General features: G+C 40.7%; 3 protein-coding genes and 1 long non-coding RNA gene across 29 annotated transcripts; 3 read left to right on the top strand and 1 right to left on the bottom strand.

Annotated features, from left to right (window-relative positions):
• Positions 1-5446: 5446 nt before the first annotated feature.
• On the top strand, positions 5447-24205 carry LOC130998984 (probable N-acetylglucosaminyl-phosphatidylinositol de-N-acetylase). Of its 26 annotated transcripts, XM_057924445.1 has the most exons (14): positions 5867-5982; positions 6057-6207; positions 6495-6548; positions 10926-11119; positions 11416-11476; positions 11608-11678; positions 12228-12292; positions 12444-12488; positions 12569-12649; positions 12815-12882; positions 13138-13186; positions 13377-13537; positions 13680-13742; positions 23942-24205. In XM_057924445.1, the coding sequence occupies exons 4-14, from the start codon at positions 11011-11013 to the stop codon at positions 23949-23951; spliced, it is 783 nt and encodes a 260-aa protein (XP_057780428.1). In that variant the 5' UTR covers positions 5867-5982; positions 6057-6207; positions 6495-6548; positions 10926-11010; the 3' UTR covers positions 23952-24205. The 26 variants fall into 26 exon arrangements, with proteins under 26 accessions (XP_057780421.1, XP_057780422.1, XP_057780416.1 ...); XM_057924438.1 differs by lacking the exons at positions 6057-6207; positions 11416-11476 and adding an exon at positions 5447-5715 and having other exon boundaries at positions 5873-5982; positions 11003-11119; XM_057924439.1 differs by lacking the exons at positions 6057-6207; positions 11416-11476; positions 23942-24205 and adding exons at positions 5447-5715; positions 13946-14128 and having other exon boundaries at positions 5873-5982; positions 11003-11119.
• LOC130998987 (uncharacterized) lies at positions 14557-15469 on the bottom strand. The gene is made up of 2 exons (XR_009093362.1): positions 14787-15469; positions 14557-14697 (listed from the first exon to the last, which is right to left on the bottom strand). It is a non-coding gene; the product is annotated as an uncharacterized LOC130998987 (long non-coding RNA).
• A 7067-nt stretch (positions 24206-31272) lies between the features above and the next one.
• On the top strand, positions 31273-32311 carry LOC130998983 (uncharacterized). The gene is made up of 4 exons (XM_057924430.1): positions 31273-31604; positions 31688-31972; positions 32045-32152; positions 32223-32311. The coding sequence occupies exons 1-4, from the start codon at positions 31347-31349 to the stop codon at positions 32292-32294; spliced, it is 723 nt and encodes a 240-aa protein (XP_057780413.1). The 5' UTR covers positions 31273-31346; the 3' UTR covers positions 32295-32311.
• Positions 32312-44622: 12311 nt separating this feature from the next.
• LOC130998647 (uncharacterized) lies at positions 44623-46832 on the top strand. Its single transcript, XM_057924062.1, has 2 exons — positions 44623-45103; positions 46639-46832. The coding sequence occupies exons 1-2, from the start codon at positions 44623-44625 to the stop codon at positions 46830-46832; spliced, it is 675 nt and encodes a 224-aa protein (XP_057780045.1).
• Positions 46833-63790: the final 16958 nt, after the last annotated feature.

Raw genomic sequence — 63790 nt, 5'->3', positions numbered from 1 at the left:
ATTTAAATATTTTTATAGAAACCTCATCTGACAAACTTATGAAAGAACAAACATGAAGTAAGCCACGCTGTGTGGACGTTTACTCACATCGTCAATCACTTTGTCTAGAGGCCGCTTGTGGCAATCTAAACAATTTTTAATCATCTATAAAATTATTAATACAGCTTAGTCTTTTTCTTTCAAAAGGTTTGATCATGCTCAACACATAATCCTAAACATGCTCATCTAGAACGCAACATGTAAAACATGCTCGCAGAATTCTAAAACATGCTTAAGAAAACGATAAACCTAGCATGCTTGTCTAAGCGCAGTTAATAAACACATATTAACAAGCAAAGACAAAAACAGCATGCAACGAGCATAAAGGATTAACACCACGACATGCAAAGAACATAATTAAAACAATAAAGTTCTTCGTGACCCATTCGTGGAACCCCATATTTCTAATCTATTACAAAGAACAGAAAAGAAATAAAAAAAAAACTCAAAAACGTAAACTCGGCCCGAAAAGCTTCAAACAGGCCCGTCTTTGAAACTAGGGTTTGGGCCCCCTAGGGTTTGGAAAACTCGGCCACCTAGGGTTTGGAAACCCTAGGCGCCGCCGCCTCCCTTGGCAGCCGCCCCTCCACCGCGCAGCAGCCACCCGGCGCTGCAGCAGCGCCCCAGCGCTCAAGGCAGCCCGGCGCTGGCAGCAGCCTCCTCGGCGAGCAGCAGCGGCAGTCGGCAGCGCTCGGCTCCTCCAGCAGTAGCAGCCCTCGGCGCCTCCAGCAACAGTAGCGCACGTCCAGCAGCAGCAGCGCAGCAGCTCGTGCAGCCTCGGCAGAACCGGCGTGAAGACAGCAACCTCGGCAGCAGCGGCTGCGCGACGCCTGCTAGGCACGCAGCGCGCAGAGCGCGCACTCGCAGCCCTCGGCGCGCACAGCCCCTGCTCGCCGCCTGTTCTCCCTCGCCCAACCTTGCTCGACCAGCCTCGGCAGCACACGGCGCACAACAGAGTCCACAGCAGCGGCGGCCAAGCATCGCCCGACCGGGTGCGCAGCGCACAGCGCGGGCGCGCGACCCTCAGCGTGCACAGCCCCCGCCTCGCCCTGGTCTGTCTCGCCTCTCACACGGCATCTGGTAAGTCTCAGCAGCCGTAGGCACGCGCGCAGCAGCGCACGGGCACGCGCGACAGCGCCGCCCGGCGCGCCTGCGGCGCACGCCGCCTCCTGGCGCAAACTTACCTCCGTGGATCTTAACTCCAATCCGTCCTTCGTTATTCCGGTCTGATCGTCGTCGTCTTCGTCTCGTTTTCCACAATTTTACAGATTACAAAGGAAAAATAAAAACAAATTGAAATCCTAATCTAACCACGGATTTTTCTCGTGGTGAAAAACGATTACAACGTCAAAACGACGTATCCCACGAATCAACAGACCACGAAGAACAGCAGCAGTAAAAACAACGCACATTATTAATCGTACATAAATTAATAATAGAGCCAAGAAATTAATCCTGGGCTCTGATACCAATTGAAGGAATATTAAACTGAATTAATGCTCCGATTGCCCGATGATCGTTTCTTGGAATATTATTAATTTATCATACAACGATTAATCCTAACATGCTCCTATGAATTTAACAACTGCACGTTGGAATTAGAGAATACCTGAAGAATTCCTAAGAATTCGTCAATCTGTTGCTGAACAGGTCAGCCAACTTCACGCCTTCGTTTGAAGCCTCAAACGTCCTCAAATCGTATTGCTCCCAGAAATACGACTTCTTCGTCTTCGAGAGAGCTTTCCGTGGCCGCCTGATTCGTCTGAATCGGAGTTCTGTGGAGGAAGTTATGGCCGTTTTACGGAGACTGCCAGAACTTGGTTTCCTGCGAAAATCTGACTCCAGCTATGATCTTCTCGACTGTATCCCGCTCAGCTTTCACCGTTGGATGGACAACGATCTATGAAAGTCCCAAGAGAGAATGCTCCACACGTTTTCCTGCGCCCCACAGCTCTCTCAAAACCCTAATTTTTATCAGTGTATTTTCCTGAGAGCTGACAGCTGTATTTAATTAAAATTAAATACGTGTGGGCACAGAATTAGTGTAGGAGCGTTTTTCTCTCCTTCTAGGGCTAGGAGACATTGGGCCAGTCCAGGGACCAAATACAAGGAATAAAGATGGGCCTCAAATAAATTAATTTATCTATGGTCAGCCCAGACCATAATTAATTTATAAATATCAGTTCATTCCACTAGAGAACCGATACTGACTTACCCCTTTATTGCCGGTGATGAGTCGGGGGCTTGTATTTAGACTTATTAAATCTCCGTATTTAAAATATCCGACATCCATTAATTAATTAGAGCTCTGACAGCTTAAATTAATTAATCTCTTTATAAATCCTTAAGCAGTACCACTCAAACTTTATTATTGCGCCTGAACTTAATCAACCTGCAGGGTTTAGCGCAATAAACCTTATTGAGCTCCTTAAGGGGATGTCATTATCCTATACCGGATACGGGTACTAATACAGATAATCAAATATCATATATTAACCGCTATCACCCAAGATACAGAGTACTCGAGTTAGTATATAACTTTCACCCATAGTAAGTCAAAGTGATATACGAATTAACATATATATCTGAATACTTATTAGTATTAAGATCTTATGAGTCACCGAGATCTTGATTCTTCACTTATGTCAGATAGAAGAATACATCTCACTGTTGGTCCTATCAATACGTAATGACGTACCAGTATAGACAAGTAGCCAAGACAAACTACTTCCATCTATACTGCAGCCTAAACCAATAACTTGTCCTAGAGTTATTTCGGCTGTGATCATATTATATCTCTTAAGGTTATTCCAATTATATGGTCTTCTGTGATCTACAACACACCATATAATCTACTTATATAGAGATAAAGAACATACATATGCAATCATGAACACAATCAGATAGGAGATTAGATAGTGAACTTAGGAAACATTGTATACAAGCATAAAACGTTCTTGCTTTCAGTATACAAATCCAACATCAGCATCCTGTTTGACCCGTTTTTTTGATCTAATGGTCTAGATTTGGATCTACGGATCTATTATAAGCATAGGGATCCACCGGAACCCAACCCTATATATATATATATATATATATATATATATATATATATATATAGGGGATGGCTAAAATAATATAAAATAAGAATCATTTTTTTCAGCCCTTAGATCATCAAGATCTACGGTTGATTTATCATCCTGTTGGATGAATTCATGGTCATGAGTTCGAATCTCAAAGGTAGCAAAAAATTATTTTTCGCAATTCATACCGAATTCATACGTGTTCTACATAAAATTCATACATTGAAAATTGATCTTATTTCTTATTTTAAGATGTGTTCTCATGGTAGCCCACCCTTATATATATGTGTGTGTGTGGATGTTATTATGTTTAATTCATGCTTAAATAAAAAAATACAATAAAGATTATAATTAATGTTTAAAATTTTCAATTGTTGTATGCATTAATTCGAAAATATTATTACTCTCAAATTTGCATATACTAATATAAAATATATAAAAATAGACTTGGAATGAATAAATTATGATTATTTAAAAGGTCATTTAATTTCGATACTCGCCGTGCAAATCTCCGTGCATCGCACGGCCGGACGTACTAGTTAACAAAAGAAAAAGAAAAAAGGGTTTAATGAAACCATCAAGCGCCGCTTTTCTATATTTCAGCCGTGTCTTCTTCCTCTTCCCCATCAAGTGCCGGTTTTGCATTTCTGTTGCGTTTTGCAATAAAGCGTCCCTTTTTCGATTTAAAGAGAGAAAAAAGATTAATATAAGTTGCATAAGAGTTTCCTTCCTTTCACTTCTCAATTTTCGGCGATTAATTGTCTCTGTCAATTGGCATTATTGCTACCAACGCGCTTCCGACAACAATTCCGCTGCGACCTGACTCCCTCTCCACTTATACTCACTAATTTCCGATTCTTTTGCCTGAACCCATTGATGAGCTTTGACAATTTTTATGTTAAATCTTCACCAACTTTCCCCTTTCCTTCTTCCTCATGGAACTTATGGAGATTTTTATCTTCTAATTATTTATTTATTTATTATGGGTATTGGACTGTTGTTATCAGCTTGCATATAAGAATCTCCAAACCAAATGCACCATTCTTGCGTTTAAAGTTCGTATAGATTCCTAAAAGTTATTAGCTTTTTTTCCCTAGCTTGAGACATATTTTTGTGGCTAATCATGGGATGCCTCAAGTTACCAATTCTCAGAAGCATAAAAGTTTTGCAGGTAGTGAAACTGGATGGCAAAATCATAGAATTCAAATCAGCAGTTGCTGTGAAGGAATTGCTCGTAAACTTTGAAGGGTGCAACCATCAAGAAAATCTGGCAAGTTTTTGATGCAAAGAGTTTCGAATATTGGGGTAGAGAAAGAGAAAATAAATTCATTGATTAAATGAAAACATAATCGTGGGATAAATGAAGAGAAAATAGAGGAGAAAAAGTGAGATGTGTGAGAGAGAAAATATGGCGGTAAAAAGTTAACTGATCTTTCATATAGCATGTTTGTTTGGCACAGATTCTGTCATGGGAAAGTAATCTGATTTCAAAATATTAAATTCATATGTTTGGTTAAATTTTTGTCAGATAGAGAAAGTAATCAGAATCCTGAAAACAAGGAAAGTAGTAATCCTGAAAACAACTTTCCGGGTTTCTTATTCTAGCTTTTCTTAGGTATTCTTTTTCCTCATTCTCAGGATTCTTACTTACATATATATCCAATATTATTTTTTTATATAATCAAAATTATTATTATAAGAAAATCATAATTTAATTTTTAGAATTATGAATCATACTTATTATTATTATTATTATTATTATTATTATTATTATTATTATTATTATTATTATTATTATTATTATTATTATTATTATTAATTCATGAATTATTTTAAGAAATCATAATTTAATTCTTAGAATTATGAATCATACTTATTATTATTATTATTATTATTATTATTATTATTATTATTATTATTATTATTATTATTATTATTATTATTATTATTATTATCTAAGAAAAAAATGAATTTAATTTTAGAATTATAAATCATTTAGTTAATCTTAATAATGTACCTTGTTGTTACTATAAAATTAAGGGTAAATATCACTTTAAACCCTGAACTATTTTCACACTATCAATTATATTCTGAATTATTGAAAATAATTTTTTAAACCTCGAAAATTATATTTTGAATTATTGAAAATTAAGGATAAATATCACTTTAATTCTTATATATATTAATTAAATATATGTATTTAATGATACAATCTAGAATCCTAACAATTAATTTTGATATTTTCAAACACTGAATAATAAATCTATTAGGATTCATTTTCCATGGAATCATAACAAAAATGCCCAAAATCAATACCCTTTTCTTTTCTCCCGTCTCTCACGATTCTTCTCTGCCCCACCGCCGCAATCTGCACCACCGCGCACCCCACCCCTCCCACCGCCGGGATCTGCTTCGTCGGACCACCTGCTCCCTTCCCCCGCCGCGATCTGCCCCCTCCCATCTCCACACCGATTCTTTCTCCCCCAAAATTCCCAAATCCTAATTTCACAGACCCTCCATCTCTCGCTTCGATTCGCCACAGTCGCGCCGCCCCGTCCGTCGCGACCAGAGCAGTCCGCCAGTTGCGCGCCAGGTAGGATTCTAATTGTTGGATTTATTTCAATTTGGCACTGGGTAGTAACTAATGGGGTCTGAGTTTCGATTTAATTGTTGGATTTTCGAAAATGGGTGTTAATGGGGGCTGATTTTCGATGGGTGTTGATGGGTGATTTCAATTTAAATATCGACAGACTGGATTGAAGATTGAAGATAAGAGGGAAGAGGAAGAAGAGGAACTGCATTCCATGTTTTCTCATAGAAGAGAGTCTCGGTCCTCGATCCCTTTCATAGGTTACAGCAGGTAACATAATTACGATTGTTTGTTTATTAGAATTCATTTAATTTCTCAAGTTTTTTGGCTTATTCTGTGTTTAGGGATGTGTGTAATGCCAACTGAGACCTACGAATTCTAGATTTCGATTTCTGGCTTTTGATTGTGGATTAGTTGACCTTACGATCTCTGCACTTTTTATGCATTGTGGAAATTGAAGAGGTTTGGTTGTTTCGGCGGTGCAGAATGAATTTTGTATCCACTTAATCTTTTTTGTTAAATCTACTGTTTTCGACTCTGCTGCGGGGTAAAATTGAAGATTTACTTTGGTGTCCATGATTTAATTGTAGAACGAGAGGTTGGATTTTGTTAGTTGTGGGTTGATTTCGTTTTCTAATTATGTGATGTATCTGAGGATTTATGGATTGAGCAGTAGGGTTTTTAACTATTAGAATAATCGATATTAATATTTCTATCAGGTGTAAGCCATTTTGTTCTGAATTACTTTCTTCAAGAGTTGGTGTTTTCTATTGATATTTCAGAAAAGGTAAAAACTTGTGGGCATCTCAATATACGGTGCAGATCACTGCCTTAAGGTACCGCTTTTCCTTTGCTTTTTCGATTAATTAAACAGAATCGGCTACATTTCTCTGTTTGGGTTTCGTTATTGAAAAATTGAAATCGACACATATTATTAGGCTTATTTTCTCCCTTTCCGCTTTGCATCGATTCAAATTCCAGATTTTTATTAATGAAAAAGCCCATATTTGTTGTTTTTCATTGTTTCTATAATAACGCGAAGGAAGCAAGTGTGGGTTGAGTATGAGAGGTTTTTGTTTAATGGAATTGTTGCTGCTAGAGCTTCAGCTTCAATTGTTGCTGCAGAGCCCACAAACTCAAAGGCAAACATTTATTTTTTTCTTATTCTTTTTCTTTTGGATGGTTAATGATAATGCTGTGATTTTGGCAATTGATCTTTTCATTTTTAATTTTATTTTTTAATGGTAGAAGGATGTCAGATTGCTTTCTCTGATTTAGTTTTGGAGGAATTGCCATTTAAACCAAAGGGATATAATTATTGGACGTGGCAAGATAAGAAAATACATTATGTAGTGGAAGGAGAGGGGCTGCCCATTATTCTTATTCAAGGATGAAAGTCCTCTTTAATATTTTTTTTTCATTTTAGTTTGATCTATAACGTAGACCTATATCATATTAACAGTTTTTTTAGTGAATAATCTCCATAATTTATAAATATATTAAGAAATAACTTTTACATTTTTTTATATAAATTATAACACTAAATGATACCCGTCGAATTACACACTAGTAGCTCAATTACTCATTGCAAATAGAGATATATTTTTTTTTTCATGTATACAAAGCCTTCACCCTTTCATAGCAACAATCGGTTGTTTAATTCTCAACTCATTTCCCCAACTTTGAGGTCCTCCTCAAATCTCAAATTGTTTCCACATCAAGTGCAAGTTGTTTCAGCTGAATACCAATGCATCTTTAATATCAAGGTTTCCAGGTTGGCTTCTCTTCTCATCTTAGCGCTGCAAATCAATTTTGAGTCACCATCCATTTCCATTTCATAAGCATAAATGCATCTAAGTTTACAAATCGATAAAAATTGAATCTCTACACTTAGTTGGAGAATTGAAATAGAAGCAAGCATTGTGCATATTAAATAAAATTGTGAACTTAGCCTTAGGCCTGGTGATTGTTGAGTGATTTGGGAATAGAGAGGGAGATGGGGTTGTTGATGGTGAGAATCGGGACGGCGGCGGCCGTGGGGCCGTTGCTGTATGACCAGAGGAGAGGAGAAGGCGGCGGCGATTCTCGCCGTGAGAAGACAGGGCGGTGGCTGTTCATGGCGAGGGAGGTCGGGCCGTTGGCCAAGGAATCAAGGCGGCGGCCGTTGGCTGTTGTCGTGAGACAGGAAACAGATTTCAAAGAGACTTTAGGGCTAAGATTGAGGGTTTCATTCTTTTTAATAATGGGCTGAGACTAATGAGTTGAATTATTCAATTGAATAAATTATAGATTTGATAGCATACCACATTTAATTATGTTGATCAAGTATATGATGAGAATTATCATTAGTTTATTAAGTGACTTGTGATTAATCAAGTTAAATTGATCAAGAGTTATTCTTTCATATATAGATTAATTGCTTGATTCATGAATTGATGAATGGAAATGCATCATAATTCTATTATGTGCATATAGTAAGTATGATTCACATATTATTTGATTAAAGTATTTATGAAATTATATTGTGATTTTGGAAGAAAAATATTTAAGCACTGAAATTATTTTCAAGTTAAAAGTTTTCTACAAAAGTTAAGCAAAGGGTGTTGTTGGTGCCCTTAGCTGAGAAATTGATTTTTCAAGATTTTGAATTGAGTTTTAAAACCCGGGCATAGTGATTTAGAAATTAGTAAGCTTTATCCTACTTTGAGCTAAGACTAGTATCACGAGACCTTTTAAGATTAGATTATTTTGTAGGGTCAGTTGACCAAGAGGAATAATAGCACTGCATTTTCAAGACGAGTTAAGTTTGAACTTCTGGCTTTGTCCTATCAAGGTGGCTTTATTTTCAAAAATTATGTTCGAGTTATATAAACTCGCGCGAATGCTTTATGAATTGTTTATTATCCATGAAATGTTTTCTATACACGTTTTCTATCAGTTTAATGCTATTTCTTAATCAATTGAGATTCTCGAGCTGACCTAACAAGCGACGCGAGAATTGTATGCACAATGTTAGTAGTGCCGTGGGTTGATCGCCATCGTGTGCTAACAAGCTAAGAGGCGTTATAAGGGTGCGTCTCTTGTACCCCCGCCAAGATTTCAGCCATCATAGCACTTGAGACAGGCCGAGTGTCATAGATAAAAACACCACAGTGCCTTCATGATTTCTAATTATGATTCCCACCCCATACGCTCCCTGATCTAGATAAAATAAAGCATCGACGTCAACACGGAAGCAACTATGCTTCGGCTTAATCCACTTCTTCCCCAGTGAGACACCCAGACATTTATCTGTCAAGTATGTGGGCTTGGCTGCTACATATGATTTCCGAATACACCTTAGTCGTCTCTTCATACGACGATTCAACAAACTCCTTTGCACCATGCTTTTTGGTGCACAGATAGGTCCAGGTCTGTCAGATCAACACGCACCATAACTCATATTCATCCCTCCCTCATTCCTTCAAGATCACTTCTGCAATATCCATGAGTTGTATCCCTTTTACTTTTTGCATCACATCCCAAAAAACGTGATTGTCGGCATATTTGTAACACCTTTGGACAGAAAAAGACAGTGTGTTCCATGAGTGATTCCCCATCTGTCACCGCAAGACTCACAGATACCATCTGTAGGAACATGATGGTTTTGGAGGTTGGCCGTCGTCGGGGTTAGATTAGAGAAGGGGCTCGCCAGATAAAAATCTTTATCTCTGGCAGAATCAAAACATTCCACACTAACCTGCTCCATCTCTTTCAATCAGTTGAGCTACTGTACGGGTGAGTGTCATAGTACCCAATCCCCATGAGATAGGCCGATTTCACCGAGAACATTCGAGTATCAAACTTCTAGCTCGGCTTATCAATTCTACCATGTTCTCTGATTGGAGTGGCTTTGATCCTCTCAATCTCATGCAGCTATAAGTGCTCCTCCAGTTTATTAACATCCCAGAGTCCATCCCTCCATGTCCTCGCTCGATGGTTCAGACCTCCTTCTTCCTTGTATAACCCCATGCAGACCTTGGACCTAAGCATCCTTGAATACATTCATATCCGTTTCATTCCACACTTTCCATATCAAGCCCTCCTTAATCATCGATCTGTTCTAGGCAATAGAGCGCCAAAACATAAGACAATCTCGAGGGAGCATGAGCTTGCATCAAATCACCATTTTTGAAGTATTTAGCTTTAAAAATACGGCTACCAGTGACTCAGGATACAAAATCTTCCTCCAAGCATGTTTTGCCACTAAAGCTTTGTTTAAAATCTTCAAATCCCTGAACCTCATGCCTCTTTTTTCTTTCGGCACACACATAGATTCTGAAGCTACCACTGCATAGCAAATGTTGGCACCGCATGAGCTACCGCCTTGATAAGGACCTCTTTTTCCCCCGCAGAGAACTTCCTTTGATTCCAGCATAAAATTTTCTTCCCCAATCTATCCTTCTAATACCCAAATTGGATTCCTTTTTGGCTTAAAGAGAAAGTAGGAAGGCCAAGATAGGCGTTGTATCCCACCTTCAGAAAATATTATAATCAAATACACCCTCTGTCCATGGAAGAACTTTATAGGGTGGAGTGATATGAGTTTTAAGAAAAAAATTGTTGGGTGTATGTATTGAGAGTGGGGAAAAGGTTGTTGAGTTGAGTCACTTGAGTGTATTGGTGAGAAAATATTGTAATTATAGTCCAAAAATAAATAAAGGTTTTTTTTTTTTTTTGTGAACTCCCCAAAAGAAAAAGTATGAAGTTCTTTTATGGACAAAAGGAATATAATAATCCATCAGTGCTCAAAAAAATATAATAATCAAATTCAAATTCAAATAAAATAAAATATGAAAAGAAAAAGAAATTTGAGAAAACTAATGGCTGTCGGAGAAGTCTGCAAGACTGCAATTGCCATTGAAACAACAGATCCACCCGCCACCACGACCCACCTTCTCTCTCTCCACTCACGGTGGCCCGACGAACTCCACCGCCTCAATACCGTAGGCTCGGCTCTTCGGTCAGTCTTTCTCTGCTTAGGCTGAAAAGTTGTTGGAATATCACGAATAGCTCACTCAACCATTGATTGAAAATTTAATTCATTCCTAACCTAGTTGATGATTGGTTGTTGAAATTCACACTTATGCCTGCGGTATGCCTATCAGCCTATCAGGGTGCTTGGTGTTTGTTGGTATATTCTGTTCTATTCTCATTATTTGATTCTTGTTCAGGCCTCACAAAAGAATCTGATGCACAGATTGTTCGATGAAATGCCTCAGTGACTAATTGCGGCTACATTCTATCTTAGAATCGAACATGGCATGGATAGCATTAATCTCATCAGTGCTAGTGCTCTGGTTTGCTTCTCTCTGCAAAGTTTTTCTGGAATCTCTGTCCGCCTCAAAAGCATCATTCTTAAACGATGGTAATTTGTGAATTTTGTCCATGAGCATGATGACATGTGATGAACTGCAGCATTTCAACATTAGGCACACTCCGCCCTAATTAAATCCAAATTGTAATTATCAAACCATAATTGGAGAGTAATAAATTCTAATTGGGTTTAATTAGGGAGGACGCACACATGTTTTTGCCTTTTGAAATATGCCTCTTAATTGTTGTTTTCTTCACTCTCCAAGAAAAAACTGTCTGCTATTCGGCAATCCATAAATGTGGTTTATATAAAACTTAAATGTTTATAGTTGGTTTCTTGAATGGTAGGTGCGAGTTCTAGAAGGAGAAATGTCTTGGTGGTTATTGCTCATCCTGATGATGAGTCTATGTAAGATTGAAATTTCAGCATTCCCATTTGATGTCAAGCACCACTTATGCTTTCTTGAAGACTTGTTCTCTATCTTTGTCGTGCTCGATCCATTTGGGATTAATGTATAATTTATTGTTCCACACTCGCAGGTTCTTTGCTCCTGTGATTAATTACCTGACTTCCAGGCATCATAATGTACACATACTTTGCATGTCAACTGGTAATGCTGCCACATGTACTTACAATTTTCACTATGTGCCAATATAATTTTGCCCCAGACGACATTTGGTTATACCTGAATCTTAAATTATTAAAATTTGGAACTAACAAGGTTGTTAAAAAGAACTCATTACTTGATCATGATAGTTTCCAGAACCATTAGGCCTTGTTGGCTAGATCTCATGACACTTTCTTGATGAAATTTTTTAACCACCGGTAACTAAAAAGATTTACTTGAAGGCAAAATCCATGCAAGAAAGTGTTGAAGTTGACTACCGACAATTTTGGCTTCTTTTCAAGGATAATGTTCAATTGACACAGGATATAAGATCAACTGACTTTGGCTTTTACAATTTTTGATCATCAAATCCACGTTCGAGGGATTTCATTTTTCATAACGGAGCACCATCTATATGTCACATAATGAAATGTAGCTCTATCATAGATCAGAACCAAGTTATTGATTGTAAAGATGGTTATTAGTTTAGAATATTTTTCTCTTACGTTTTGTGAATTTTCTCAGACCTTACAACACTTATTGGTAGTGTAGGCAATGCAGACGGCATGGGAAGTATTAGAAAAGAAGAGTTATACCTGGCCTCCGTGGTTCTCAAGGTTTGCATTTTGACTTTTGGTTTGTTATTTGTATGCAAAGCATTGCAAATGATATCTTTCTCCTAATTTTATCGTGAATGCTTTCCATACCAGATACATAGTTCCTGATTATTGTCTTTTCCAAAATTCACTTTGATTGCATTATATGCAGATCCCAACGCAGCAAGTGAAGATACTGGACCATCCAGATTTGCAGGTTTCTTTTGAAATTTATCTCTTATGTTAGTCCATATTTTTTCATGTCAAGTGCTAACATAATGTTAGGTTACATACTAGGATGGTTTTGGCAAAGTGTGGAACTGGAACTTGTTGGCTAGCATCATTGATGACGAAACTCGTACTCATTCTATTGACGTGGTAAGATTTATTTTGGTTAGCATGTCCCTATTATCCAATCAAGGAACACTCGTGTTAATATTTGAGTTGTTTGTGCTGGCGGAACCACAATTTGGTAGCACCTGTGCGCATTCTTTAGTTTATTGATACTGTATTCTGTTTAAGCTTATGTATTTTCTTTTCTAGATCATTGCATTTGATGATTACGGTATATCTGGTCATTGCAACCACTGCGACGTTCATCAAGGAGTAAGGTAAGAGCTAGATGAACTCGTAGGTTATGCTCTGTTGGCCATATGTCGATTAAAAGAAGTTTCGGTGTTGTGTGCATCTGTTTAATTGGAAATCAAGGAAATTCTAGTAGCATTGAGCAACATGTCAAGCTGTGAGATTGCTCACTGAGATGAATGCATCTCTTAGTTTTTCTTTTATTTCAAAAGATTGTATTGGAATGGCAGTTCTTTAATTTTATTCAGTCAATACATAAGGTTCTTTTCTTTGTATTCCAGAAAGTTGTTGCACGATGCTTCCGGGAGACACCTCGAGGCCTGGGAGATTGTAAGCTACCCCCAGTCATTTTTAATCTAGATTCGTGCTTTAGATGTTTCGGTTCTACACTTGTAAATCAACTGTATGTCAAATCTTAAAAGTCCCAAACTATTGTTACATATGTTTTCAAGTCTTGATTGGCTTTACTACTATAATATTTTGACCCAAGTATATTGTGATAAGCTTTCATCATTTTCAGGTAAGCCCTAACATAGTGCGCAAGTACATCGGACCAGTAGATATTTGGTTATCCATCTTGTTTAGCAGACTTACAAAAGACAGACCATCATATTGCTTGCTTAACTTAGATCTCCGTAAAAGTTATGCAGCTATGGCTCAGCATTCCAGCCAATGGGTTTGGTTCGTCTGTCTTGTTCTTTTTCATCGACTTATTTGGCATCATTGTGAATTAATAGTGAATGCATACATGCATTCTTCTTTTTCGATTTCTGGTGCATATATTATGACTAATTCTTTCTTTTGGCTTTACTTCCTATTGCAGGTTCCGCAAACTATTTGTGACATTTTCGAGCTGTACTTACGTTACCACCGTTAAGAAAATCGTGTAAGTCGGTTGCTTGAATCTAGTTTTCGAGTTGATTTAATCCAAAGAATGTGCATGATATCTCATGATGAGTGTTAACTTGGAGCTCTTAGAAATTAATTTCAACTTCTGCTATAGGAATCAGCTGTGCTGATACATGATGTGATAGAGATTTGCTCTGTTTTCATTTCTAAAACATAGTTTTTGGTGTGTTTGAATTTCAGATGAAATGGTTATGGACGATTGATGCGATCTTATATTTATCTTTTCAAAATTCCCTTACATTTAGTCATTATCACTTAGATCTTTTCTCTTTCTCTCCCTGTATAAACGTCTAGTAAAATACAAATTACGAATATGTACAAATTTACTGTGGAAAATGTATATATATATTCAAAATTTGAAGATTTCCGTTTTCCTATGAAATAATCCGCAGAGTAAAACTTAGGACAACAAAATTAATCACAGTAATGAAGATATGTTGGAGAAAAACTAGGGCTGTATGCGAACCGAGCCGAGCCGAATACCTTCAGGCTCGGGCTCGGCTCGCGAAATTTTGGGCAGGCTCGAGTTCGGCTCGAGCTCGAGGTCGAGCTTTAAAATGAGCTCGAGCTCGGCTCGACGGAATAATATTAAGTTCGAACTCGATTCGTATTCGGTTCGTTAATTATTCGTTTATCTCGAGCTCGAACTCGGCTCGATTTTGGAGTTCGATTTCAAATTCGAATTCGATTTCGAATTCAAGCTCAAGTTCGAGTTCGGCTCGAATTTGCTCGATTTTGGAGCTCGAATTCGAATTCAGGCTCGAGTTCGAGCTCGGTTCGTGTATTAATAATAAATAAAATCTGTTATGTAGTCATTCCAAAAATTTCAATCCACAATGCAAAATCACAAAATAAATCCACAAAATGTATCAAAATTACACAATATTTATAAAACATGGCATTTGATCTTGAAGTTCCTTCCAAATCTAATCCTACAAATACCAAAAAAATTCAAATTACATAAAAAAATCACAAATGAGTAATACCAGAAATTAGACAAATTCAAATGAAATAACTCTACCAATGTTTTCTTCACAAAACTCTCAAGACATTGTATATTCTTTAAATCCCCAATTTATGCTGCAGGGGAAGAATCAAACAACATTAACCAAATAAACACTAATCACTTTACTGAAAGAATGAAATATAGCAATTGTAACCTTAATTGAACCTTGCAACATTTAAATTATGAGCAAATTAAGAAAGAATCAAAATGCAGCAACATAGAAATTCAAACTTGCGGCTTAGGGTGTATTTTCTGGGAGACGCGGTGGGTTGCAGCAGCGACTGGCTGCCACGCGTTCGACGCGGCCAACAGTCAGACGAGCGATGGTGGTGCGAGCGGCTGCGGATTCGTTTGCTGGTTCGTTTGACGGAGCAAGAGAGTATCGTTTTGCAATTTTCGGACCGCTTGGTAGCAGATCTCTGTGATGGCGGTATTGATTTCGTTTTTGGTAAAAGAGAGACAGAGAGAATTTATGGGGGCTGCTGTTTGTGGACAGAAGGTGAGGCCGTCGGCGGAGGCGGCATCTGCCAAGGGCAGAAAGAAAGAAGGCGTTGGCGGTGGAGACGGTGGAGACGGAGGGGGAGGGGCGGGGACCTGGGCGCTGATCGGGGAGGGGCTCGGCGCGGCGGAGATGGCAGAATGGGTGGGGGCGGCAAGAACTATGGGATTGGGGAACGAAACCCTAGCTGAAAAAATGAAGTTGTATTTAGCTTATATATGTTATATGTATCTTATATAAGCTATATATATATATAATATTATAATATTAATAAATTTCAAATTATAACTTCTATGATTAGTTATAAGTTATATAAGTATCTTATAAATTAATTGATTAATTAAGTTGTATTTAAATTATAACTTATATATATCTTATATAATAAATTTTGAAATTATAACTTCTATGATTAGTTATAACTTATAAATTATATTTTCTCTCCCAAAAAATATTATAAGTTATGTTTATATAATAAGTATTAATGTATTATACTAAAGCCTAAACATATCTAAAGATGTCTAATTATATATCTTGTATAACAAAAAATTATCTTATATAACAAATTTCAAACTATAATAAGTTATATAAGTATCTTATATTAAACTCATCTTTATAAGTTATATTGACTAATTAAGTTGTATTTAGCTTATATAACAAACATTAAAGAATAATTAATAAATAGTAATGTATTAAAGACATCTTTATAAGTTTTTTTTTTTTTTTTTTATCAGAAAAGACATCTTTATAAGTTAATAAATAATATGATTATATATTTAATATATGTACTATATATATATATATATTATAATAAATTTCTATGGTTAGTTAAAATTTATATAAGTATCTTATAAATTAATTGACTAATTAAGTTGTATTTAGTTTATATAACAAATATCAAACTATAATTAGTACATAGTAATATAAGTTAACATGTATCTTATATAGTAAAATAGTAAGTACTACTAAAAGATATCTATATAAGTTATAATTATATAGTATCTTATATTAATTAAATACATCTTTATAAGTTATACAATAAGTTATATTAAATACATCTTTATAAGTTATATATGTATCTTATATAAGTTATAAATTATATAATAGTAAAATTACAAGTTATATAATAAGTACTCCTACTATACTAAAGATAACTATATATAAAAAACTATCTTATAAACTATAAAAAGTTATATAAGTATCTTATATGAAACACATCTTTATAAGTTATATAAGTATCTTATAAATTAATTGACTAATTAAGTTGTATTTAGTTTATATAACAAATATCAAACTATAATTAGTACATAGCAATATAAGTTAACATGTATCTTATATAGTAAAATAGTAAGTACTACTAAAGATATCTATATAAGTTATAATTATATAGTATCTTATATTAAATACATCTTTATAAGTTATATAATAAGTACAAAAAATATACAATAAGTTATATTAAATACATCTTTATAAGTTATATATGTATCTTATATAAGTTATAAATTATAGAATAGTAAAATTACAATTATCTTATAAGTTAATTGAGTAATTAAGTTGTATTTAGCCTATATAACAAATATTAAAGTATAACTAATAAATATTAATGTATTAAAGACATCTTTATAAGTTATATAAGCATCTTATAAATTACTTGTATGATTACATATTTAATATATGTACTATATATATATATATATATATATATATATATATATATATATATTATAATAAATTTCAAATTATAACTTCTATGATTAGTTATAACTTTTAAGTTATATTTTATCTTCCAAAAAATATTATAAAATATGTTTATATAATAAGTATTAATGTATAAAATATGATTATTATTATACTAAAGATGTCTAATTATATATATCTTGCACAAAAAATTATGTTATATAACAAATTTCAAACTACAAAAAGTTATATTTAAGTATTTTAAAAGTTAATTGACTAATTAAGATGTATTTAGCTCATATAATAAATATTAAATTATAATTAGTAAATAGTAATATAAGACTATAAGGTATCTTCTTTTAGAATTAATAAAATAATTATAAATATAAGTATATATAACTAATTAATATTATTATAATCATATTTCTAATTAATGATGAGTTATAATTTTTAATTTATTTTTAATAAATAGATACTTTGTAAACTTACTGAAAATTATTTGTTTTAACTATTATAATTATCTTAATTATTCAGAATAAATTCAATAAATAAAATATATAAAATTAATAATTTAATGAACCTATTCGCGAACGTATTCGCGAGCCTATTCGCGAACCTATTCGCGAATAGACTCACGAACCTATTCACGAACCTGTTCGCGAGCCTATTCGCGAACCTATTCGTGAGCCTATTCGCGAACCTATTCGCGAGCCTGTTCGCGAGCCTATTCGCGAATAGGCTCGCGAATAGGTTCGAGCCGAACATATTCGCGAGCTCACGAACCGAATATGTACAGGCTCGAGTTCGGCTCGATAATTTTATCGAGCTCGGATTCGGGCTCGAGTTCGGCTCGTTAAGAAAACGAACGAATTTCGAACGAGCTTTTTTCGAGCCGAGCTCCGAATAGTTCGCGAGCGGCTTGGTTCGTTTACACCCCTAAGAAAAACGATCATTGTCGAATTGGTGTCATAATATTTTTTTGTCTTTTTTCTCATCAAGTGTGGTTCTCGACCTAAAGGGATCCAAATTGCAAGCTGTAAAGTTGTTCCACGTTTGCAAAATCAAGACTTAATTATCCCTCGTAAAGGAAAAATAAATCAATTATACGATTATATTTCAATGGGGAGCAAGAAAAATATGCCAATATTATTTATAATTATAGATTATAGATGATTGACCATCTGTTTAGAATATTTAAATACGAGAATCAAATTTGAAAAAAATAAAATATAATAGTAGTTAGTTCAGATACTCTATATATATATATATATGGATGAGTTATACTGTGAATGCTATCTTTCGTGTGAATTGAGAATGATTGCATAAGCCAATATATAGGATTGCATAAGCTGCAGTACATAAAATTTTTACCTGCGTTCGAATTCTGGAGGGAGCGCAAATTTTATCTAATTAATTGAATTTTGTTGTGCAGTCATTACAAGCAGATTATGCAAATTACAAGCATTTTAGTCAATATATATATTGACTCAATGTTATCGATGGCGGATGGCGGTCCATGGCGGTCCGGCCTGAAAACCGCCATAAGGATATGGCGGGTGCCATGGCGGTTTATGGCGGACGCATGGCGGATTAATAAAATAATAATATATATACTTATATATATGCAAATTATGAAATTAAAACATGCAAAATCCAAGAAAAATCATAGAAAACTTGATATCCTAAGTTTAAACATAACATATTCCTAAGTTCAAAGTTCAAACATAACAAAATGCAATAATAAGTTCAAGTCTTCAACTTCAAGCATAAGACATAGATAGATAGATAATAATGCTATTCCTCCTCATCAACATCCACATAGTCATCATCTTCATCATCATCCAAAGGAGCAAACCCTTCTTCCTCTTCTCCTTCGGATTCCTCATCAATATCATCAGTCTCATCCTCAAGCTCGAGCACCCTCTCTAACCCTTTCCCTTTTGATCTTGAAGATGTGGAAGTGGAAGTCATTGTGCTTTTCTTAGATCTAACACTTGTAACTCTAGAACTAGCACCAACACCACTAGATGATTGCTTTCTTTTTCCCGCGGTGGCACGTCTAGTATAGGTAGCCAACTCCCCAGCCCCCGAAGCCTCATAAACAGTGTCCCAAGTGAATCACCCTCAAAAACCAAATCATCCCCTTCATCATTTTCATCATCCACCTCTCCAACTAACCACTCATTGCAATGGTCAATGTCATTGAGTGAAATTGGATCAATTTCATGTCTATGATTAAACCTCTCAACCAACTTTTGATTATACTCGACATAAACCAAATCATGCAACTTCTTATGCTCAAGCCTATTTCTCTTTTTTTAATGAATCTGCCACATTAAACATAATAATGCATTATTTTTTCTAAAGATTGATCATCTTAACTAAATTATAAAAGCATAGTAGCATACTATACTAGATATAAGCTTACCTGCTCAAATACATTCCAATTGCGCTCACATCCGGATGCACTAGAAGTTAGGCCTAAGATTTTAATAGCAAGTTGTTGCAAATTTGGAGCCGAGTGGCCATACATCCTCCACCATTGAGCTACAATAACAAATATCCTAAGTTTAAAATTCATAATAAATAATTATAAAATATTATAATCTAAATCAAGAAATAATATCTCACTGGGAGGAATTTTCTTGCGTTGTCGTTCAGCGAAGTCACTACCAAATAGACCACCACGAGACTTGTAGCTTGCCATCTCTACAAGAATCTTGTCTTGAACATCTTTGCTTGGCACCAACCTTTCAATGGTATCATACAATCCTCTAGTGACCTCCATATCAAATTCCAACTGTCCGTTGTCATATAATATGTCTGGATTCAAGAAGTGACCAGCTGCATGCAAAGGCCTATGGAGTTGGCAGTCCCACCTATTATCAATGATGGCAAACACTTCTTTCTATCGACTTTCATTGTTTTGAAAAGACTTTGCTATTGCTTCTTTTGCCTTTCCATTGCTTCATAAATGTACCCCATTGTCGGTTTCTTTTCACCATCAACGAGTCGAAGGACTCGTACAAGAGGAGCCATGACCTTGAGAGTGTACACAATATTCTTCCAAAACGAAGGCATGAGTGCAATTTGTGTTGCCTGCTTCCCCTTAGCTTCCTTAGACAACTTATTTTGTGTCCATTCTTCAGAAGTGAACATCTTGCTTAGATTCACTTTTTCTTTGTGAATCCTTTCTAATGATAGAAAGGATGTGGCAAATCTAGTCACTGCAGGCCTCACCAATTCCATTTTGTTTGTGAATCTCCTCAACAAACTCAAGGTACTAGTGTGATTGTAGATGAAACCAACAAACTTCACTCCTCTTTGAATGGTGGTCTTTATTTGAGGAAGCTTGCCGATATCTTCAAGCATCAAATCAATACAGTGGGCTGCACAAGGAGTCCAGTACAGATGACGCCTCTTCTCCATTAACATCTTGCCGGCAGCCACATAGTTGCTCCCATTATCTGTGAATACTTGGACAACATTCTCTTCCCCAATTTCTTCAACCAACTCATCAAGCAACTCAAACAATTTCTCCCCCGTCTTCACAAAGGCAAAACCATCAATTGACTTCACAAACACTGTCCCGGAAGGTGAATTAACTAAGAAGTTAATTATAGTCCTTTGCTTCCTATCTGTCCATCCATCTGACATAATGGAACAACCATGTCTGCCCCATTCTTCTTTATTCTTCTCCAGCAAATTGTTAGTATATCCCAACTCTTTGTCTAAGAGTGGAACCCTTATGCTGTGATAACTAAGAGCAGGCAAATTTCTTCTGTAAGCACCAATTGCTTCAATCATATTTTGAAAGGCATCCAACTTAACCAAGTTGAATGATAGGCCGGCTTGGTACCAAAAACGGGCTATGTATTGATGGACTCGAGCCACAGCTTCTTTCTCAATTGCCCCTCTTATGTTTGTTTGCTTCCCCTTGTCCTTTGAACTTGTTGACTTCCTCAAAAAAATCTCGATAGAACCTTTCTTTATAGGTTGAGAGGTTCCACAAGAACGAGCAGAAGAAGGAGTTGGAGTTGCAGATTCATCCTCCTCATCATCGAATCCAAATCCAAGATCAATGTCTTTTGGATTGGTTCATTTCTTTTCATTCTCTTTAGCTTGATAATACTCCAACAACTCCGTTCGAACACTTGGTGGGGCTAGCTTACACGGTGCCACCTTGCCCCTCTTTCCAATTAAGTGTTCATTCCCTCTAGTGATGCCGGAATTCATAATCTTGTTGCAATATAGGCACTTTACTTTGTTCGTGCCCGGTCCGACAGCCACACAGTGCTTCCAACCCAGGTCATTACTCTTAACAACAGTATTAGGGGCTGAAGAAGCTTCACCCGACATTATCAACCTAAAAACAAAACAATGACAGATTGCAAATAAAAAAAACACCAACTAAATCATAATTTTACATGAAGTATGAAATATTTTTCTTTGTTGATAAACTGAAAAATGTTAGAAAAGAAAAAAGAAATAATCTACTGTTAAAAATTAGAAATTGGCAGATTACAAATAAAAAAAATGACAACTAAATTTGTAATCATAATCTTAAACTGAAAAATTTCAGAAAATATGCAATAATCAAAATAATCTAGTGTTTAAATGAAATAAACTGCTGTAAAAATTAGAAAAACAACTAAAAAATGAAAAATAACTAAAAAAAAAAACCAAAGAAAAGGGACCTACCTGAGGTCGTCGGAGCAGTGGGTCGCCGGTCCGAAAATCAGAGGAGGCGGCGCAGAGCAATTTCAAGTTTGAACTTTGGAGGCTACTATAATGTTAAAACCCTAATTTTTAAACCTAATATAACTAAGTCAAAGGGTCAAAGGGTCGGGTCAACGGGTTGACCCGCCCATAAAGCGGGTCATGGGCCAAATTTCCGCCATGGCCGCCATGGCGCCATGGCGCCATGGATATGGCGGCCGCCATAACCCGCCATGGCAAAACTGCCATGCCATAAGAATTTTATGGCGTCCTGCTCCTAAACCGCCACCGCCATCCGCCATGGCAGAAATTTGACAAAACTGTATTGACTTATGCAATCATTTTTCATTGTCACCACATTTAGTCCATTTTCATTTGATCTTTTATGCAATATATATATGGGACGGTTGTTCAATAAACTCCCCTTAGCATATAAATTAAGAACCTACTAAGACCGTAGATCTTGCATAATTGAAAGGCTGTGATTATATTTTATATCCATTTTCTAATTCGTATAATTCAATTACCAAATTCACATTTAAATACGTCTCAAGGGTATAAATGGTATTATCGTTTGACTTTCCATGTAGCCAACATCATTGTTCCGTTTTTGGCATCCAAATTTATTCCCAATTAAAGATTTGATTCGATTGACAACACAAGGTTTGGATTTTAAGAGATTATAGCGTGAATTATAGTATATCCTAAAAAATTGGGACACGAATCATCATTGAAAGGATTAAATGCATCCATCTAAATCACTTTTTATCCCATATGAACCGATTCACTTTATTGCTTAAACATTGAGATTTTTTTTTTGGAGTGACGACACAATTGAGGTGGCGAAGGCTGAAATCCCTTGGTATCACCGATTTTCCAGCAAGTTCGACCGCGCATTTAGAGCAATTGGACTTAGGAATGACGAGAACTAAACCTAATCGATCGGGTTGGATTTAATATTATAGATTTGTTCTTGTGTTTTTTTAATTCATGTGAGATTTGTTTGTTGTGTTCTTTTTAAGATATGAGTTAATTTTTTGGGTGTGTTCTTATAGTTGTAACCAAATGAAATAACGTTCTTTTTTAACTAAAAATCTTTGGTGGTACTGCTTTGTGTGGTCCCTAATTGTTGTTTTCACATACGTGTGTAGCAATAAGCATCCCTAGGCTTATACTTTATAAAGTATTATTTTTCAATGTTGAGTGCACGTTGACCACCGATTTGTGCATGTGTTTGATCTGCCAGCAATTTGCGATTTATAGTATATGTGTGATTTCAGGATTTTCTTGTTTTGGGTGAAAAATATTTTGGTACAATGAAAAATTGTAAAAAAAATTATTGCTTTCAGGAATTTCTTTCTTAGAACCATAGTTATGAATAGCGCACATCGCGCGCGCGATCGCGCGTCGCGCACGGTCATCGCACCGCAGCGCGATTTGCTGGGTACTTTCCGTTCGCGCTTCGCGCTGATCACGTGCGCTATTGAGAAGTCTGCATGCAATGTTTTAAAAAATGATTTCAAATAGCGCTTGAACGCCGCCTTAAAGCGGTGCGGTAGGAATAGGATCCCGTTTGGCAAGCGGCGTTCACATAGGTGCTGCGAAAATTCATGGGCTGAATGAATTTTAGCCTTAATTTAAATGGGCTTTAATAATTTAGGAGTAATTAGAGTTTTAATTGAAGTAAAAGACTCCAGATTATAAAAATTAAGAAAAAAACCTAGCAGCAGCACAACATACCGACCCGGCTTCTCTCTCATCTCCTATTCTCTCCAACTCACAACAGCAGTCTCGAGGAGCAGCTGCCAGATTATAAAAATTAAGAAAAAACCCCTGTTTTTATATTAAATAGACATATTATGCATGTTTTTTTTTATGATTATGATATATATGATATATATTACTATGTCTTAATATATTTTTGCGCGATATATTAAAATAGCGCGCGATTCGCGATCACCCTAGGACAGGTTTGCGCGATGCACGATTAATAACTATGCTTAGAACTTTGTCAATAATTTCGATTAATGTTTATAGTCTTAATTATTCGCATATAAGGATGTTGATGTATGAACAATTGTATTTATCAGATTTTCAGTCAAATTAATGTAATTAGTTTGTGAAGAATCGTGTGTACTATGTTGTGGTATGAAGAGTGACAAGTGATGTATGAATATTTGTTATTGATTTTTTTTAAAGAAAACCTATTAACATGTCTTTTTTTTTATTTTTAGTTTTTCAATTTTTTTAACCATTGTTAACATTCTTTTGTATACAGGGAATGGTAAAGACAAGGAAAATGGGAAGGCAATTATTGATGGGTCCGAATTTGCTGAGGGTAGCGTACCTGTCAACGAAGGTGAAGTATTAAGAACATGATAAAACATTTATTTTAAACTTAATTATGTCAATATATATTGTATTGTATCACTACATGACCTCCGTCACCTTTGTTGCATTATTGACGTGGTAGGTAGATGAATGAAATTACTTGTGATTGAATGTGAATTGTCTTTAAAGTGTTGTGAATTGGAATTATGTTACATCTCAATCCTATTATGATTCGTATTGTTAACACTAACATTCGGGTAAAAATTCTGGATTGCGTATATCTTGTAAGTATTTTATGTGTGAAATATTTTAGTATTTGTGCAATTAAATTACTAAAGTCTGCATTCACCTATAATTTTTATTCAATTCTTTCAAAGTGGTGGTGGATTAAATCTATAAATTCATATTTATCTTTTGTTTATTTATTTTTTTAGGATCGAGTATAAGAGTTTTCAAAAAAGCCGGTTATTTTTTTTTTTCGTATGTAAGTTATACATCTCATGAATCGTAGCTATGTTACATTTTATTCAATATATGCATGGAGAGGTTTAGATTGGTGATTTATGTATATATATGTATGCAACTAGTGTCAAGGGAAAGGGAAAAAAGGTTGCAAACTACGAAATGAATGTCAGTAGGCCGAGTCGATCCAGATTACTTGAAGGTTTGGGTACATTCTTAATTTTATATACGTCTACGAGTATCATGATGATGAAAGTTGTGCTGAAATTGTATGTATACATGAATTATGTTTTACAGTACGTACGAAGCTTCGGAATGATCCAACTTTAACAGGGTTTTTTCGAGTGATGGTTGATGGAATGTCATATTAATTAAAAATTAATCCATAATATTTTGTTGGGGATGCGTGCAATTTCATTTAAATTTATGAGTGATTGTTGATTCGTGTTTATTGTTCAATTAGGTAAAAAATTGAAGAGAAAGAACATGGATACATCTACAACAGGCCCTGTTGAAATTTCAGAACTCCCTGCAGTTGGTTTAGGGTCTCTAGTAGCTCCTGCAAAGAAGACAAGACATGACAAACGTAAACTTGCACTGAAAAACTACAAGCAGTTGGTGGTGAAAATATACGAGGATTACCCATCGCCTTTCACTAGGAGCACCTCCTACGTTATGTTCAAAGCGGTTAAACTGTTGAACGAAACCCAGAAGCAAGCTGTGGCAACTTTGGGATTCGATCACTGGATCGATCTTCCCATTCAGGATCTGCCTAGAAAGCTAGATTACTGGGTACTTGATTGCTTCAATGCCAGGAGGTCAGAGATCGTGCTTTCGTCTGGGAAGTCAATAGAGATAACAGAAGAGGATGCGTACCGGGTGCTAGGGTTCCCTCGCGGTGATAAGAAGATTGATCTTCTGCAGAAGGATGAGACTACTAATTTATATGTCGAGTGGGTTAGCTGTTTTCCAGAAAAACATTAGAAGAACATAAAGATCAGTGATGTCAAATATGCAATATTGGCCTATGTTGATGGTGGGCGATGGTTTAGTCCATTTTCTGGTGATGGTTATGCATTGCCTGATTGAGAGCACAACAAATGGAAGTGTTATACTTAGGGTAATGAAGACCTTTGAAGACCTAACGACATTTCGTGATTTCAACTTGTGCGAGTATGTTGTGGAATCTTTGATTTTTAGCAAGGGAAAGTGGGAAAAAGATACAAAACAAATGTTCATTAGACCTATAATGTTTCTTATAGTGAGACAACAACAATTGTTGACATATATTTATTTATAATACTTTTCGTTGCATATGTTGTCCCTAAGTTCTATAATGGTTGCAGGTGCTATATGTGAATAGGGTTAGATGGGCCAAGGCGAACGTTAAAAGGGACTTCCCTTTGTTCAAAAATTAGAGCACGAGGAAGCTTAAGGAGCGGGATCCAAAATTATCCCATCTCCGAAACAGCTAACACCTATATCATCATTCTCCCTCTCCTTAAGCTTCTTTGTGTTCCAATTTTTGAACAAAGGGAAGTCCCTTTTAACGTTCGCCTTGGCCCATCTAACCCTATCCACATATAGCACCTACAATCATTATAGAACTTAGGGCACAACATATGCAACGAAAAATATTATAAATAAATATATGTCAACAATTGTTGTTGTCTCACTGTAAGAACCATTATGGGTCCAATGAACATTTGTTTCGTATCATTTTCCCACTTTCTCTTGCTAAAAATCAAAGATTCCACAACATACTCGCACCAGTTGAAATCACGAACTGTCGTTAGGTCTCAATCAGGCAATGCGTAACCATCACGAGAAAATGGACCTTAAACCATCGCCAACCATCAACAGAGGCCAAAATTGCAATTAACGTCACTGATCTTTATGTTCTTCCGATGTTTTTATGAAAAACAACTAACCCACTCGTCATATTCAGTAGTCTCATCTTTCTGGTTACGCAAGCACCGCTTTGGAAACCCAAGTACCCGGTACGCATCCTCCTCCGTTATCTCTATTGACTTCCCAGATGGAAGCTCAATCTCTGACCTCCTGGCATTGAAGCAATCAAGTACCCAATAATCTAGCTTTTCAGGCAGATCCTGAATTGGAAGATCGATCGAGTGACCGAATCCCAAAGTTGCCACAGCTTGCTTCTGTGTTTCGTTTAACAGTTTAACCGCTTTGAACATAACGTAGGAGGTGCTCCTAGTGAAAGGCGATGGGTAATCCTCGTATATTTTCACCACCAACTGCTTGTAGTTTTTCAGTGCAAGTTTACGCTTGTCATGTCTTGTCTTCTTCGCGGGAGCTACCAGAGACCCCAAACCAACTGCATGGAGTTCCAAAATTTCAACAGGGCCTGCGATAGATATATCCTTGTTCTTTCTCTTCAGTGTTTTACCTAATTGAACAATAAACACGAATCAACAGTCACTCACAAATATTATGAATTAATTTTTAATTAACACGACATACCATCCAGGATTTTTACCTGAATGTTAGTGTTAACAATACGAATCATAATAGAATTGAGATATAACATAATTCCAATTCATAACACTTTAAAGACAATTCACATTCAATCACAAGTAATTTCATTCCTCTACCTACCACGTCAATAATGCAACAAAGGTGACGGAGGTCATGTAGTGATACAATACATATATATTGACTAAATTAAGTTTAAAATAAATGTTTTATCATGTTCTTAATACTTCACCTTCGTTGGCAGGTACGCTACCCTCAGCAAATTCGGACCCATCAATAATTGCCTTCCCCTTTTCCTTGTCTTTACCATTCCTTGTATACGAAAGAATGTTAACAATGGTTAAAAAAATTGAAAAACTAAAGAGAAAGCGGTTAAACTGCGAAGATGCAATGGCTACATGGAAAGTCAAACGGCAATACCATCTATACCCTTGAGACATATTTAAATGTGAATTTGGTAGTTGAATTCTACGAATTAGAAAATGGATATAAAATCTAATCACAGTTGTTTAATTACGCAAGATTTACGGTCTTAATAGCTAGGTTCTTAATTTATATGCTAAGGGGATGTTTATTGAATAACCGCCCCCTATATATATATATATATATATATGTATATATATATATATATATATACATATACATACATATATAAATTATATAAATAAATAAAGAAATTCAAAGACCGCTCGATGGAAGATTCGAACCTAAAAGTCTTAGACATTCAGATACTCAACTTTTATACATATGTAGCATGTGTGTATAGTATATATCACTTATGTTTTTTTAAGAGGGAATGTTCCTTAGGTTTAACACGGAGAAAAGGAGAGATTTTGATGGACAAGTTTAGTCAAGCATGGCACACAAGATCTAAAACTAGTGGGATTAATAAATAAGATAGAGATTTCATATATACTCGCTCCTATTTAAAATAAATAAATATCGTTTTGAACATTTTCAATTTTCTAAATAAATACTACCTCCGTCCCTAATTTTAGTATCCATATTTTTATTTTTGGATGTCCCACATTCTTGTATTCATTTCTATTTCTAGTAAAAGTAGATGAGACACTTACGCCACTTTAATTATTTTAATACTCACATAAAAAGTGAGATCTTTATTTCACTTTAAAACACCGGCGGCTTTTGCTAGCGGCTATGATTTACTGGCGGATATTGTATGCATTAGGTTCAGAATATTTTTTTGTTTCCAAATATACTTAAATTACAATTTTTTACGTCCTCGTATTACTGTTTTATTATACACAAACTTATCCTCATTTTGTATTTCTTTTTTTAAAATATATTTTATGAAGTAGAAATACATAATAGGCTTGTATTTTGACAAATTTGGATTATAGTGGGGTAATAAGTCTCGAATTTTTTATTTTATTTTATTTAACATGAATTAATATAGCGTAACACATAAAATAATAGAAAATGTTGGATAAAAAAAATATAAAATCATATATTATGAACCAATAAAATATCAGAGAGCCTACCACATACATACCCGCCAGTATTTAGTATCCACAAGAAGTATCCGCGTGAAAGAAACCTGTAACGGCTACATCTAGCGGCTACTTTTTACTGGCGGGTATTATTACCATGTCATTTATAACTGGTTTTTATATCACAATATACATAAATTTTATTTATTAGAGTTCATATTAATGGTTGTTGTATTTTTTTAAAATTTGAAGACCTAAGTCTAATTCAATTGTGATTGGACAATTCAACCGGCAACTCTAGGATGAGAATCTATAGGCTTTGCAGAAAATTGTAATTCACGGGTATTGGAATAGAGCGGGCACGGCTTTTGTGGGATTTCTTTGACCACATTGAAGAAGAGATATGGTCGAAAAATTGGGTAGGGCCCATTAGGGTAATTTTTTATGTTAAATTAGGGTAGAAGGTTGAGAAGCAGCCGCACTAAATTTTTTCAAACGGATACTTCATTTTTTCGTGTGAGAGTGAGAAGCAGCCGCACTATCATTTTTTCAAACGGATACTTCATTCGGTCTTCTTCAAATCCATTCACGCCATGACTTCTTCTTCAAACCAGTAAGTATACTACATTTTTAAGTATTATTTGGTATATGTTTGGTCAATACATCGTGTTTATGTTAGATGAGTTTATTTGTTATTTGTTTTGTATATGTTAGATATATTTATATGTTGGGAATCTATATGTTTTGTATATGTTTTGAATTTTGTATATTTTTAAGTAAGTATATGTTTTGTATGTTTCGAATTTTTATATGTTTTGTATATGTGTGAATTTTTATGTTAGAATCATTATGTTAGAATTTATATGTTTCGAATTTTTATATGTTTTGTATAGTATTGAATTTTGATTTAGATATAATATTTGTTAGATTTATTTATATGTTTCGTATATGTTAGATATAGTGTAGTTGAGTGTTGTTACAAGTTTGAGTATAGTTTGAGTGTTGTTAGAATTTTTATTTAGTTGAAGCATATTTAGATATATTTAATCGTCTATTTAGATCATTAGGTTAATTTTACTGTATAACGCATAAAATAATAACGTTTTTCGGTTATTCAGAATTTAAAAATTTATAACATATTAATAAAAAAATATAGAACCCCAATTAACCAATATCCGCCAGTAAATATTTTTTAAGAAGTAGCCGCCGGGTTTTATTTATGTTTCTAGTAATTTAATAGTTAATTATGCATTATTATTAGTTGATGTTTGTTAATTCATTATGTTTTGTAAATTGAGTTATTTTTTGTATTGAATAGGTCCGTTATTCGAGGCCCGAGACGATCAATCGTCCAACAGTTGAGATCAGTACGTACTACAATATTAAGTACCTGTCGACAGTAGCAGGGAGACTACAGCAAATTGGCGGTTTTGCACTGGAGAATACGTTCAGGCAGGGGTGCTTTGGTATGATGTGGGATTGGCAGCCGGGCCAGAAGTGCAATGCTACATTGCACCATATTGTCTCTCGTCATCTTAAGATGACGAGAGACGATGAGGATGATGAGATCTGCTTCTACATCAACGGGAGGAAGGTTGACTTTACTCCGAGAGATTTCGCTCTCGTGACAGGATTGGCCTTTGGGGATGATCCTTTTGATACTTTGGCTGAGCACGATCTGAGCGAGGCTCGGACATTTATACAATTTTGCCGCGGGAAGCATGTGTCAGTGCAGGGGCTGGCGGATATATATTTCGACACCGCCAGTCGAGTGGTTGACCCCGACGGCGGGTTCTACCTCCGTGTGGCCCACTTGTTGGTGCTACACGCATTTGTATTAGGAGTGGACGTGCGACGACCCGTGCAGTCCTGGACTTGGAAGCAGGTGGATGATTTGACGGCCTTTTCAAGATTTCCTTGGGGATCGTGCGCGTATAGGAGCTTGAACTACAGGTTGAAGAATACCACAATTAAGAATGATAGGACCAAGTACCACTTCTACGGTCCTTCTTGGGCCCTATTCATTTGGGGTCTTGAGGTTATTCCCGACTTGGCAGCAGCCATAGCCATATGCAATGCAGGAGTTTACCCTAGATTCAAGAGGTGGACGTTCGTGAAGACCAAGGTCGATGGGTTACAGAGTTTATTTGAGACAGAGGTAATAATTTAGTTGTTTATTTGTTAATATTATTTTATTTTATGAATATTAATGTTTAACTACTTTTTTTTTGTTTCTAGGAGAACGGGATATGGGAGATGATTCCCGATGAGTACGAGGCCACGACGAATTACTGGCGATCGGTGGTAGGCGTCAAGGCCGGGCCAGGGGTTCGAGTACCAGAGCCGGGAGTCTTTGGTCATAGGCAGCCTCGGGCGCGCTACAGTGGTGGGGACCGCAATGAGCCTACTATTGAGCATCAACCACGGCGTCGCAGTACGAGACAGGATACTGGCAAGCGCCCGAGATGACTAGTAGTGGACACCTCATCGAGCAGCAGCCATCACGATCAGAGTGGGGGCGATCACCCTGTAGATTCTGGTCGAAGGTCTCACAGTCACAGAGCCCCGAGGCCTAGGCACGAGGATCAGAGTAGAGCTCCTGCACCATCACAGTGGAGCGAGCAGGATTGGCAGCGCATGCAGCACATGATGCGCGAGAGTGAGGGACGAATAGCGAGGAATGTGGAGGACAACCTGTTCACGAGGATTAAGAATTGGTTCGAGGAGAAGTTGGATGCTATGCGTTGCCGATGCTCGCATAGCACTGATGTTCATGTGCCCAGACCTGCTCCACGATCTCACTCTGACAAGAGATGCGAGCCCGAGCCCGAGCCCGAGTCCGAGCCGGCGCGGCGTACATCCTCAGAGGCCCCATCGCATCACCGATCCCCTGCACACGAGTCTCCTACACAAGAGGCGGGACATACTACTGGTGATGGCATGCACACCCCGCAGTGGCAGCATGATCCGTTTGGTGGCTCTACTAGTGGGGGGGATGTGCAGACTCCGCACATGGGTGTCCACCACTTGCCCATATTCGGTGAGTCGAGTTCTTATGGTGGGCCACGCTACTCGTGGGCTGAGCAGGGCACGAGTTCAGCATACTCGCTTGAGCCGCCTCGTTCTTCGATGACGATCCTTAGAGATGCCGGATATTCTCAGGCAGAGATGCACGAGTATTGGAAGCAGTATAGTGGGGTATGTTGTCGTTGAATTAAATTTACAAGTCATTTAAATTATGTCAACAATTTTTAACTTGTGTTGTTTTAAATGAATTATAGGGAGTTTCTGAGGCAGTAGATGTTGTTCCCCTCAGTATTTGTGCACCAGAGGTTCCACGCAGAAGCCAACGACAACGGAACCCGTCGGCTGCACTTCGGTCACCATACGTGCACAGCGCCGTGCCGAGACCCGTCGAGCAACAGTATGTTGACGGGTTTGAGCGTATGATGGAAGCTGGCCGCCGTGGACACTACCAGCCGGTGGTGGTGGCAGAGAGCGAGCACCCTCTCCCATATAACTTTTGGACCCAAATGCAAAACACGAGGACTGACCTCTCGAGCAATGTTGGTTAATTTATGAAGCAGTTTTTATCATGTAAGTCTGTTTACTTATTACTAACATTTAAGTACGTGCAGGCTGTTGATATGTACATGATGACGATGAGATCGAGGTTGATGAGGGGTGCTGACTTGATAGACGGTGTTGATCAGAGGACCACTATCATATTGGATACAGAATTATTCGTAAGCATTTAATTAAATATTATGATGTTATAATCAAATATGCTTTTAATATAATGTTTAATTGCTGCAGAAATATTTGGATGATGAATTCAAGGAGTTGATGTCAGCATGGCGCACTATGTTTTCCTCGAAGGCAGAATGACGGCTTTCGAGGTCCGACGCAATTTATTCTTCGTGGGTACTGCATCCCAAGAAGATGTATCTGGTGTATGGGCATGGGGTATCTTCGACTCATGGCGATTGAATGCATGCCACAACGGTACACATATATCTACAGTATAAATATGTTGGAGTAGTTCATTTTTTATTTCCTCTTCACCAATTGCATTTGCGTGTGCAGCTCATTTTGCCTATATTTGTGCTGGGACGTTACATTACATGCCGAGTGGATTTGCTGAGGGGTATTTGCGACATCTTCGATTCGCAGTTGTTCAAGACCCTGGCGCAGAAGCGCTTCGATGTGATCGCCGCTCTATATCCGCTGCAGTGCCTGTTGGGTAGGCTGCTTGACGTGTCCAAGTGGTTCGAAAGGACACAGATTGTCCAAAACCCGTTGGAAAACCTCTTATGGCGAAAGTTGATAATCCAATATGCCGAGGAGAATGAGCAGTTTCAGCAGCCAGATCAATGCAGCTCCGGTGTTTATGCGTGCATGTATGTGGAGCGTCTGATATTAGGCTCGCCGAGCCTTGCGTGGGGCAATGGGCACGCCGCCGACTATAGGCGCAAGATAGGCAGTAGCATCTATGAGTTTTGCATCCCCGCGGAGCAATAGATTATGTATTTCTACATTTAAATGATAATTATGCAAATGACGTTTTGATTAGATGTTGGAGTATCTGTTTGAGTATGTTTCTATGAGTGTCCACTTGCATTCTACATAAAATTATGAAATAAGATGATTTACTGAAGTACCCGCCAGTAAATGATTATCCGCTATCAGTAGCCGCTTGAAAAAATGTCAGCGGCTACTGACGGCGGGTAATGAATTTCTGGCGGGTACTTGAAAATTTCATCTTATTTGATAGTTTAATGCATAACCAAGCTATCTCAGGGTATGTTATGCTATTAACTAAACTTTTATATAAAACATTGTTCACTTCTCCAAAGTCTCATTCATAATTTCAACTCATAATTGTTAAGACATGTCCATGTTGGTCATTACTAAAGGCGTGTGTTTTCTGCTTCAAATATTTCAAATCAGGCAGCACAACAACTTCTAAAACATCAAAAAACTGCTAAAATTTTAAGTATCCGCCAGTAAATGGTTATCCGCGCCCAGTAGCCGCGGATGTTTTTGTTGGGCGGCTACTAGTGCTAAACACTGAATTACTGGCGGGTACTGAGAAATCCGTGGTTTTTGCTAGTTCATTGATATTATGCAAGTGATATCGCTTCGAAATGTATTCAATCCAATACTGCCAACTTCAAAACATCAATTACTGGAATGAAAAAAATCAATATCCATCGAATATAATATAACAAGAAATTAAACTACTGCTCCCAGCCCGTACCCTTGCATGCTCTACGTGTGTGGCCAGGCGAGCTACATAGACCACAGGTTTTGGGTGCTCGTTTTCCCAGACTACTTGATGCATCCGCTGTAGTAGTCCTCTGAGTCGCCCTCTCACCAGCTGAAGGAATTCTAGATTCTCTTGGTCGACCAGCTTGTCGCCGAGAAAGGTTTGGCAAAACAATATCAGTTGCAACTTCAAACGGAAGTTTCCCAATGCTCTAAGGGAGGCAAGTGATTTACTAAACCGGAGTATGTTTGAACCAGTGAACTCCGCAGGTAGTAAGCTTCCACGTAATCTTCCACTGGCTCTTTCGCCTCACTGCGAAAAGAATGATTATATTTAGTAGGCATCTAATAACTGTAATTTTATAATAAAATAGATTTAGCATACGTAATGGCTGCGATCGCATGAGAACACGGCATGCCGTCCAGGTCGAATTCATTGCATTCACAGCTCTTCGCTTGAAGGTCAACCATGAAGCGACGATCACCAGCACGAACCCTGTATTTTCTCTCGGAGGTCCTCTTCGCAGTTTAACGACGACTCTTTGAGATCTCCGCACTTATCTTCTGTGTTGCCTCTGGAGTAAGAAGATCATTGCTCTCTTCCGCAGACGCAAGTCTGTCATTGAACCACTGCTCCAGAACCATCCTGATTGCCTCCAGCATGGAGCATATAGGAAGGCGTCTGGCCCACAACAAACGGGCATTCAAAGCCTCGGCAGCATTAGATGTAAGAAAACTATAACGGGTCACCGGACTTTGTGATCGTGCCCACTTCTCAGGGCCTACGCGCATCAACTTCCCGTACGTCGCCGGCTTCAATTGAGCCATAGCCGACATTGCACATGAAAATTCTGAGTCCTCGTAGGCGTATGCAGCCTGGCGGAAAAGCTCAACAACAGCTTGCCCGTAGCCCTTAATTTTGTTCTGCAAGTGGTAGTAGCAAAGACCGTGAGTAGCATTTTGTAACTCGCTCTTCACAGCATTAGCAATGGAGACATGCGCATCAGAGACAACTAGTAAGTTGTCGGGCTGACCAAAAATTTGTCTCACATTTGACAGGAACCACTTCCATGACTCATCATTCTCGATCGGCCCGACACCAAATGCCAACGGAAAAACTTGCTCGTTTGCGTCTTTTGTCACGGCGACGAACAAAATACCATTGTTCTTCCCCTTCAAGTGTGTGCCGTCGACCACAATCACTGGTCGAAGCGAAAAGTAGAAAGGTGAGATGGAAGCCGCAAGAGCAAGAAACAGATGTTTGAACCGGTTGTTTTCGTCTACTTCCAAATCCATCACGGTACCTGGATTCGCTTGACTTAGGGCATACAAATATTTGGGCAGAAGAATGAACGAATCATCAATTCGACCGTATATCTTCTCTAAGCTGAGATTTCTTGCACGCAGCGCGACATCATATTTGATTCTGACGCCAAATTCACGTAACAACTCCGCCATAATAGATTTCGGCTTAATGACCTCTCCGTCATCGCGTATTCTTTTTTCCACATAAGCTGCAACCACATTCGAATGTGCCTTTATTCGTTTCAAAATGCCCAATTCCCCTTGGCAAGAGTGCTCTTTAAACTTATGCACTCCCCACATCCCTCCGTCGTGACAAGATGCACGCACATCGAACTTGCACTTATCAGAGTGCTTGCACTTGTAATAGAGGCGTCCCTAATCTGAGCGTACAACTTTTGCCTCAGCCCCTTGCTTCATATTCCAGAAGCCAACAGCAAGGACCAATTCTTCTTTACTGTTGTAAAAAGAGTTCTTCCCCAAATCAGCAACTCTGGACAGGTCACTCTCGCGAGCAACGAGCGAAGTCGTGGCGTCCACTGGAATCAACGGAACTATCCAATTAGATAGATCACCAGTCGAGTCCGTCGGATTTCCGTGATGAGTTCTACTTTGTCGGATCCAACCTGCTCGCTCGGTCGCCGTGAACTCTATCAGATCATCGTCTAATAAATCCTCAGAGGCGGCAGAATCTGTGCCCGACTCGTTCGTTGGATCGTATTCTTCGTCTTCTTCATCAGAATCGTCATCAGGTTCTTCGGCTTCGTCTTCAGGTTGTACGGCTTCATCCGTCCGCACCTGGTTGAATCTCCCGTATATTTCATTCAGATTCCATGCGGATTCGTCCAACGGTTGCCCATCCCATGAAAAGTATTGTGTTGGAGGCGTGCTCTCGCGACCATGATACGACGTCTCATACTGACTAGATTGTGCTTCATCATCTCCGTATCCCGAAGCGTGGGCAAAATCAAAAGTAGGGATGTACGCTTCTTCGGCCGGGTCGTTGTTGTGCTCAACGTACACCATGGGATATTCGGCAGTTTCCAACAAGCGTTGCACATCATCGTCGTCAGTCAAGCCACATTTCGTCTCCCTTCCAAATCGATTGGTCGCCAAATAATACAATTGATAGTTCGGGCTCAACGAATGCGTTGTCATTACATTGTTGATGCTGTATATCAGGCTCACAACTGTTTCATTTAAGAGGGGAAGGACCTCCGTAGCCCCGCCAACATAGTATATACCATCGACGACTCCGTTGTATCTCACATATATGTATCTCACGAATTCCATCTATAAAACCACATAAGATATAGTATTAAAATACGCTTAAAAAGTTCAAAACATCACAATAAGCACGAAAAATGAAGTAGCCGCCAGAATATTGTTAGCCGTCACCAGTAGCCGCTGACCTTGTGGGGTCGGCGGCTACTGTCGTCGTCTAATGAAATTCTGGCGGATACTTCATTTTGTTTGTTCAAAACATTCAATTATATTAGAAATAGGTTTAATATTTCCCTAACATGCTTTTAAATTTCAGATAATAAAGAAATTCATTAAAATAACGTAAAACATGCTCTCAACGTTAAAACCAACATACGATTAAACATGCAAACTATAATTTATACAAACAATACAGGAGAATCACCTTTTCGGGCTGAAATTCAACACAAATTGTCTGCTCTCGCACAAAACCACTCAAATCTTTAGGGTATATATACTTAAATTTCTTTTCTGAAATTCAGGGTGAGTATTTCAATTTGTGTTTTTGTGATTCACAAATGCAGCCTTATAAGGACTAAACTTGATTCCTTAGAAAAAGTTCACGTGAAGTGTAGTGTTCATTCAATACGGCTTCAATCTATTATTGCATGTCACCTCACGCATGCATAAAATTAGCATTAATGCCCCACTACAACCAAAATTTTTGCAGAGTCACCTTCTCAGTATGTACTTTTAATTTTTTACTAAAAAATTAACAAAAAAAAAACAACAAATACAAAAGAGTAATGCGTATGTTATATTGAAACATTCATAACAAGCCGAAAAATTAACAATTATACATATTTTTGACACAAAATAATATTTTCTGCCTAACAGACCCAATACCCGCCAGAAAATCGTACAACGGAGCCAGTTGCCGCCCTATCTTTTTGTTAGCGGCTACTGATGGCGAAAATAATTTTATGGCGGGTACTTTACTTTTTGGCTATAGAATATTATTTCATTTCCGAATATATGAATTTCCAAATAATTGTTATATAATTTCTTATTATTTTATGTGCAAGTCTATTATTTTATGTGCAATCAAATCATGCATAAAGTGAGTGTTATTACCCCCACTATAATCCAAATTTTGGCAGATTCACTATCTCTCATATTTCCCATCTATAATGCACGGATTCGCCGGAAATCAACCTCGTGCAGTATCCGATTCGCGCGGGGGGCGGGTGCGGGCGCGATTCGCGTGGGATTCGCACGGGATTCGCCACCTGGCGAATCCCCCAAAAATAAAAAAAAAAATCGGATTCATGAATCGGATTCGCGAATCGGGAGTTGTTGGCTGGCAGGAGGCGAGGCGGCATGATCCGAGACGGTTGAGCAGGGCGGTGGGGCCGAAGGCCAGGCGCCGCTGATGCAGCCGAGAAAGGAGCAGTAGCAACGGCGGCCCTTCTTGGCCGTCTGTTGTCAAAAACGCGTGGGAGAGAGAGAGGGAGGACAGATAGGAGGCAGTGGGCCGAAGTGAGGCAGAATCGGGCTTCTGAAGGCTTCGGGGCGGGCGGCGGCGGCGGCGTCAGTGGAGTCGGTGAGCATTTGGACGACTTGCTTGAAGGACGAGGTGTCGGATTGCAGGCGTGGGTGCGTGAACAGAGAGAGAGAGAAACAGATCTGAGATCTGTGCGTGTGATAGAGAAGGAGAAGAAAATAGGGTTGGGTAATTTGGGTTAATTAATTCAGCTGGGCCTCTATAGTTGGGCTTATTTTTAAATAAGTCTTGGGCTGTCCAGTTTCTTTTAATTAAATGATGCCCAACTTCTTTTACTTAAATGAGACATCATTAGTTTAATTAATTTATTTAAAAAATAATTTGCATAATATTATTATTATTATTATGTATATATTTTAAGTAAATTAATTATCATATGTTTAAAGCATGACATGTATTACTTATCTCATATATATATATATATATATATATATATATATATATATAACAGACGTATCCTTCACGAATCGCACCCTATAATTTTTGAAAATCCGTATCCCCGTACCCGAAGCGTATCGCTCCCGCCCCCGCCCCCTCGCACCTGTGCAACATAGTTTCCCATCCATGTGTACTTCTTGTACTGTAAATATTTCACTATCTCTCATATTTCCCCTTGTAAAATTAAATAAAAATCTAAAAATAACGGTACATATGTAACAATAAAAATTCACGAAGGATAAAAATTCACAATCATGCTAATTATGAACAAGTTTTTTTTTTAAGCGAATAACACAAGTACCCGCCAGTAATTCGTAGCGCTGAATAGTAGTCGCCGGTCACAAAAGTGAGCGGCTACTGCGGCCGGCTACGAATTACTGGCGGGTACGTGGTTCATTGGTTTAAAAAAAAAAGTTTGCTTAAGAATTGACATAATCGTGATTTTTTTGGCCTTCGTATTAATGTTTGTAACACACAAACGTCCCCTAATTTATTCAAAATTTTCAAATCTATTTAATCTTATAATGCATGAAAGTGACGTGAGTTGACATTTTCTCACATTTTGTACCAATTTTAACTGTTTTCTTACACAACTCTTACACAATTTCCACCATCATCAACTTTTACACAAAAAACCAAGCAAGCCATCACCATCAAGTACACTTTTCGGTCTTTGACTTATTGGGTGGGTAGTTTTGTAAGATGTTTTATCAATGTGGGTAGATTCCCCTATTAACACTTTCCTTATTTGGACGTCCCATTTTAATAGGTCATTTCCTAAATTGGAAGCTTATTACATAGCAATCATATAACACATTATTTAAATCATATGTCAATGTGATCCACTCATAATTATCTCCCTTACTTTTTTGAAAAACATATCTTAAAAAAAAAAAAAACAAGTACTCTCTTTCTTATTTTATTAGTATAAATTATTTATTTCTTAAAATCTGTGACCGGCCCTTATGACTTATTAATGTGGGAAGAAGGGAGTATAAAATTAAACTTAATCAATTGAGCAATTATTATTTATGTAAATAAATCCTATCTCTTTTTACAAAATCAGAATTTTGAGAACTTTATTTGTAAAAATTTTATTTAGACAAAATGATCGAGTAAAGATAATTTAAATACGCATTCAAAAAATATATTAAACTATATAAAAATAGATGATTTTGTAGATCTTTATTTATTTGATAAATTTATGTATTGTACTCATTATCAATTAAAATTAATTAATTGATATTTGAAATATTGAAAAATTAATATGTTTTAGTATTCATAATTTTGTTAATTAATTGATGTGAAATATTTCACTTTTAAAAATATGATTTATATTTTGAATTATTAAATAGATATACTTTTTTATTTAAAATATCATTTAATTTTGATGTTAACCGTGCATCGCACGGGCGCGTGTACTAGTTAGCAAAAGAAAGTAGAGCTTGTAGTATTGAATATCCCGTAGGTTACATGGGGATGCAAGTGCACTATTTATAGAGACAAACAGGGGCAAAATAGTAAAACTAGTGTTGCAGCCCTGCCCTTTATCGGGTGAGAAAAGACCCAGCCCTGCCTCCCACTCCTCCTTTCCTGGTAACGATTGTTGCCTTTTTCCTTGGTCGAAGCCAGCTCTGCCCTTTTGGATTCAGCTCTGCCTTTTTGGACTCAGCCCTGCCTGAAAGGAAGCGCTGCCCCTATGCTGTTGTAGAGTTAATATAATCACGCTTCTGACAGCTGTGCTGCGTGTTTTTCCTACGGAGCTTTCATATTGACTTGTTCTCGCTACCCCAAAGTCCGCGCTGGGCTGAGGCATACTTTATTCCTCATCAACTACACCCCCAGTCAGGTTAAACCAGACTTTCATTGCGTTTAACCGACGTCCTTCTTTGCTCTTGTGTTGCCTAACTCAGCGCTGCCGCCGCGGAGGGTTATAAGCACTGCCTGTATAAATTTGCCCAAGAATGCGCCCTTTCATTTTTTCATGAAGTACGCCTTTGCCACGTGTCGGGCTCTGTTTGGACCTCCTGGCTTTATCATTTTGAATTTATAAAAACCCTGTCTTCCCCCTTACGCCTCTTTTTCACTTTTCCGCCTCCTCTTTTCTGCAACTTCCGACGTGTTTATGCTCTCCGCCTCCCTCCGGCGTTTACCCTTTTTCTTCGATTTCCGCGCACTGATCCAGGTTTCACCCTCAACCTTGACCTCTCTTCTTCCACGGCGTGCTTTCCTTATTCTAGTGTTTGTATTCCCTCCTGTAAATAATATTTTTAGGAATCATGTCGTCTTCACGCTCTGTCCCTCTGTCAGTAATGAGCGTTAAAGAGATGAAACGTTTGGAGAAAAATCTTAGAGGCCCCATCCCCGGCCTAACCTTCAGCCTTCCTGATAAAAAATCCATTACGACCCCTGACAATCTTAGGGAAAATGTTATAGCTTTGTGGTCGCAGCAGGTAGCTGCAGGGCTGCGCCTCCCTCCTCCCCAATTCCTAGTAGATATTTGTAATCATTTTCGCATCCCTTTTTATCAATTATCCCCCTCAGCGCTGCGACGAGCCTTCCTTTTCCATATTGTGGTTGGGCACCACGGTTGCGATGACACAGCGCAGCTCTTCTGCCAAACCCAGATCCTCAAAAAGACTAACACTCATTACAGCTTTACCACCCATATGAAATTCAAAACTGTTTTTCTAAACAAACTACCCGGTGATAAGAAATTCATAAATAAATATTGCCTTGTCAAGACTGACAAAGGGACTTGGATTTCCTTTGCTGGCTTTCGAGATGTGAAATGGCATCCTGAACGACATTCTGAAATTATTGCTTCTCTTGCCCCCCCTTCCGCTAGTGATTTAGAAATTCTTGAGAAGTTAAACGCCTTCAGCCGAACTCTCCCGGCCAAACTCATCGTATAGGATGATTCAGCTCTGGCTTTCAACGGTTTATTTCCCCGCTATCCCCCAGCCCGTATAGGTAAGGAGGGGGATCATTTTCTTGTTAAAGTCATCGCTTTCCCTTGTTTGTTATGTTTTTCTCATAGACATGATTATGACATTTCAGGGATGGACTGGATCGCTCAGTGTGAAGACCTGCTCCCCGCTCCCGAGGTGGCAGGAGAGGAGAGACTCGGCAGCCCTCAGAGCAGAGCTGACGATGCCGGGGCTGCCACAGCCAGCTCTCCCACCCACTCTCCGGTTGACACGTCCCGCAGTGTCAGCCTGTCTCAAGAACCGGTGAGGGTCTTGGAAGACCCCGAGCATATCCATGTTCCCCTGGACGGTGGGGATTCTTCCGCCATTGCGGTGACCGTTCCTCCACTCCTGTCCAGTTCTCCCCCGACTCCAGCAGTGCTGAAGCCTGTCTCAACAGTCCATACCGGGCTGAGGAACGATGACGGGGAGGAGGTTCACGTATATGACGTGCCTCCCGTCTCCACTATCATGCCGGCAGCCCAGCCTCCCAAACGCCGGAGAGCTCCTTCCAAGGCGGAGGAGTTGGCCCCTAAGCGCCAAGAGATCTGTGAGGGCAAGGGACCCGCCAGTTCTCCCACTGGCCTTGATGAAGAGGTCACCCTTACCCTCCTTCCCGTGGGCCAACTATCGGGCTGGGAGTTTTATGACCAGATGATGGCCCAGATCCATCCTGACGACAAAGCTCATGCCCTGGCTATTCCTGACGCGGATTTGGCCAAGACCCTGGGGCGGTTCTACATGACCGTAAGTTTACTTCCCTTGTTCGGTTTCTTCATTGTTTCTCTTTTTGCTATGCTTTGTTATTTGAATTTTCCCTTTCTTTTCATGAGGAGGTTCATCGGGCAGAAGCTATCCGCCGCATCCGCAGCTTCGGCTGGATGGAGAGGCAACTGGCGGAGGCCACAGCTGCCCGGGATAAGAGGGTAAAGGAGGCTGCTGCAGCAAACGCTCGAGCCAGTGCTGCAGAGGAAGAGCTGGCCCGTACAAAGGTCCGGTTGGCAGAGATCGAGGTAGAGAAGGCCTCGCTGGAGTCAGCGCTCTTGGAGCAAAAGCGAGAGTGCCACGAGCTGTGGTACAAATTCAAGAGCCGCTACTCCTCTGAGTACGAGGAGTCCAAGCGCAGCTGGAGGGATGCGCGGGTGCGCGCCCACAGGGAGGGGTATGTTTTCGGCGCCCGAGATCAGAGGCTGGAGTTCTTCCTGTCCCCCCAGGGTCATCAATTTCTGAAAATTTTGTTTGAGGGGACGCTGAAGGCCTTCGCCAAAACTCCCGAACTTTTGGGCTATTTCACACCTGGGCTGGCCTACATGATAACTGAGATCGGGCGCAAAGGGGCAGTGCTGGCGGGCGCCACTCCTGAAACTGTGGCTGCCCTGGACCTGCGAGCTTTGTTCAAGTCTATGGACAAAGGGGCTCTACAGGCCAAGCTTAACATCGACCTTGCCTCCCCGCCACGTCCAGAGTGGTGGTACCCAGTTCTTGATGAGGCCATCCAACAGTTCACGGTGGGTCTGTGTGCTGAGCCAGTCCCTGAGCAGCCCATCTACCACAGCCCTTTCCTCGAAGTCCTTCGGGAGTTCGTGCAGGAGCTATCCGGAAACCCTGACCGGCCCAGGACCTTTGCGGAATTCGGCCTGTATCCTCCCCAGCCCCTGTCTGCTGACCCGTCCAGTCCACCTTCATCTCGTGAGGCGGCCCTCGCACGGCTGGGCAGTTTGTACAGGGACGAAGCAAGCTTTTCCCGTGCGCTGGTGGGGGATCTGTCTAAGGACCCCGACCCTTTTCCGGACGTGGACGCCTCGACCACCTTGCCCGTGTTTGAGGAGCATCCCTTCGTCCCGGATCCCAGTGCCAGTGGTTCCGGCGCTCCTCCCGATAGCTCTGCCCGGCAACCTCCTCAGCCAGCCTCTTCTCCGCCTGCTTGAGTTCTGATGATGTGGGATATTTTTTGTTTTCAACTTGTAGTTATTTTTGAAACAATTCTGCCCTAATGATGTAACGACTTTATTTGATGCTTACAATGTAAATATCTTATTTCACCCTTTAATTGTTATTGCGTAGGCAATTCCTCGTATTGCTTATAATTTTGACTTGTGAATTTAGAATAATGCCCCGTGAATTAACCCCATTGTATGAGGCTTTTATGTTAACACCAATACTTATCTTGCCTTTACAAGTTCGTAACAAATTCTGTGCTCACAGCTAAGGCAGCTCTTGGGAGCTCGTGACATAGGCAACTCTGAATCATGATGCTCGCGACTAAGGCAGCTCTGCGAGCTCGCCACTTAGGCAGCTCTGAATCTTAATGCTCGCGACTAAGGCAGATCTGGGAGCTCGCGACTTAGGCAGCTCTGAATCTTATGCTCGCGACTAAGAGCACCTCCAGCGCTTGTTGCGAGCGCTGGATCGACGCGGGGCGAGGAGGGGGGCGACGCACTGGAGACCCGGCCAAATGCGAAGTCGTGGCGAGGCGGAGACCCGGGGCGAAGGCGTGGAGTGTCTGGCGCGTCCGGCGGACGCGCCCATTTTTTTTAAAAATAAAAAATTCCAAATTCGATTGTTTTTTTTAAATGACTGTTTGAACATTTTTTTTTAAATGACCCGTGCTTCCAACGGCTGAATTCAACATTTTTTTTCCCTTTATCTATATATATCACAACTTAATTCCATTCATTTCATTATCTAAAAATCATCTCCACATCAAAAAATTCTCTACAAAAAATGTCTTCCTCCTCATGTGCAAGAATTTAACCAAATTGTTCAAGATATTGGTGATCCAGATGAGCAACCTCGTCGTCGGCGACGAAGCGTGGCAAACAAGGCCCACATTCGTCGGGACCGTGAAGCCGGCGCTGTACGTTTGCACGCGGATTACTTTGATGAAAATCCGGTCTACCCCGACAACATCTTCCGCCGCCGATTTCGGATGCGTCGTGCGTTGTTTTTGCGTATCGTTAATGCCTTCGCATCCGATCCATACTTCCAACAACGCACGGATGCACTTGGGAGGCCCGGCTTCACGCCATTGCAAAAATGCATTGTCGCTGTTTGTATGCTAGCTAACGGTGGGGCAGCGGACCATTACGACGAGTATCTCCGGATAGCAGAGTCCACCTCGTTGGAGTGCTTGCGCAGATTCAGTCGAGCCATTATTAAACTCTTCGGCGCGGAGTACTTGAGGAGGCCGACATCCGCTGACTGCCAACGGCTTCTAGCAATGCACGAAGCGAAGCACGGCTTCCCGGGAATGCTAGGGAGCCTTGATTGCATGCATTAGGCGTGGAAGAATTGTCCAACGGCATGGCAATGTGCATACACTCGCGGCGATCAGGGGGAACTGACCATCATCCTCGAAGTCGTCGCCTCGCAAGATCTCTGGATCTGGCATGATTTTTTTGGGACTCCTGGTTCGAACAACGACATCAACGTGCTCAACAACTCGACGTTGTTCAACGATCGGCTGCAAGGAATGGGGGTGCCGGTCACATATCAAGTCAACAACGCCTACTACACAAGTGGGTACTACTTGACTGACGGCATCAATCCCAATTGGCCTGTATTCGTGAAGAGTCCTACACATCCGACGGATCCGAAGGGGAAGAGGTTCAAAGTGATGCAGGAAGCGGCTCGCAAGGATATTGAACGAGCCTTCGGCGTCCTTCAAGCTCGTTGGGCAATCGTCAAAGGCCCATCGCGTCTTTGGAGCAAGGAGGCGATGATCGACATCATGTTCACGTGCATCATTTTGCACAACATGATCATCGAAGACGAAGGCGAGCAAGAAACACAGTGGGAAGAAGACGCCGACGAAGCTTCGAGTAGCGCCGCATCTCAACCTCGTGCCGGTGTTCCGCCGGATTTTCGTGCATTTGTTGCTCGACAAGCATCCATGCGAGACGCGAAGATGCATGCTCGCCTCACTTTGGACTTGAAGGAGCACATTTGGTCTCGTTTTGGTCCGATTGAGCCCTAGAAAATAATTGTAATTTTTTTTATTATTATTGTATTTAAATTATGTCTTTAAATTATTGTAATGTAGAATTTTTTATTTTAATAAAATTTGAATTTAAAAAAAAAAGTGTAGAAATATGAATTTTGTGGAAATGAGGATCTAAGCACCCACCTAAGACACAATGCATTGGAGAGGGGTGTGTCTTAGGTGGGGCCAACTCCTAAGACACCCCTCTAAGACACCACCATTGGAGGTGCTCTAAGGCAGCTCTGGAAGCTCGCGACTTAGGAAACTCTGAATCTTAATGCTCGCGACTAAGGCAGCTCTGGAAGCTCGCGACTTAGGTAGCTCTGAATCTTAATGCTCGCGACTAAGGCAGCTCTAGGAGCTCGCGACTAAGGCAGCTCTGGGAGCTCGCGACTTAGGCAGCTCTGAATCTTAATGTTCACGACTAAGGTAGCTCTGGGAGCTCGCGACTTAGGCAGTTCTGAATCCTAAGTGCTCGCGCTACTGCCGTCATTGGGATCCGGTGTAGGCACCTGCCCGCGCTAAGCCAGCTCTGGGAGCTCGGACTTGGGCGACATCTAAAAAATTTAACCTCCTGATGCCCGCGCTAAGGCAGCTCTGTGAGCTCGCGCTTAGGCGAATTCTAGGTCCTAAGTGCTCGCGCTACTACCAGCATTGAGATCCAGTGTAGGCAGCTGCCCGTGCTAAGCCAGCTCTGGGAGCTCGGACTTAGGCGACATCTAAAAACTTTAACCTCCTGATGCCCGCGCTAAAGAAGCTCTGTGAGCTTGCGCTTAGGCGACTTCTAGGTCCTAAGTGCTCGCGCTACTACCAGCATTGGGATCCGGTGTAGGCAGCTGCCCGCGCTAAGCCAGCTCTAGGTGCTCGGACTTAAGCGACATCCAAAACTTAATGCTCGCGGCTAAGGCGGCTCTGGGAGCTCGCGACTTAGGCAGCTCTAAAATTAATGGTCTTTATATGAGAGGTGACGGGGGTATACTGATGTGAACCTCGCCGGGGCAGAGCTGAACTCGGCAGTGCAGAGCTGACTCTGGCCGGACTGATCAACAAACCCGTGCGGAAGACTTAATAAAAACAAAGATAAACAACTTGGAACGATAAAGATAAATGGTGGAATATCCCAAAACCCCTGAATCTAACCTACGAAGTTATCTAGAGAACTGATCCCTAAACCCCAACGATGTGATTGATGCAGCAACTCGGGGACACTGAATGACACGCGACGAGGGATGATGAACTCGCCATTACGTCGATAAATTGAATTTTGGCTTTGGCAAAATTCAGGAAGAACTCGAAGTCCTTGAGAGAGATTAACTCACAATTTCATATATCAAAGTAGGGTAAAATTCGTCCAACATGAATAAGCCATATATATAGGCAAACTAAACCCTAAACTAAAGAAGGCAACAACGTAAAACAAAGGAAACTTAAAACTAGGAAACAAAAGAAACTTGTTCAAAACGCTTAAACAAAAACTAGCGAGAAATTCAGCTCCTTAATCGACAGGTCTGGAATACGCCAGCTCTGGGATGCGCCAGCTCTGGAATCGCCAGCTCTGGAATCACCAACTCTGGAATCGCCAGCTCGGAAGACACCAGGTCTGGAGCTTAGCTCTGCCCTGGTCTAGAGCCAGCTCTGGAGCTCAGCTCTGTCATGTACGTCAGTCAGCTCTGGAGTTGAGCTCTGCCCTGGAAGCTTGATCTGCTCTGTCCTGGAAGTCTGCTCTGCTCTGGAAGTCCTCTGCTCTGGCACAACGACTTCAGCTCTGGCACAGCGAGCTTGGCTCTGTTCTGGCGCGTCAGCTCTGCTCTGGCGCGAGCTTAGCTCTGTTCTGGCTGCTGGTCTGGAGCGGAATTCAGCTCTGCTCTGGCGCGAACTTAGCTCTGGTCTGGCTGCATCATTCCCCTCTTCTTGAAGAGGATTTTTCCTCAAATCCAAGTCGTCAATGCAAATGCCTGGATCAAAAACTAAATCTTCGTTTGTTGCAAGGAACGAGTGTTGGACCATAGCTGATCTCTATTGTCCATCATTCTTCTTGCAAGCGAGAAGATCTGATTTTGATCCCGGCATTGGCATTGACAACTTGGATTTGAGGACAAATCCTCTTCAAGAAGAGGGGAATGATGCAGCCAGAACAGAGCTAAGCTCGCGCCTGAGCAGAGCTGAATTCCATGCCAGACCAGAGCCAAGCTCGCCAGAGCTGAACACAATGCCAGAGCAGAGCAGATGAGAATTCCAGAGCGGAACAGAAGAGGATGTCAGAGCTGAGCTGAAGTTCAGCGCAGAGAGCAGAGCTAATTTCCAGAGCTTGCTGAAGTCCAGAGCAGAGCTGGCGTTACAGAGCATGCGTTCCAGACTTGGCGATTCCAGACTTGGCGTTCCAGAGTTGGAGTTTTCAGAGCTGGCCTTTTCCAGAGCTGGAGTTTTTCAGATCTGGCGTTTTTCAGGGCTGCCGTTTTTCAGAGTTGACGTTCTGGCCAGAGTTATCAAATCTTGCTGAACACGTTTTCTTTTATTTCCTTGTTTTTATGTTATTTCCTTCATTAGATTAGGGTTTAGTTTGCCTATTTATAAGGCTGTTGCGTGAGAACATAAACAGAACTTTTAACCTATCTTTTATGAATCAAATTTGTGAGTTTATTCTCTCGGACTTCGAGTTCTTCCTGAATTTTGCCCAAGCAAATTCAAATTTATCGGCGTATCGGCGAGTTCATCATCCCTCGTTGTGTGTCATTCAACGTCCCCGAGTTGCTGCATCAATCACATCGTTAGGGATCCGTTCTCTAGAAATCTTCGTAGGTTGATTCAAGGATTTTGGGATATTCCATAATTCTATCCTTTATCTTTATTTTTCAGTTCTCGTTTTAAGTCTTCTGTGCGTAGTTGCGAGATCAGCCCGGCAAGATTCAGCTCTGCCCGGCCAAGTTCAGCTCTGCCCGGCAGAGTTTAGCCCTGCACCGGCGAGGATCACATCACTTGGCCTCTTCCTTCTTGGGCTTATTGTTTACTAGCTCTGCTTTGCGGGCAGCTCTGGCTTCTTCCAGCAGGATGTAGCCCGGGAGGCGGGCTAAGATATCCTCGAAATCCCTTGGTTGTCGTATCTGCAAGTTATCAAAGAAGGCGCCGGGCTTCAACCCTCGCGCGAAGTCATAGCCTTTGATTTGTGACTCAGCCTTGGGTACCTCCAGTGAGGCTTTGGTAAACCGAGCAACATACTCCCTAAGTGTTTCGTTAGCTCCTTGTTTCATCTCCATTAGCGACATAGCTATTTTGGCCGCCCGTTTGGAACTTGCAAATTGACAAGTGAAAGCATCATGTAGTTCTTCGAAGGAATGGATGGAGTTTGGCTCTAGAGTTCGGAACCATTGTTGAGCCGTTCCCGTCAGCGTGGTGGAAAATATTCTTTTCAGCCCGCCTTAACTAAGGATAGTTAAGTCGAGTGATCTACGACTAGGGATGGGGTTAAAGAATTCAGGAAAATATTCTTGTCGCAGCCCGCCTTAACTAAGGATAGTTAAGTCGAGTGATCTACGACTAGGGATGGGGTTAAAGAATAAAGGGAAGAAAGGGGCGTCATTTGGAACCGTAAAACTTACTCAACTTAAGAAAACTTGTCATCATTTCTCATTAATACTCATTTAAACAGTCTATGAAAGACAGCATAAAACTTAATGAATATCATTAAATCAAGTTACACATCATAAGATACCATTCTTGTAAGACTCAAGGTGCGACCTAACATACTATAACATCGACAACATTCTGCAGCGGAAAGTAGCTAGACATATGTATGAAGACATATTCTAGACAGATTAACTTCATTTATTAATGTTGTTTATGATTTCGTAAGCTTATAATCCAGTTTGTATACTTTTGTGTTGTAATGTTTACTCTGGCGCTGCTGCCAGAGCAGAGAGATCGCGCCGCTGCCTTCACCAGAGGAATCAGTCTTCTGCCAGAGCAGAGAGATCGTGCCGTTGCCTTCGCCAGAGGAATCGGTCTTCTGCCAGAGCAAAGAGACCGCTCTGCTGCCAGAGTCATAGCCGAGGCATATCAGAGTCAGAGTTGCCAAGGCAGAGTCAACACTCCAGAGACAGAGTCAAAGTTTCATTTGCAGAGCTAGAAGTCATAACTGTTTTGCATAACGGTTTCTTTGATGGTTGTTTACATTTCGTTTTTTTTAAAAGCTTGCTATATAATGAGCAATTGGGTGTCTAATGTAACACCACCAGTCAACACTTGTAACATTCTGTAAAATTCTCAGTTCGCGAATCAATAATAGAAACTCCTTTCTTGGTCCCGGGGATGTAGGGTTTCAGCCCGAACCATGTAAATCTTTTGTGTTCATCGCAATTTCTTCGTCGATTTACTTTACAAGTGGCGCCGTCTGTGGGATTCTTGATCCACAACCGACGCAGGAATGTCGATGCCACGAATTGAGACCGATAAGTTTACGGGGAAGAATGATTTTGGGTTATGGCGTATCAAGATGCGTGCATTGTTGACCCAGCAAGGTTTGGCGGCAGCTCTGAAAGGGGATGATGAATCTTCTTCATCGGCGGTTACAAGGGATTCCGCGGCAGCTGTGGAGGCAGAACTCAAGAAAGCAGAAATGCGTGAGAGGGCCCATAGCCTTATCATCCTATGCTTAGGTGATAAGGTTTTGAGGGAGGTAGCCAGGGAGAAATCTGCAGCGGCGGTGTGGGCAAAGTTGGAGGCGATTTACATGACAAAATCGCTTGCGAATCGGTTGTTCTTGAAGCAAAGGTTGTACTCCTACAGAATCTTGGATGGAAAACCGATTGATGATCAACTGGAGGTATTCAATAAGATCATTGATGATCTTGAAAATGTTGATGTGCGAATAGGAGATGAGGATCAAGCAATTATCCTACTCAATGCTCTCCCGAGTTCATATGATCAACTCAAGGATGCTATGTTGTATGGGAGAGAAAGTGACATCACTGTGGAGGAGGTTCAGTCTGCTCTGAAATCTAAGGAACTGCAGAAGGCATCATCAACATCATCTCACAAGAAAGAGGCTGTTGGTGAGGGCTTGACTGTAAAACGGAAAGGGGATAAATCCAAGAAATCCAAGAAGGAATTCAAGAAGGGTGAACAGGAGAAGGGAAACAAGAACTCTGATGATGATGTTCAAACTTGCTATCACTGCAAGAAGTCGGGCCATTGGAAGAGGGACTGTCACATTTGGAAGAAAAGCCAAAAGCAGTCCAACACTACCAAGAAGCAAGAGCCCAAGGAACAAGAGCAGTGTGACACTGCAGAGGCTTTGAATGTGATGCAAGATGATTTGGATGACCAATGGATACTGGATTCAGGGTGTTCCTTCCACATGTGTCCAGTTAAAAGTTGGTTTACTGATTTGCAATTTCAATCGGAAGGAACAGTGGTTCTTGGAAATAACCAGACCTGTGAAATCAAAGGAAAGGGGAGTATAAAGTTCAGACTGCATGATGGCACCATCAGGACTTTGATGGAGGTGAGGTACATCCCTAGTCTGAAAAGAAATCTGATATCCCTTGGATCTCTTGAAACGAAGGGGTATGAATGGAGATCTGTAAAGGGTGGAGTTGTTGTCACCAAAGGCAACAAGGTCATTTTGAAGGGGATGAGGAGGAATGGTTTATATTACCTTGAAGCAACAGCCATCACAGGGCAGTCCGACTCCATGAAGAAAGATGAATCAATCTTGTGGCATAAAAGATTGGCTCATGTTGGAGAGAAAGAGCTCAATCAGTTGCTGAAACAGAACAAGATCATCAACCCTATTCCATTCAAGGTGGACATGTGTGAGCAGTGCATCTTAAGCAAAAGCAAGAGACTCCCATTTGATACAGGTAAACATACATCTAAAGCTCCTCTGGATTATGTTTACTCTGATTTGTGGGGACCAACACAAACTGAAAGTCTTGGAAAAGGGAGATATTACATGTCTATAATGGATGATTACTCTAGGAAGTTGTGGATTTTCATCTTGAAGGATAAAACTGAGGCACTAGAGAAATTCAAAGTGTGGTGTAATGAGGTGGAGACTGAAAAGTCAACCAAGGTGAAGTGTTTGAGGACTGATAATGGTTTGGAATTTGTGTCCAAGGAGTTCAATGATTTCTGCTCTGGAAATGGAATCCAGAGACACAAGACAGTCCCAGGAACTCCACAGCAGAATGGGGTTGTTGAGAGGATGAATAGGACCATTCTGGAAAGGATAAGGTGTATGTTGTTTGACTCAGGGCTGCCAAAGAAATTCTGGGCAGAGGCTGCTGTCACTGCAGCCTATTTGATCAACAAATCTCCTTCATCCGCTATTGAATTCAGAATTCCAGATGAGCTCTGGTATGGTTCTACATCCAACTATTCACATTTGAAGACTTTTGGGTGCAGAGCATACATACATGTCAGACAAGAGAAGCTTGAACCAAGGGCCTTAAAATATGTGATGTTGGGCTACCCCAAGGGTGTGAAGGGGTACAAGTTGTGGTGCACCGAACCAGGAATGGGAAGAGTATACATCAGCAGAGATGTAGTTTTTGATGAAACATTCATGCCTTATAAAGTAGGGTCTGATCCAGATAAGGAAAATACAGATGATAAAATTCTGTTGGATGAATTGCTTGATAGAAACCCTGCTGATAATGAATCAGGTGGAGCAACTGAAGTCTCTCAACAAGCTGTAGATGATGAAGATGTTGGGAGCAGCTCTGACAATCTAAGCTCATATCAACTAGCAAGGGATCGAGCAAGGAGGCAGCTCAAACCACCTCAGAGATATAACCAAGCTGAGATGGTATACTTTGCTCTGAGCATAGCAGAGGAACTGGAGTATCAGGAGCCCAAGTTATACGCAGAAGCTATGAAGGGACCAGAGAGAGAACAATGGCTCTTAACCATGAAGGAGGAGATGAACTCTCTTGAAAGGAATGGCACCTGGATACTAGTGTCAAAGCCACTGAACAAGAAGTTAGTAAGCTGCAAATGGATTTTTAAGAAGAAGATTGAGGTCATTGGAAAGGAGCAGACCAAGTACAAAGCAAGATTGGTGGCAAGAGGTTTCACTCAAAAGGAGGGAATTGACTACAATGAAGTTTTCTCACCTGTGGTTAAGCATACTTCCATTAGAGTTATGCTGTCAATTGTTGCTCAGTTTGATATGGAGCTTGAGCAGATGGATGTTAAAACCGCATTTCTACATGGAGAGTTGGAGGAGAAGATCCATATGGTCCAGCCTGAGGGGTTTGTACTTCCAGAGACAAGCAACAAGGTGTGTTTACTTCAGAAAAGCTTATATGGTCTCAAACAGAGTTCAAGGCAATGGTACAAAAGGTTTGATGAGCATATGGAGTTGATGGGACTCACAAAATCTGCATATGATAGCTGCGTTTATTTGAAGAAAATGAATGAAGTTACTGTTGCATATTTGCTGCTATATGTAGATGACATGTTAATAGCTAGCAAAGATAAGGCTGAAATCAAGGTAATCAAAGATGGTTTGAATCAAGAGTTTGAAATGAAAGATCTTGGTGCAGCTAAAAGGATTCTTGGGATGGATATCGTGAGAGATAGGAAGGCTGGAAAACTATGGTTATGTCCAAAGGATTACATATTGAAGATGTTAAGGAAATTCAATATGCATGAATCAAAGACTGTTACAGTGCCTCTAGCTGTTAATCTTCAACTCTCAGATAAACAAAAACCAAAGAATGATGCAGAGAGACACCAAATGATAAATATACCTTACTCAAATTTAGTGGGAAGCTTGATGTACACAATGGTCTGCACTAGGCCAGACATTGCACAAGCTATAAGTGTTATGAGCAGGTATATGGTGGATCCTGGTAGAGAGCATTGGGAAGCTCTCAAGAAGGTGCTGAGGTATCTAAAGGGCAGTGCAGACAGAGCTATTTTGTTCCAGAGGAAGGAAGACATCAGCAAGCCTTTCTTGATGGGATACACTGACTCTGACTATGCTGCTAACACAGACAACAGGAGATCTCAGTCAGGTTACATTTTCACACTCTTTGGATCAGCTGTTAGTTGGAAATCTTCACTACAATCTGTAGTTGCATTATCAACCACTGAAGCAGAGTACATGGCTGCAACAGAAGCTGTCAAGGAAGCTGTGTGGCTCAAAGGATTAGTGCACGATTTTGGTATTGAAGAAAGTTCTGTAATTTTGAAGTGTGACAGTCAGAGTGCTTTGTATCTTATGAAACATCAAACTATTCATGAGAGATCTAAGCACATAGATGTCAGAATGCATTTTATAAGAGATATAGTTGATCAAGGATTGGTGAAGATGGAGAAAGTTGGGACAGAGGAGAATGCAGCTGATGCACTGACTAAGGCTTTGCCTACTGCTAAGTTTGAGCATTGTCTTGAGTTGGTAAATCTGTTGATTTGAAGTTTGATACAGAATTAAATGTTTCGGAGGAAGAACTGGAGCTTTTGTTATTGTTGTCGATTATTAGCTTAGAAATCAGGTGGAGATTTGTTGTTTATGATTTCGTAAGCTTATAATCCAATTTGTATACTTTTGTGTTGTAATGTTTACTCTGGCGCTGCTGCCAGAGCAGAGAGATCGTGCCGCTGCCTTCACCAGAGGAATCAGTCTTCTGCCAGAGCAGAGAGATCGCGTCGTTGCCTTCGCCAGAGGAATCGGTCTTCTGCTAGAGCAGAGAGATCACGCTTCTGCCAGAGCAGAGAGACCGCTCTGCTGCCAGAGTCATAGCCGAGGCATATCAAAGTCAGAGTTGCCAAGGCAGAGTCAACACTCCAGAGACAGAGTCAAAGTTTCCTTTGCAGAGCTAGAAGTCATAACTGTTTTGCATAACGGTTTCTTTGATGGTTGTTTACATTTTGTTTTTTTTAAAAGCTTGCTATATAATGAGCAATTGGGTGTCTAATGTAACACCACTAGTCAACACTTGTAACATTCTGTAAAATTTTCAGTTCGCGAATCAATAATAGAAACTCCTTTCTTGGTCCCGTGGATGTAGGGTTTCAGCCCGAACCACGTAAATCTTTTGTGTTCATCGCAATTTCTTCGTCGATTTACTTTACAATTAACAACCCTGGAGACTCCGCTCATTGTAGCACCGTCACCACATCAGCTCAACCTGCACATTTTGAAAACATATGCAGGGCTGAGTACAAAAGCACTCAGTGAACACATGCCAAACATCTCATGCATATAAAGCTATAAATATTGTCATTGTTGTTCTCATGCAAAACATAAGGGATTTATCTAAAAAGCCTTATGTTCGCTAAACTCATTTTCATTTCTCAAAGTTGTCTGCGCAGACTTTCTCATAAAGTAAGTATCATATCTGTTAACTCATGTACTGAGAAGGAGGCCTCCCTTTGCAGCACTGCAATCGGCCAACCTGAAAGCCGACTCACGATCACTGTGTACACTAATTCTACCTCGTGTAGAACCGATATCATTTCTCATACAGATAGATAACATACAAAAATCTCAAATATTTGGCAATGCAATAACTTCAAAATAGTTTTCAATTCATCATACATCAATAATTAAAATGCATAAACATCTTGATTTTAGCATAGTGTTGGGAACCTTGTGGAATATCCTAACCTTTGTTTTGATGATACCAAAATTCATAGGACTTAACTGTAATAGACTAGAATCGTTTTGAACTCAAGTGTTAGAGTTCGTTTATAGTTTAGCTTGCAGTGTCGAAGACTGAAGACTGAAGACTGAAGACTGAAGAACGAAGGACTGAAGACTGAAGACTGCAGATACCAACTGAAGTATCAGTTGAAGACTGATTATTTAATGCGCGCAAAGGACTGATACTAAAGCCAAGTATCAGTTGAACATTCCTCCTAGGACTGATCTTCCAACGTTCAGAGGAAGCTACGTACGCACAAGTACAGCCGCATTAAATGCAGAGATCTCAGGATATCCTTATCTCTACAGAGGTCATTCCTATCTGGTGGTTACTTTTCAGAGACGTCACATCTCATGTCCATCAAAGAAAGCCGTTTCCACCCAGACAAGGAACCTCGAAGATTGAAGCCTCAGCCCAAATTCGAATTGCTCTCCAACGAAAGAAATCTTGAGGACGATTTACGCCAACGGATCTATTCAAGAGTTCTCCTACAAATAGCGCTCGAGGATTACTTCAACCTTCACCGATTTAACGACATAAGCTGAAGCTCTGCCAAAATTGCTACTCAGCCTAAAGCTTAACCTCCCCAAAGCTTGAATCGAAGAAGAGAATTCCAAAGCCAAAATCAGTCACTGCTGATTACATACATTCTCTTAGACCCTAGGCATATATCTGTTTACCCAGAAGCCAAAGGTCAAACTTGCTTCAAAGAACTTGTTCTTTGTAAGTATAGTTGGCACTCGTTCAAACCTCTCCCCATAAGAGTGTTTGAGTGGTTCGCAGTTCAGGAAGGTACTCTGAACTCTGAGTGAGAAGTCTGAGCACGTGTTGTGCTGAGCAGAGAAATCCGACGCGAGTGAAGCGTGGGTACTGAAGAAGGGTTTTCTTCAGTGGAGTGGTTGTGTGCACCAGGCGAGCACACGGTACGGTTTGCAGTGCACCAGTGAAGCACTTGCAGAGTGGATTGTTGGTCTGATCAACCAACCGTGGATGTAGGAAAGGGTTTTTCCGAACCACGTAAAAGTCTCTGTGTTGTTTACAGCTTTCAGTTTTACATTCTTACTTATGCTATTTCATTTGATAAAACTGAACACTGACTAACAGCAAAGAGAAACCTTAACCAACAACTTACTCCACCGAGGCTATTACGAAACTAAGTTTAATTTTCGCTGTGTATGATATCGGTATGACTGAACTATCCTTTGATAGTCAGGAAGAGTGATATCATCTCTGTTTTAGCAAACACGACTGAAGCCCTTACTTGCATCAGTTAAGTTCCAGCAACTTAACTGATAACTCTTTACTGAAGAGCTTTCAGTATCAGTCGTCAACCCTGTTGGTCAAAACTGATTTCAGTAAAACAGGAGTCCTTGTTTGCATGCAAAGTTTCGTTTTGATCTCTGACTGAGATCCCTCTGATTGAGGTCAGTAGATTATTCAAAAATAGCCTATAGGTGTATTCCCCCCATACACCTATTCGAGACCCTCAGGACCTAACACGTAGAAAAGCCCACCTCGTTGCGTCTCTGCATACAGGTAACGTCACTCTCTTTCCCTCAAGTCGTCACTTCCCAAACGGACCTTCATTGTTATGAAGAATCGATAAGAAGAAGGGACCTTCATTGTTATGAAGAATCGATAAGAAGAAGGGTCATCATAACAGAAAACTCATTTACTAACTTAAGCTCAAATAAGGAAATAAAACTTAACACTTTTAATCCTAAGTCTTGCCAGCACTGACTTGGCAGCCAAAGCTGACAACTCGACATAGCTGGACTCTCATTCCAGCACTGACTACTCGTCATAGCTGAACATCTCATTCCAGCGCTGACTACTCGACATAGCTGGACTCTCATTCCTCTCATTCCAGCGCTCACTACTCGACATAGCTGAACTCTCATTCCAGCACTGACTACTCGACATAGCTGGACTCTCATTCCAGCGATGACTCCTCGACATAGCTGAACACGACATAGCCATAGCTAACAACTCGACAGAGCTGAACTCAGCAGCCAGAGCTGACCAACCCGACCGAGCTGAACTCAGCAGCCAGAGCTGGCAACCCGACAGAGCTGAACTCAGCAGCCAGAGCTGACCAACCCGACAGAGCTGAACTCAACCGCCGGAGCTGACCAACCGGACAGAGCTGAACTCAACTGCCAGAGCTGACCAATCTGACAGAGCTGAACTCAACAGCCAGAGCTGACCAACCCGACAGAGCTGAGCTCAACAGCCAGAGCTGAACTCAACAGCCAGAGCTGAACTTCAACAGCCAGAGCTGAACTCAAGAGCCAGAGCTGAATTCAACAGCCAGAGCTGAACTTCAACAGCCCGAGCTGAACTCAACAGACAGAGCTGAACTTCAACAGACAGAGCTGAACTCAACAGCTAGAGCTGAACTTCAACAGCCAAAGCTGAACTCTACAGACAGAGCTGAACTCAACCCGACAGAGCTGGAATCCACACGTCAGAGGTGATCAACCCGACAGAGCTGAATTCCGCCACCAGAGCCGTTAGTCCCATAAAGGCCAACACTCTTCAACTCTCTTCCACTTTAGAAGAGCCGTTAGTCCCGTAAAGCCCAACACTCTTCAACTCTTGTCCACTTTAGAAGAGCCGTCAGTCCCGTAGGATCCAAGAACTCCCACTCTACCTAGTTGCAAAAGAACCGTAAGCACCGCATATAACTTCTTAGCCCCCCATCCGCGAAAGATAAAAGGGTCTAAGCTCCGTAGGAGACGTGAGCTCCTGGAGACCACAATACAAAACTGAAATAGAAGAGAAAAAGAGATAAAGAAACGTAAGAGACGTCTCTACAAGTTAAATTGCACTCCATAGTTGAAAAAATTCCAACTATGGAGTGGGGGACAAACTGTAATGGATAAAACTCGACTGACCAGCTCAGCCCTGCCCGACAGTGCTGGGCTGCCCAGCTCTGCTCTGTCCGGCAGCGCGGGAGATACGTGAACCCACTAAGTAAAACCCTAAAATTCAACAGTTAATGGGTGACTAGGTCAAACGAAGGTTACGGCAGATGGACTCCGGAGAAATCAGAACCGTTAGGGTTTCAAGGTGTATTCCAGCAAACCCTAACCCTAGTCACCCCTCTGCAGGTTCATGACCTATATATAGACAAAATCACTAGGGCAGCGACCACGCCATCACTAATACTCATTCTTATACTTACGATCTCTCACTCTGGTGATCTCCCGCTCTCCCCGCTCTTCCGTTCCGCCTCCACGCCCTCAACTTTCAAGGGTTCCGATTGCTTGACTATCCCCGCTAGCCCGAACGTTCGTCGCCCCTTGTTCATCATCGCTCATCAGCATTGATCTAACTTCCGGGACACCCCGATCTTCCGGATACTCCATTTACTATTGTCTTTTTCTTTATCATCTATTTTATTTTCGTTACGTTACTTACGTTACTATTTTATATCAATTCGCTGACTTGAGCGTCAGAGGCCCTTCCATCGATACCACAGGTGCTCTTCGGAAGGCTTTAACGTTTCTTGTGGTCTCAGGTTGCTAGTGCCCGTCGATCCAGACGTGTCTGAGGTCACTTCCGTAATTGTCGGATTCATCCCCTACAGCGTTCCAGAGCTGGCATTCCAGAGCTGGAGTTTTTCATAGCTGGAGTTTTCCAGGGATGGCATTTTTGGGACCAGGCATTTCCAGAGCTGGCGTATTCCAGACCTGACGATTACGGAGCTGACTTTCTCGCTAGTTTTGTTTAATCGTGCTGAACAAGTTTTCTTTATTTCCTTATTTTTAAGTTTCCTTGTTCTTACGTTATTTCCTTCATTAGATTAGGGTTTAGTTTGCCTATATATATGGCTGTTAATTGTTGGACGAATTTTAACCTATCTTTTATGAATCAAATTTGTGAGTTTATTCTCTCTCAAGGACTTCGAGTTCTTCCTGAATTTTGCCCAAGCAAATTCAAATTTATCGGCGTATCGGCGAGTTCATCATCCCTCGTCGTGTGTCATTCAGCGTCTCCGAGTTGCTGCATCAATCACATCGTTGGGGTTTAGGGATCCGTTTTCTAGATAACTTCGTAGGTTAGATTCAGCGGTTTTGGGATATTCCACAATTTATCTTTATTTCAGTTCTCGTTCAAGTCTTCCGTGCGTGTTGTGAGATCTGCCCGGTCAAGTTCAGCTCTGCCCCGGCGGAGTTCAGCCCTGCACCGGGGAGAATCACATCAATATCTCCATTGGACCTTATCCAATGCAATCGACTTATTTCTCAATTGCCGAATCTTATGATTTAGCATCATCTGAGGTCTCTCTTCATAACTCAAGTCTGGTTCTAAGATCATTTGTTCTTAGTAAACCACATGGTTTGGGTCGAAAATATACCTTCCCAATTGTGACATGTGAAACACGTTATGCACATTTCCAAAGCTAGGCGGCAAAGCCAACCTATATGCTACTGGACCTATTGACTCAACTAGAAACACCTCTAGTTTGACTTGCATTAGAACAAGGACATCCTAGTGATGGTAAGTTGACCCAGTGTCATCTCTCAAGGAAGATTTTTAAGGGCTTCTAATTGTATCGTAGGAAAAACAATAAAGAATTGATTTAAAAACAGTAAACTTGAATTTAAACTTAGACGTGTGTAGGGGATGAATCCGACAATTACGGAAGTGACGTCAGGTACGTCTGGATCGACGGGCACTAGCAACCTGAGACCACAAGCAACGTTAGAGCCCTCCGAAGAGCACCGGTGGGGGTGTCGATGGAAGGGCCTCCGACGCTCAAGTCAGCGAATCGATATAAATAACAGCGTAAGTTACGTAACGAAAATAAATAGATGACAAAGGAAAAGACAATAGTAAATGGAGTATCCCGAAGATCGGAGTGTCCCGGAAGTTGAATCAAAGCGGATGAGCTATGTGGAATAAGGGGCGACGAACGTCCGAGCTAGCGAGGCTGGTCGAGCAATCGGAACCCTTGAGTTGTGAGCGTGGAGGTGGAACGGAAGAGCGGGGAGAGCGGGAGATAACCAGAGTGAGAGATCGTAAGTCTCAGAATGAATATCAGTGACGGCGTGCCGACTGCCCTAGTGACTTAGTCTATATATAGGTCATGAACCTCCAGGGAGGTGACTATGTGCTGAAATCTCCTTGAAACCCTAACGATTCCGACTTTTTCGGAGTCCATCTCTCGTAACCTTCGTTTGACCTAGTCACTAATTAACTGTTGATTTTAGGGTTTTGCTTAGTGGGTTCACGTATCTCCCGCACATGGGCCTACATTGGACTTTATGTTATGAATGTGGTATGGACCGCTTTACCGGGCTGGCCTGTTAGGCCGTATGGTTTTGGCTTATAGGTATTTCTCCCATTAAAATGACAGGATGCGGCATCCGCCTCAGTGCTGCGCTGTTACTCGTGCCGTTCTGGGCAGGGCTGATCAGTTTGAGCGCTGCCGGGCAGGGCTGAGCTGGTCAGTCGAGCGTTGCCAGGCAGAGCTGAGCTGATTAATCGAGCGCTGCTAGCAGAGTTGAGCTGGGCAGTTGAGCGCTGCCAGGCAGGGCTGCGCTGGTCAGTCGAGTGGTTCCGGCAGAGCTGAGCTGGTCAGTCGAGCGCTGCCAGGAAGGGCTGCGCTGATCAGTCGAGCGCTGCTGGGCAGAGCTGAGCTGGTCAGTCGAGCGCTGCCGGGCAGAGCTGAGATGGTCAGTCGAGCGCTGCCGGGCATAGCTGAGCTCAGCAGACGAGCGCTGCCGGGCAGGGCTGAGCTGGTCAGTCAAGCGCTGCCGGGCAGAGCTGAGCTGGTGAGTCGAGCGCTGCCCGGCAGCGCTGAGCTGGGCAGTCGATCGCTGCCAGGCAGGGCTGCGCTGGTCAGTCGAGCGCTGCCGGGCAGGGCTGCGCTGGTCAGTCGAGCGCTGTCGGGCAGGGCTGCGCTGGTCATTCGAGCGCTGTCGGGCAGGGCTGCGCTGGTCAGTCGAGCACTTCCGGCAAAGCTAAGCTGATCAGTCGAGCGCTGCCGGGCAGGCTGAGCTGGTCAGTCGAATTTTATCCATTACAACGTGAATTTAAACTAGAACTTATAAATTAATCTTCAAATTAATCTAGGCACTAAACTATAAAAAACCCTGGGCAATAACAAAACAACTTAAATTAAATCTAACTTAAGAAATTAAAGACTTTCTAATCTAGGCGTGAAACTAAAGTGCATAATTTAAATTGCGTAATTGAAAAGAAAGCATAAACATAAAAGTAAAGCATGAACATGATTAAACAAAATAAATTGAATTTGTTAGGTATCTTCGCCTAGCCGGAGGTTCACCGCTTGGTTCCCGACCGTCCTGCCGCCTTCACTCGGCACTCTAGTGCCAAGGTTCCTCGTCTGATTCTTCCTCTTCGTCTTCGTCTTCTGCTCTCTTTTACTCTTCACCTTCTACTTCCTCTTCCTCCTGCGTGAACCTGCAAATCACCAGAAAAGCAGCAAGTCAACAGTTCAAAGAGAAAGATGAAAGAAAACAGAAAAGTAAGAGAGTCCAGAGGAGATTCAAGGTGGGAAAAGTGTGCCCTTTCGGACACAGAGGCTCAGATTTTCCCACGGTAGGCTCGGCTCTTCCGGCAGCGTTAATGATCAAGGCTTCAAGGGAACGGGGAGAACTAATCGGCACTCAAGTCTCGCTTTGCACAGCCACCAAAAATCCACAGTGTATCACCAAACAGGAATCCAATTGATAGGAATCCGGCGATACACACAATCAATCGGAGCGAGGTTCACACACACAGTCACCAATCAGGAAACCACGAACAGGAATCCGGCGACACTTCAGGAAGGAATAGCAGAGCCTTCCGATTAATTAGTATGTAAAACTCCCTCTAATGGAAAGCCAATGCAGCGGGGATTAAAAGGGTGGAGCATTAAAGTCGAAGGTGGGGAAACGAGGAAACGGGGCGGTGGAAGGGCGGTGGAGAGGGGAAGACAAAAAGGTTAGGAGGGGAGAGAGAGGAGCGGCGCAGGGGAGTGATGATATGGGGGGGCTGATTTGGACTTAGGGTAAAAGAGGGTGAGTGATTTTGGGCTTGGGTTTGGGTTGGGAATTAATGATATTGGGCCAACACTCCACATTCCACCTTTGGCACAATGATCATTAAGTCACCAGGGAAGAGCCTACCTTTGATTCGAGCTTATCATCACAGCCATTTTTACTATCATCCTATCACAAAGACAAGATAATAGAGGGTGAGAAAAATATTATGCATATTTAACTCAATCTCTACACTAGAGACCAACCCAAAAGGAAATCACCATTTCTCAAACCCAAGGGGTTATCATCGAAGACTCAACAGACACAACAGAACAGACACGCAGAGCAGAAAAAAACCAGAGCAGAGAACGACACAGCACACAACAGAGCACGGAACAGACTCAGAGCAGAGCTAGCAGAGTAGACACGCAAGGCACACACAAACACAGAGCAAGCAAACTCACAGAGCAGCGCTCATGACGAATGACAGGGGAACGACACAAAACAAACAGGGCACACACAGAGCAGGCAACAAAGATAAAGCAGACACACAAGAGACGCAAAACAAACTCAGAGCAAAGCTCCAACAGACAGAGCAAAGCTCAGACACAACAGAAACACAAAATGTCATCCAAACTCTTTCTTAGTAAATCCCTTAACAACAAGCCTAGTTTTATATCTCACATTATCAATTTCATGCTTGACTTTGAACAACCATTTGCACTCAACAATAGAACATTCATCAGGCTTTTCAATAAGTATCCAAGTTTCATAATTATTAGTTTTATTCATAACATGCTCACGTCCGGGCTCATCATGCATGATTGGTCCATTCTCAACCACAGGGTTTACATCCAAATTGAATTGGGGATCCACCTCAAAAGGAGCAGTGGGGGTAAGCATAAACTCATCTCTTTCATGATCAAAGGATTTTAGTTTCTCCACCTCACTTGGAGCATCAGATTGTAAGGATTCAGTCAAACATGGAATGGTAAGTTCATTAAACACTACATCCCTACTGATGCAAGTTCTAAACCCAGGGATAGACCTATCCCTCACCATATAGCAGTTGATCATAATGACAGAAAAGGCTCAAACTGCTGCAGGCAGCAAAACTCAAGACAGTAGCCACACAGACACAAACAAAACAACAGTCAACAAGCAACAACCCAGAGCAGAGCTCAACAAACACCAGAGCTCACACAACCAATCCAGATAAGCCCCTCTCTCCCTTGTTTTCCAGGATACTCGCACGAGGAGACCCACAGGGGAATCCAGACGAACTGGACCAAAACAAGGGAGATCTCACTTGGCTTGGAATGCCAAAGGTTTATCGAGATTTCAGACAACACGCGGAAGCACAAAAGAAAACAGGATCGCAAGATACCAAGATCTTCAACAAGCAAAACATGCAAAACACAAACAATAGCAACAACACCAACCCTAGAAACTAGAAGTTTCAAGATCAAGCCGATTTACCAGAGCCGTCTCTCCCAGGAAGGGGAGCGAATCGGCGCAGCCCAGAGGGCGGCGGGGTGAAGGAGGTGCGGTCGGAGGGTGCCCCGGCTAGGTCACCGTGGCTCTGATACCACTGTTAGGTATCTTCGCCTAGCCGGAGGTTCACCGCTTGGTTCCCGACCGTCCTGCCGCCTTCACTCGGCACTCTAGTGCCAAGGTTCCTCATCTGATTCTTCCTCTTCGTCTTCGTCTTCTGCTCTCTTTTACTCTTCACCTTCTACTTCCTCTTCCTCCTGCGTGAACCTGCAAATCACCAGAAAAGCAGCAAGTCAACAGTTCAAAGAGAAAGATGAAAGAAAACAGAAAAGTAAGAGAGTCCAGAGGAGATTCAAGGTGGGAAAAGTGTGCCCTTTCGGACACAGAGGCTCAGATTTTCCCACGGTAGGCTCGGCTCTTCCGGCAGCGTTAATGATCAAGGCTTCAAGGGAACAGGGAGAACTAATCGGCACTCAAGTCTCGCTTTGCATAGCCACCAAAAATCCACAGTGTATCACC

The sequence above is a fragment of the Salvia miltiorrhiza genome, chromosome 8 (assembly GCF_028751815.1).
Source record: "Salvia miltiorrhiza cultivar Shanhuang (shh) chromosome 8, IMPLAD_Smil_shh, whole genome shotgun sequence".
NCBI classification, from domain to species: Eukaryota; Viridiplantae; Streptophyta; class Magnoliopsida; order Lamiales; family Lamiaceae; genus Salvia; species Salvia miltiorrhiza.
This window is presented reverse-complemented; position numbering and strand designations above follow the sequence as displayed.

Bases quoted from the DNA above. Each gene is read 5' to 3' on its own strand.
- LOC130998984 (XM_057924433.1), top strand. From the start codon at position 10,545: ATGAAAAGAAAAAGAAATTTGAGAAAACTAATGGCTGTCGGAGAAGTC. The intron at 11,120-11,607 runs GTAATTTGTGAA...CCACACTCGCAG, and splicing joins AGCATCATTCTTAAACGATG to GTTCTTTGCTCCTGTGATTA. The intron at 13,187-13,376 runs GTAAGCTACCCC...CATCATTTTCAG, and splicing joins ACCTCGAGGCCTGGGAGATT to GTAAGCCCTAACATAGTGCG.
- LOC130998983 (XM_057924430.1), top strand. From the start codon at position 31,347: ATGCACACCCCGCAGTGGCAGCATGATCCGTTTGGTGGCTCTACTAGT. The intron at 31,605-31,687 runs GTATGTTGTCGT...AATGAATTATAG, and splicing joins ATTGGAAGCAGTATAGTGGG to GGAGTTTCTGAGGCAGTAGA. The intron at 32,153-32,222 runs GTAAGCATTTAA...TAATTGCTGCAG, and splicing joins TATTGGATACAGAATTATTC to AAATATTTGGATGATGAATT.
- LOC130998647 (XM_057924062.1), top strand. From the start codon at position 44,623: ATGGGGGTGCCGGTCACATATCAAGTCAACAACGCCTACTACACAAGT. The intron at 45,104-46,638 runs GTTTTGGTCCGA...CTTAATCGACAG, and splicing joins GAAGGAGCACATTTGGTCTC to GTCTGGAATACGCCAGCTCT.